A 72089-nucleotide genomic window follows, 5' to 3' on the forward strand; every position below is an offset into this window, starting at 1 on the left:
TTGATCTATTAAGGAATCACTCAGACATGCAACGTGTAGTCATTAGTTGTTATAAACGATATGCATTTAAGATTATATAAAGACAAACTGTATGATTCATTTGATCACACATCTTTTTAACAATTTGCATCCTATGTTTTGTTTGATTTGTTTTTCTCAAAAGCATTTTCTTAGAAAAATATTCTATTTAGTATAATTAAAATTTTAAAAGGTTGAGGAATTCAATATCATCTTTTGACTTAACAACAATAAAATTATTTAACATTTTAATCATTATAAATTAAATGATGATTTTTGTATAAGCAGATAGATAAAATAAAATACACGAAAATAAATTTGAAAAGCAAAAATGTTCTATCATCAATTAGAATGCAAATGAGGAAATATTATTAAAGTTATGTTCAGATAAAAAATTTATTTAAGATCTTAATTAATAAGCTCTTATGTAATAAGAACTTATGTTATAAATGTTTAAAATTCAATAAGTCATTGCATTTGGATATACATGTTAAAAAACACTTGTACAATTTTAAAGTGTTTGGATGTATCATTATTCAAATACTTACAAAATTTTATCTAAAAGTAAAATAAAAATATAAGAAATAACTAAATAATTTTTAGAAATAGAACAGAATAATATTAAAAATGGAAAAAATTACTACTCACCATTCAGTTAAGAGAAGACTTGGAAAAGTCTCTAATATATATATGAAGGGTGACATAAATATTAAATAGTATACGTATATGATAAGGCGATAAGAGATAAGTGCGAGGGTTTGGAACATTAGCTTTGAATACACAAAGTCTTTGTTAGAAACCTTCTTGTTTTACTTTTGGATCGCTGCATTACTTTTCTGCCGTATCAAAAAATTAAGGCAATAGTATTCCATATATATATTTTTTTATTTTTTGTTACAGCATTTAAAATTAAAATAATTAGAAAAAATAATTTATGAAAAGAACAAAAAACTACAGTTTTCAGTTTTGGAAGAGTTCTTGTTTCAGCTGAACGTACGTACCGTAAGTATTGGGGGAAGACTTTAAAAGTTCTTAGCTCAACTTTCAACCGTAACTAATATGTTGACTGTTGACAGAAGGCTTCAAAAATTCTTAGCTCAACCCATGATACAAGTATTAGAGTTTAAAAAAAATTATATTTTAGCTTAATAAGAATCACTATTAATACGATGTTTATCATAATTATTCAAAAAGTTAATAAACTTATAAAAACAATAATTTATAATTGAATCCCAGTGTACAAATTGAATGACAGTCTACAATTGACATGCAATTCATATAATACTTTGCATAGTTAAGAGAGAAAAATAGAAAGAAAAAAAAAATCAAGTGTAACAAAAGATGTTAAAGACCCAACCGTGTGGTTCAGTGGTAGGGATTGATCTACGCTTAAGTAAGGTCAGGGGTTCGAATCCTGCCTTGTGTATGTAGCCGCGTTAAATCTTGGAGCCAGCTATTACACCCTGTGTATGTAGCCGCGTTAAATCTTGGAGCCAGCTATTACACCCTGAGTATGTAGCCTCGTTAAAGTGAGAGAAAAACACAAGAAAAAATGTTGAACAACTAAAAACAAGATGCAATTTACTGATGGTCAATTAAGGGTGGTTCTAATTAAATGACGTTAAATTCAATAAAAAAAAATAATCTTGTTAACCAATTGAGTTAGACTTCGTTAACATATATTATTTTTTTTGTTTCTTTTAAATAATCGTTTAAGTTTGTTATACAAAATAAAGTAACTAAATAAATTTACCAGTTTTTAATAAATGATTTTGATTTTTTCTTATATTATTAATTTACAATTTTACTTTGTAATAGATAAATATATATATATATATATATAGATATATATATTAATGTTTAATGTTTAAATTAATTAAAAATGAAATGAAATATAAGAATATAATTGAAAAAAGATAATTAATGTTCTCTTTATAATTTTCAAAAATGGATTGAATTGTCTGGTTGGTTCAGTTTGACCAGGAATTGGTCTAAAATTGATTTTGTTGGTCCAAAAAATCAGTATGCATTAAACCGATCGAAAATCAAAAGAATTGGTCCAAAACTTGAAAAAAGAACCTATCAAATAGATTTGAATTGGTCTAGTTATTTTTTTAATTTTTAATTTTAATTAAAAATATTTAATAAAAAACATAAATAAAAATAACTTATTTTTAATATTTGTTTCATGAATATATAACTTAATCATCTATATTAATTTATAATTTTTAATATCTTTATTTTTTATAATTTATATTATATTAATTTGATGCCTTTTATTATAAAACCAAATTTGTTATTATTAATAATCGTCTTATATTTTATTAAAAGATAAAATTAAATATTTTATTATATATATATATATATATAATTTTATGCATATATTAAATATTAAAAATATATAAATAACAGTTTATTTTAATTTTTTGTGTTATAAATATGTAATATTATATTTATTTAATATCAATTTTTTTATAATAATAATTATTATTTTATTAATATTGATTTTATCACCGTTTAATTACAATTGAAATCATTGAATTGGTATCTAAATCAGTTCAATGATCAATTCAATTTTAAAAATATTAGTTCTCTTAAACCTTAAAAAAAACATTTTTTTTAATTGATAATTAAAAAATAACGGAGGAAGTAATATATACGTTGTATGTGCTTGAAGAGACATGCAATTTTTGAAAGAAAAAGAAAAGTAGAAAAAGTGACCATGCTCACCACGAAGATAAAAAAAAACAAAAAAACAAAAAAACAAAAACAAAAACAAAAACAAAAAACATAAAACAAAAAAACAAAAAACATTGGAAAATACTAAAATATCACTAAATTAAAATGATTCAATTCCAAAGTCGTAATAAAAAAACTTTAAAGAGAAAAAAAATTTAAACTACTAGTTTAATAAAATAAAATAAATTACTTTATTGATCAAACAAAGTTTTTAATTAAATCTTTGTAGTTTAATTTAAAATATTTCAAGAAAGTCCTTATAAAATTAATATTTTTTAAATAAATCCTTAAAAATTAACACTATTATTTCTCCCATTGATTGTCTGTGGAGCTATAAATCTTTTTGTAGCACTTTCGTTATATCGTGTCTTTGGAAATTGTTAATGAATGTTAAGTTGAAGACAAAGTCAGTAGCCAGATGGAGAGATGATGCAATAAGTCACGTCTGCAGTAAATGCTACGTAACACAAAAACACACTTATCTTTCTTTCTTTTACTGCCAACACACTAATGTCTATTCTTTCATCAACACTTAAATAAAAAAAAGTTAAAAATCTAATTTAGTCTCTTATAATATTTATTTATTTTAATTTAGTTTTACTTTAATTTTTTATTTTAATTTGGTCTCCAATAATTTAAATTATTACAATTTAGGACTTCTGTCCTAATAATTTAGACAGAATTAACTGTTGGTTATGTGGATGTCACGTGAATGCACACGTGGATGCAAAGTTTTTTTAATGCATCTGGAACCAGAATAGCTCGTTCTGAAACCAGAACGGTCCGTTCTGGTTGCACACTTGGTGTGTTAATTTTGCACCTGGAACGGGTCGTTCCAGATGCAAAATTAACACATCAAGAGAGCAACCAAAACAGGTCGTTCTAGTTTCAGAATGGGCCGTTCTGGTTGTGAGACCCCAGCAGCCACTCCCTCCCTTCTCCTTTCCTTGTTGTCCCTCTCACTCTCTTTTCTCATTCTCCCTTCTCCTTTCACTCTAAAATATTTGATACCAATTTCTTCTCCTCAGGCTAAGGCTGTGAGCAAGGTGGTCCTTTTCTCGTGTAGTTAGCTGATAGCTGGGCGTTTATCTTTTTCTCCGTTCGTTTTTCGTCTTCTCCTTCGCTTTCCTGGAGCTCGGAATCGTCTCACCGAGGTAAGGGAAGCTAGTTTTCTTTGCTGTTTTTGGATGCCATTGAGTTTGAGTAGCTCAATAGTTGTTGAAGAGGTTGATTCTTGGCTGTGATTGAAGGAAATTTTCGTTTTCGGGTTTCCGGGGTTTGGGTGCAAATCTTGGGGATTTCACTTGTTTGATGGTTGCATGTTGGAAATGAGGTGCTTTTATTGATGTTTTGATGGAAGTGTAAACTTTTGGATGATTTGCATGTTGATTTCCTGGTGTTTTTCGCAAGTTTTGATGAAATTTTCGTAGTAGGTGAGGGTTCCTGTTTGAATTTGCGCCGGGCGCAGTTCTTCGCGCTGAGCGCGACTTGAAATGGGGACTCACTGGGTGAATCGCGCCGGGCTCGGGGAGAACCTCGCTGAGCGCGCATTTGATTTTCAGAATTTGACTTTATAGTCTTCATGAAAGTTGTAGCCTTGGATGTTAGCTTTCCAATGGCGCTGGAATCACTCAAAAAGGAGTTTTAGAACTCTAGATATGGCTATTTTAGTGAAGAGGGGTCAAGCTGCCAGCATTTCTTATAGCTGTTGCGGTTTTTAGAATTTTTAACAAGGTAGATGAAGGAATTAGGACTTGGTGTCTTCGTGAGAGTTGTAGGAAATCTTCTTATTTTTCATATGAGGTAAGGATGAGTATGGTAGGAGTAGTACAATTCATGATGCGCTGTTTTCTGTGGAAGTTGCCATTTCACATTTAGTGATTTTGGTTAAGCTGAAAGTTGTTTTAGGTGCTTAGGTTGATTGGTGTTGTTTGGGTGGGTAATTTGACAAGATAGATGAGTTGTAAACAAGGTGAATGAGCTGTATTATGTGTTGAATATGTTGTGTGTTGTATATGCTGATATGGATGTGCTGTACTGAGCGCGTCCCTTGTTGCGCTGGGCACGAGACCAAGGGGAGGTCTCTGCCTTCCCCGCGCTGGGCGCGGGTTTGGGCACGCCGGGCGCGCTAGACTCCTTGGAGTCTCTGCCTGGCATGCGCTGGGCACAATTGGTATTGCGCCAGGCGCGTGTGAGCCTTGGGCTCTCTGGCTGAGTCCCGCCGGGCGCGGGCATGCTTGCGCTGGGCGCGCTGGCCCCCTGGTGCTCTCTGGTTGTACCGCGCTGGGCGCAACCACGAGTGCGCTGGGCACGAAGATGAAATTTCTATATGCTTGTTAATGTTGTTTTATGATGAACTGAGTTGGAAATGATGAATGTGATGTGATTATTAGGGAGATAATGCTGTTGAAAAATGATGTTAAGCTGAAATAGATGAATATAGTTGTGCTGAGCTGGGCTGTAATTTATGATTTTGAAATGTTGTATTGTATGATAGTGCTGTGCTCTAGAATGACGAGCTGAGTTGTGAGTAGTAGGCTGTGTTGAATACTACCTAACTATGCTGTATGTTGTGCTGTGAGCTGTTTTGCTGTGTTGTTTATTGCTGAGCTGTATGCTGTGTTTGGCCACTATTGTGGTGCTGTTATAGCCGCTACGTCGGTGCTGTTAGCCACTATTATGGTGCTGTTATAACCGCTAAGTCGGTGCCGTTGTTGCCGCTTTGCGGTGCTGTTATAGCCACTTGAGTGGTGCTGTTGTTGCTGCTAAGCAGTGCTGATGTTGCCGCATTACAGTGCTGATATTGTTGCGTGATTATGAGTGGTATAAGTTGTACAGGTGTGCTGATAGCTGTAGCGGTTGTTTATCATATTGATATATATTTGTATGTTGATTTTAATTACACTAGCTTACCCTTTGTTGTTTCCATGATGTTTGGACTGCAATGATCATACTATGTATGGGAGCAGAGCAGGGATAGGTGGGAGTCTTGTGGTGAGTCTTCAGCAGACCGGTGGAGCTGATCTCTTTTGTAATTCTTTTTGTTGTTGAGCTACTTGGGATGGTAGCATGTAACACCCCAATTTCTTTAAAAGGATATTTTTATTAGTAATGGAATTTCTGTAATTACTGAGGACATTTTCGTAATTTTATAAAGGTATTAGGGGCATTTGAGTAACTCGGAACGGGCTGTTCCGAAAGTGGAACGCGTCGTTCTGAGCATTAAAAATAAGCTAAAATTTTAGGTTGGGAACGGGCCCAGAACGGGCCGTTCCAACAAGGAGAACGGGCCGTTCCGGAGGGAGAACGGGCCGTTCTGCTGAGTTTGAGAACGGGCCGTTCTGGTTTTGGAACGGGCCGTTCTGCTTTTTGGGAACGGGCCGTTCCAGTGTAAATTTCAGTTGAGGTAAACATGAATCTGTCTCGAGTAGAAGTTGTTTAAGTGGAGAGATATTTAAGCAAGTTAGCGAGGATAAAGGTTTTAGGAGGTTATCTTATTATTATTGGCGATTTATTGAAGGAATTTTTAAGATAGCATTGCCCTTAACTACATTTATTAGGATGAGTATTGCCTTTATGTGTGATAGTAAGTATGAGAGTAGTTTCAACTCTTAAAGGCAAGAATGAATAGTGTTAATATTATTGGATTTTAGTAAGCCTTTTGTGTATATAGTAATACTTATAAGATGAATTTGGATGCATTGTAGATTGTTAAGTCTCAATTTTACCTCTTTTTGGATGAGACTTATTGAACGAATTCCACTCATCCTCTGAACCATTGCAATATAATTATTCTCTTTTTGGTTCTTTTTGTGTGCAGATATAACTAACCCAAATTTAGCTAACAATACCTTAATACACCTCATTTTTTGTGCAGGTATTGAGCTAGGGACTTGAGGATTGAAGACTCTTAGGATTGGAAACCTAAGAAGCTAAGGAGCAGAGAAGAGGTTCTGCGCCGGGCTCAATATAACCCGCGCTGGGCGTGACAAAAACAGAGTATTTCATCTCTGCCAGTTATATTGCGCCGGGCGCAAAAGGAATTGAGCCGGGCGCAAAAGGAATTGCGCCGGGCTTGTGTTGAGACAGAGAGTGCTTGACTTCTCTAGAAGAACTTGTGCCGGGCGCGAAGAATTGTGCGCCGGGCGCGGAACCCTAATCTGATCTCCCAGGCTCGTATTTGAAGCCATTTTCGGGGGAGAAACCTCCATTCTCACATTGGGCGCCTCCAGGAGCTGCGGAAGGGATTCCCAGGGCTTGGGATCGTCCGTGTGCGGATCTTTCCTTAGGTTCTTCATCCTCCTTTCATCTCTATTTTGTATTTGCCCTCTTTGTTGAGTGGTTTCACCCATTTTGTGGGGTTAGATGTAGCCAACATACTCTATTGTAATCCTTACGTTTTCAATGATATATATATATATTTGTTGTTTCATTCATTGTTGTGTTTGTTTCTTTGCTTAATGCTTGCTTTGGATTGATCACCCTTTGCATGATTTAAGGTTCCATTGAGTATTGAGAAATACCTTTGAAATTAGTTCTGGAACATATGCCTAGTGGAGATTGTATCTAGGGATAGAGTTTGACCCATTAGTAGTCTTAAACCCTAGCCCGTAATGCGGGTGTAGGTATTGGGTACTCAAGGGATTGATATTCAATATCCGCACCTAGGCTCTTTCTCTAAGGGATTAGGTTTGAGTAAACTTATGGGTTGACTAAGCAATGAATTTAACAAGAGATTAAGGATACATTAGTGTTACGTTCGGTGAAATATGACCCCCACAGCCTCACAATACCATTATCCCATTTCTACTCTTTGCCATTCTAAAACTAATCTTTTTATAGTTTTAACATTCCAATAGTCATGCTCTTCATCTCACATTTACACGACAAACTATAAATTGGAATTATTCTTTAGTCACGAATAGTCAATAAGTGCTTATTTTACCTTCTAATCCCTGTGGATACGATATTTTTACTACTTGAACGGCCGGTATACTTGCCGTGTTTGAGACCGTTGATGGAATTAAACTGATTTACAATTATAACAAAAGTACTTCAACGGAAATCTCAACAAGTTTTTGGCATCGTTGCCGGGGATTAGAATGGCGATTTAGTATGTATAGCTATTTGTGACTTATTCTTTTACTTTTATTTTCATTTTATGGTAGCAATGAATTGTTGAAGCTAACCTGGGCGCTCTAGTCCTCTACTTTCTCTTGTATGCTAGGTACTATGAACAAGATTGACCAATCCCTCTGAGCAATTGTTGAGCAATCATGAGATTGAGCACAAAGCAAGGAGGAACAAGAGCAACAGGAGGAGAAGGAGAGTAGAGCACTTCAAGTTGGTCACCGTCAGGCTCGGGACAATAAACAAGCGCTTCCTGGGAGGCAACCCAGAGATCTGAACTGTGTTTTAGATTTTTGTTGCATGTTGTTCTGTGTTATATGTGTTGTTTTGTATTGTGTGTTGTGTTTTGTGTTATATGTTGTTCTTTGGTATATGTTGTTCTTTGTTATGTGTGTATTAGAAGCATGCTTGAGTGGGTCAATATAGGGTGCATTTTGTTTGGGATGTGAGGAATGAGGTAATTCTGTGTCTAGGTGGAAATAAGGTCTTTTCTAAAAGAAAACTTAGGCAAATTGACCATGTAAGTGGCTACACGCCGGGCGTAATTCTTGTGCGCCCGGCTTATTGCTCAAATTTTGGGTCTCTGGAACCACCACGCCGGGCGCGCTTAACTCACGCCTGGCGAGATATCAGATTTTGAAACCTCGTGATTTTTACTGATATGAAGCCTGACGCACCTGTATTGCGCCCGGCGCACCACAGCCCCGACACCCACTATTTATCTATTTTCAATCATGTTTCTTTATGTTCTGTTGTGTGTTGTATGTTTGTGTGCTTTATGTTGCATTGTTATAATCCATTTCCGTGTGCATGCATGTTGTGCTTAATTTTGGTCTAAGGATATTCCCCATTTTTGCTACATTTGCTTGGTCATCATTGTGTATAAATTTTGTGCTCACCATGTTCTTTCATGATTACACTCTGCAATCACTTCTAGTTACCAGGACTTTCAGGCATATACTGATTGGCCTGGGGACCAGGCTCCTAAGTTTGGGGGAGTAGTGGAGCTGTTGATGCTGATGGAGTTGATTATGGTGGAACAGCTCTTGGAGATGATGATGACTAGACCCCACAGATGGAAGCAGATGGAGTTTACCTTAGTTTACCTTTGTTATTGCAATTTACTTTTCTGTCTTTTATTTTCAGTATTTAACTATTTTTATATATGGTCTTTTTGATGATTACTCTGTTGGTTCTTTTTGTGAATAGTCTGCCTTAGCATGGTTTTTAATCTTGTTGATACTTGTTTTGCTTGTGGTCGATTCTGGATTATAGTTTGCTTGATGTTTATGGTGTGTGTACCTTAGACATTTTCAAGTCACATTAGATCTTTAGTTCATGACTAGTTGCATACGGGTTTCAATGTTGATCATAGAACTGAGCTGAGTTTGATAGTTTGTGGATGCATAGCCGGGTGAGGTTTGAGCCTAAATACCTATGAGTGAACTACGCTTAGGTTGCATGATAGACTTTGCTTGAGTTTCCCTGGTGGTTTGCTTATGTTGTGCACTTATATGATCAAGGCATTTACATTTCCATATTTTGTTAATCATCTAAGCCAAAAAGCCATATCCACTTTCCACTTGACCCATACCTTCCTAAGCCTAAACACCACACCTTCCACTTGTCCCAAACCATGGAAAATTAACCATAACCTTTGCCTTGGTTAAGAGAGCAAATTGATGACATCAAATAAGTTTGGGAGAGTTGAAAAATGAGGAAATTTGGGAAGAAGAAAGTATGTGGTCAGCCATTACAAAATAAAAAAATAAAAAAAAAGAAAAAAAAAACAAAAAGCAAAACAAAAACAATAAGGCTAATGGCTTGGATCCGGTTAGGGGCATGTGCTTAATTGTTGTAATGGGGTATGGAGAGGGATATCATTGTAAAATCTCATTTGCTCTCTTAAGTTATAGCACCTTCAATCCTTGAAAAACCATAAAACTGCTACTGCTTGACCTAGAATTGCCCTAATAAAGACCTTATGATAAGTGTCTGCATTTGTTTTACCACTGGTTTCATTTGGAAACGAAGAGTAAAGTTGAATCATGTGGCGTGAGTAGTAGACTAGAGAGAAACACTCACCCTGATACACTAGTGTGCATAGAGAGAAACACTTTCCTAGTGAGGATGTATACACAGATAGTCATTACTCTTCTCAGCTCTTTGATCTCTTTTGAAACCTTTGTTTGCACATTGTCATGTTCTATTGCAATAATTGTGACTGGAGATTCATCTTAGGTTCATGCTTGCGAAAAGAAAATACAAGCGAACTAGGATGTAGGATTTGACTCACATGCATTACTTGTTATTTGCTAGATTAATTACCTTTTGCTTGAGGACAAGCAAGGTTCTAAGTTTGGGGGAGTTGTTAAGTCTCAATTTTACCTCTTTTTGGATGAGACTTATTGAACGAATTCCACTCATCCTCTGAACCATTGCAATATAATTGTTCTCTTTTTGGTTCTTTTTGTGTGCAGATATAACTAACCCAAATTTAGCTAACAATACCTTAATACACCTCATTTTTTGTGCAGGTATTGAGCTAGGGACTTGAGGATTGAAGACTCTTAGGATTGGAAACCTAAGAAGCTAAGGAGCAGAGAAGAGGTTCTGCGCCGGGCTCAATATAACCCGCGCTGGGCGTGACAAAAATAGAGTATTTCATCTCTGCCAGTTATATTGCGCCGGGCGCAAAAGGAATTGAGCCGGGCGCAAAAGGAATTGCGCCGGGCTTGTGTTGAGACAGAGAGTGCTTGACTTCTCTGGAAGAACTTGTGCCGGGCGCGAAGAATTGTGCGCCGGGCGCGGAACCCTAATCTGATCTCCCAGGCTCGTATTTGAAGCCATTTTCGGGGGAGAAACCTTCATTCTCACATTGGGCGCCTCCAGGAGCTGCGGAAGGGATTCCCAGGGCTTGGGATCGTCCGTGTGCGGATCTTTCCTTCGGTTCTTCATCCTCCTTTCATCTCTATTTTGTATTTGCCCTCTTTGTTGAGTGGTTTCACCCATTTTGTGGGGTTAGATGTAGCCAACATACTCTATTGTAATCCTTACGTTTTCAATGATATATATATATATTTGCTGTTTCATTCATTGTTGTGTTTGTTTCTTTGCTTAATGCTTGCTTTGGATTGATCACCCTTTGCATGATTTAAGGTTCCATTGAGTATTGAGAAATACCTTTGAAATTAGTTCTGGAACATATGCCTAGTGGAGATTGTATCTAGGTATAGAGTTTGACCCATTAGTAGTCTTAAACCCTAGCCCGTAATGCGGGTGTAGGTATTGGGTACTCAAGGGATTGATATTCAATATCCGCACCTAGGCTCTTTCTCTAAGGGATTAGGTTTGAGTAAACTTATGGGTTGACTAAGCAATGAATTTAACAAGAGATTAAGGATACATTAGTGTTACGTTCGGTGAAATCTGACCCCCACAGCCTCACAATACCATTATCCCATTTCTACTCTTTCCCATTCTAAAACTAATCTTTTTATAGTTTTAACATTCCAATAGTCATGCTCTTCATCTCACATTTACACGACAAACTATAAATTGGAATTATTCTTTAGTCACGAATAGTCAATAAATGCTTATTTTACCTTCTAATCCCTGTGGATACGATATTTTTACTACTTGAACGGCCGGTATACTTGCCGTGTTTGAGACCGTTGATGGAATTAAACTGATTTACAATTATAACAAAAGTACTTCAACGGAAATCTCAACAAGATGTAAAAGGAATGGTAGTGGCTTATGATTCTAGACAATTAAAAATTTATGAGAGGAATTACCTTACCCATGACCTTGAGTTAGCGGTTTTAGTATTTATACTTAGATTTAGAGACATTACCTATATGATTCTAAGCTTAAGGTATTTAGTGATCAAAAGAGCTTTAAATATCTATTGACCAAAAGAGATAGTTGGAATTCCTTAAGAAATAAGATTTTGATCTTATTGGTTATTTGGCCAAAGCCATTATGGTAACCGATGTTTTGAGTAGGAAACCTTGATATTTATCTTCCTTTATGATTAGAGAAATGGATCTTTGGACTCAAATTAGGAATTTAAGTTTGACTTATGAGAATACTCCTAGTAGTGTGAAACTAGGTATGACTTGAGTAACAATGGAATCCTTGAAAGAAATTGGAAAAGCACAATTAGTTGATTCATTTTTGGTGAGACTACAGGATAAGGTGATGGATAAGAGTTTGACTTGGAGGTAGATGGAATGGTGAAATTAGAGATCTGGTATGTGTACCTAGTGAACTTATGCTTAAGTGTTTGATCTTTGGAAAGGTTGTGGAAAGGCTCACAAAAGTTAAACTAATATGGTGACAAATGTCCTGAGTAGGATGAACATTTATCTATCATTTTGATGATGTAAGGGTTGAGTTTGATTAAGGAGATTAGAAACTTAAGCGTGATGTGTGAGCTCACCCTTAGGAACATTGAATTGAATATGTTGAAAGGATTATTAATGAGATTAGAAGCTCAGGGGTTAGAGTCTTTCCTAGTAAACCAAGTGGAAAAGATTAGTAGGAGTATGAGTAACCTTTTCTAAATAGAAATTGATGTTGTTTTGAAAATAAATTTGGATGCTTAGTAATCTTGAATTAAGAAAGATGGTTTTAGAGAAAGGACATAAGAATACTCTTTTATTTAGGAGCTACTAAGACGTATCAGAGTAGCGTAGCGGATGTGTAGTGACCTAAGGTGAAGAGAAAAGAAATCATATACTCGTGTTTAATATGCAAGAAGTCTTTAGAAATTTTGTAGCAATTAGACTTCTCATTTTGGAAGTGAGATGGTGAATGGATAGACTTTAATTGTAGGTTTGTCTGAGACATTTAAGAGATTGATTATAATTGTGTTTTAGTGGAAATGCTTACCAGATTTGCTTGTCTTATCCTTAGAAATCCTTGGATGAAATTGATAGAGTTGTATATCGATAAGATAGTGAAGTTGCATAAGAATTAGAAGTTAAGAAGCGAAGAGTCTTCCATTACAAAAATTTCGAGAACGAAATTTCTTGAAGGAGGGGAGAATTGTAACACCCCAATTTCTTTAAAAGGATATTTTTATTAGTAATGGCATTTCTGTAATTACTGAGGACATTTTCATAATTTTATAAAGGTATTAGGGGCATTTGAGTAACTCGGAACGGGCTGTTCCGAAAGTGGAACGGGCCGTTCTGAGCATTAAAAATAAGATAAAATTTTAGGTTGGGAACGGGCCCAGAACGGGCCGTTCCAACAAGGAGAACAGGCCGTTCCGGAGGGAGAACGGGTCGTTCTGCTGAGTTTGAGAACGGGCCGTTCTGGTTTTGGAACGGGTCGTTCTGCTTTTTGGGAACGGGCCGTTTCGATTTTGGAACGGGCCGTTCCAGTTGAGAAATTTGCACAAATTCGAAGGATCCGGAACGGGCCGTTCCGAATTGAATACAGGTCGTTCCGGGTACACCAGTTTGCCTATAAATAGGAGGCTGAGGGGTGAAAAATTATATACTGAGTGAGAAGGTGAAATCTTAGAGAGAGAAAGAGGAGAGAGAGAAAGAAAGAAAGAAAGAAAGAGAGGGAAGAAAGAGAGAATCCAGAGGAGGAGGCCCTGCCCAAGTTCCAGCTCCTGCTTATCCAGGTAATGGGGGGAGTGAGAACCTCGCTCAGGGGTGTGGGGATTTGGATAGTTTGTTTGTCGGATTGGCCCCCAATCCCTTGCCGTTGTGCTGTCTTATTTTCTGTTACTCTACTTTATTCCTTGTTGGAAATAATAAATAATTATGTAATCTCAATCCCTTGCCGTTATTCTGTTTAATTTTCTATTTACTCTATTTTTTGTGGAAGGTGTCGTTGTTCTGTTTGATTTTCTATTTACTTTACTTTGTTTTTGTTGAAGGTGTCGTTGTTCTGTCCGATTTTCTATTTATTCTACTTTGTTCTTTGTTGAAGTAATAAATGAATATGGAATTAATGTTAATAATAAATGAGTTTTAATATGAAAAATAATGCTCTCTGTGAATACCTATGCGGACCTTATGAGGAGTATTGATGACATGACCATGTGAAATATGGACAAATGACATGAGACCTAAGAATGGACTATTGAGACAAACTATGATTATGATACTATGACAAATAATGACATGATGTACTAAATGAAATTATGTAATAAGTTAAATGTTGAGTTAATGAGATTATAAATGTATGACATGTAGGGCTGGGCAAAATTAATTAAACTGAACTAAAACTATTAAATAACTGATTTATTTTAAACTAAAAAACTAAAACTGATTAAAATAAAACTGAATTAAACTATTTTTTAATTCAGTTTTAAAAAACTGTAATTATTTAAGTTACAGTTTAGTTAACTATAAATAACTATTAATTAAAAAATAAAAGAAGGCACCGCACGGATTGGCTCTTTACGCTAGGAATCCTTAACTCACATTCACACGAGTCACACCAGCGGCAGCCACGGCCCACCGCAAGGTAAATGTAAAAAATCTTCCTTCACGGCTTCACGAATCACAAGCACGGTAAATGATGAATGTTTAGTGTTAGATTCGTGAAAATTAAGAATGCCCGTGCTGAAGAGGGGTAAAGGGAAAATATTTGATGCTTTTGACTGTTTTTCTCTCAGAATACACACATTTTTAAAATGGTCGTTCAATTGATTTGAAATTTATTTCTTTTAGAACTGCCATCTATTCATCAAGTTCATTGTATTGAAAAATTAGATTTATCTGCTAGATTTTGCTCTAATTGTGGGTGATATTTATTTTTTATTTTGTCACTCAATTATAAAAGATTGAGTAGTTCATTGGCAGTTGGGTAAAATTTGTGCTCGTGGAAGAAATAATTTTTGTGATGGTGGAAATAGAACAGGGAAGGAAGAAACAGAAGTCTTATATCATTAAGCATGCTAAGAAATTGAATGTGTCTTTGCAGTGAATGGGTTCTGGGTAATCGAGAGGACCTGATTTTTTTTTGCACATATGTATCTATAGTTTTGATTGTGTGAATTTGCAACTTCAGACCAAGTGGCCAGAACAGTATGAGAAGCTCTTAGGTTTGATTGTAAACTCACTAAGAGCTTTCGATGGGGCTGTTCCGCAAGGCTGTCCAAAACCAAGACTGGTGGCACAGTTTAGGCACAGTTTAGAAGCAGTTCATGAATAGTTCAGTTTAAAAATAGTGCAGTTCAAAAACAGATTAAGGTGTAGAGCAGTTGAGTTTAGTTTATATTATAGTTCAGTATAGTTCAGTACAGTACAGTTTAATAGAATAAAAAACAGTTCAGTTCAGTTCGTCTGAACTAATATTTAGTTTAGTTCAGTTCATGAGAACTATTTTTAAGTTTAGTATAGTTTTTATAAGTTCAGTTCAGTTCAGTTCATTTTGCCCACCCCTAATGACATGCATCATATGCATATATTACTCCAGGTGTGCCGCTGAGGCCGCATACCCACGACTAACAAGGTGTACCTTATGGTCACCCACGATGTAACATGCTAACAAGGTGTACCTTATGGTCACCCACGACTAACAAGGTGTACCTTAGGGTCACCCACGATGTAACATGCTAACAAGGTGTACCTTAGGGTCACCAATGATGTAACCAGGTGTACCTTAGGGTCACCAACGATGAATTGTGAATCTTCCGTATGGCGCCACATGCATGCATTTATGAGTTGAGTCCATGACATCATAAGCATGATAAATGAGTATATATATGTGATATTGACTATTTATGTGTATTGTTTACATGTGACTTATATATGTTGTGTGTGTGTGTGCTATCTAGCAGTTATTTCTGCACCTGAAACTGAGTGAGATGTTTCTCACTCCCTTGTTATTTTTGTATATGTTTTAAATTGTGTTGCAGATGATCAACATCATGTGGATGTTGGTGATGAGGCTTAAGGCTTCAGTCGGGCATGCTCTGATAGGATGTGACATCGGGCATAGCTAGGCTTGTTTTTTTTAGGGATGTTATTGTTTTAAAAGCTTTAATTTTCTCTTCTTATGTAATTTTGAACGTTCTTGAAAAAAGACCAAAATGTACATCTTTGTTATATTTATTATTATATGATTTGGGAGTATAAATTAATCCCTAACTAGGAGGCACTGCCACCTTTACTGGAGTTAATTTATATTTCCTTTATTATTATTTGTATATATATGATTTCTTGTTTTTCACTAAATTGTATTGAAAATCTTAACTTCTTTTCTTTTATAATTTCTACACTGGAGTTATGATGTATGAGTTATGAATGTGAATCTTCTACCTTGTGATATTTGAAATATTTGTCAACTATGAAAGATTTTATTTACCCAAAAAGAAGAAAAGAAATATTTTATTGTTACATTTGTTGTATATTAATAATGGGGTAGAGGGTGTCACATAGCATATGATTGTATTTTTGTACACTTTAACTCTGTTTAGACGGGATCATGTATATGTATATTCTAGACTCTATATGTATACAGTTGTTCTTTTCTGTGCAGTGTTTCTAGTGTGCTGTGTCGTGTGTAGTGACCAGCCGGGTCGTTACACTGGTTCCAAAATGCCAAACACAAACTCCATGATTATAGTCAGTGACAGATCCAGAAATTTTAGATCGTGGGGGCAATACTTATTTATATATTTGTAATATTAAAAATTTTACATATAATTTTTAAAAGTATAAATATATAGGCTTAATTGCAGTTTTGATCCCTCAAGCAGTGTTTAAAAAACTGGACCGAACCGGCCGGTCGGACCGGTTGGACCGAGAACTGGTGGTCCAGCCGGTCCGAACCTTAAGTTGGATCGGTTATGCAGTTGACCCGTTTCAAACCGGATTGAATCGGTCAATTTTCCGGTTCAACCGGTGAACCGGTGGATCAAACCGGTTCAACTACTTTTTTTTCTTTTTTTTTTATAAATTTTTTTAAGGGACCATAAATCACAAAAATAATAATGAAAATTGAATCTCTTAATGAAAGAACAAGGATTCTTATTAAATATAACAATGACTACTTGTTCTAATGTATTTGTTTATATAATATATAACTTAAATAACTTTTATAGTATATTATTAATTTTATATTATATATTTAATAATATAATATATATGTAGATATTACATATATTATTTTGTGATATCAATTGCAAACATATTATATATGTACATATTATTTATATTTTTAATTTGTATTAATATACAGTTTAACATGTAATTTTTTATATATTTTTTTACAAAATAAAAATAAAATAATTTTAAATAAGATAGAAAAATTGAAATTTAAAATAAGATATGAATTTATTAAAATTTATAAGTATTAAATATATTTAATATGAATATTTTTTTAATAAAAATAAATAAAAACTGAGTCATGCGGTTCAACTAGTGACCCACCGGTCCAACCTTTGACCCACTGACCCAATACCTTAACCGGTTCGATGACCGGTCCGGTTTTTAAAACTATGCCCTCAAGTATTGTAATTGTGAAATTTTGATCTTTAAGGTTTTAATTGGGTAATTTTAGTCCCTAAAGGATTGAAGTTGTGCAATTTTAGTCCTTCAATTTTTAATTGAACAATTTTAGTCCCTCAAATATCATAATTGTGCGATTATAATCTCTCCTATTAAAAATTTAATAATTTTAAAATTTTAATATATATATATATATATATATATAATATTTTAAAATTATACAATTATTTTCTTATTTAAGTTAACGCATATTGTAATTTTTGTTAATGTAGCGAATAATATATATTTATTATTACTAAATAAATAAAATTTATATATTATTAATGTTTTAATATTGCTAATAAATTAATATCAATAATATTTTTAGTATATTTATAGATAAACTAATAATTTGATAAATATAACTTAGTATATATTAATATACTTTTACAAAAATATAAATATATTAGATAAGATATGTATATTTCTAATTAATATACTTATATTTTTGTAAAAGTATAGTAATATATAATAAGTTATATTTATCAAATTATTAGTTTATCTATAAATATATTAATAATATTATTGATATTAATTTATTAATAATATTATAAAAATAATAATATAAATTTTATTTATTTAGTAATAATAAATATATATCATTTGATACATTAATGAAAATTATAATATATGTAAACTTGAATAGAAAAATAATTGTATAATTTTAAAATGTTGTATATATATATATGTGTGTGTGTATATATATATATATATATTAAAATTATTAAATTTTTAATGATAAAGACTAAAATTGCACAATTATGATATTTGAGGGACTAAAATTGTTTAATTAAAAATTGAAGGACTAAAATTGCACAATTACAATTCTTTAGGGACAAAAATTACCCAATCAAAATCTTAGGGATCAAAATTACACAATTGCAATACTTGAAGGATTAAAACTGTAATTAAGCCAAATATATATTATAGTTATTTTTTACAAGTTTTTATATATACAATTACGATTAAGGATGAAAATAAACTAGGTCAGATTATGTTATATTATAATTTAACAGAATTAAACCTAATTTTTATTAAAAATACATGTTATTAATATGATATATTTATCTGTCATAGATATTTTTTTTAAAATGTTTGGTTAGAAGTACAATCTTAAAAACTTACTTAATAATAATTTAACACTAATAAAAACATAAAAATAAATATGTTAAATCTTATAAAAATCAAATTTAATTTATTTATCATATAAAGATGTTTTTGATATGTGATATAAATTTTTACAATTTTGATTTTTTTAAACAACATATACAATAAATAGAAAGAACAAAAGTTTGACAAATATAAGATAAATGAATAATTCTTCGAAATTTATATTTTATACATATGATAATTTAAATATATATATATATATATATATTAGAATATAATTTTTATTTTTTTAAATATATTATTTTTTAGATAAAAAATTGTGTATGTGTAAATGCCACATTGTGTGTTGGTTGGCGTTCTGGAACGGTCTGTTCTGAACCGAAACGACCCGTTTTGGAAACCGAAACCAGAATGGTCTGTTATGATTTCAGAATAGCCCGTTCTGATGCACTCGTTGGTGTTAAATAATGCATCTGGAAAGCCCGCTCTGGATGCAAAATTTACGCACCATGAGTGCAACCAGAACGGTCCGTTCTGGTTTCAGATGCATGAAAAAATTAAGCATCCACGTATGCATCCACGTCCGCATCCAAGTGGCGTCCACGTCACCAGGAGTTAATCCTGTTTAAATTATTTGGACAGAAGTCCCAAATTGCAATAATTTAAATTATTGGGGACCAAATTGAAACAAAAAATTAAAGTGAGACTAAATTAAAACAAAAAAATATTATAAGGAATCAAATTAAGTTTTTAACCAATAAAAAAATTATCTTTCAAGTCCATGCAACATGTGTTAACTATTAAGTATTAACTTTGATATTTACGTGGTTGTTTATGAATGTATATTTTAATTTATTCCTTACATTTGAACTAAACAAAATATTATTTATATTTAATAATAAATGTAACTGATAAATATTTAATTAAAATTTAAATTCTATATAATAAAATAATTAATTATACAAATTTAATAGTTTTAACAAGTGAAATAATTAAATTTAATTTAATTAAAAAATACTAAAAATATGAGAAGAAAAGATTAAAATAAATTTCTTAATTGTGACACCCATATGTGGTAATATTTTTGGCTGCATCCGCTCCCCCCACCAAATTTTTTTGTATGGTAGATATATTTACATCATTTCTCAAATTAACTCAAATTGTTTAACTACTCGTACATATAATTTAAGAATTTAAGTTGATAGGAGCCATTGGCTTGATGAAACAGGCTTGCCGGTTGGTTCAACAGTGAGTGACGCTTAAAGAAAATATTAAGATATAATTTTAATTTTAAATAAGAAAGCTAGATGTTGGATTTTTTTATATTAATATATGAAGCTTTCTTTTCATTAAAACTAAGTACATTCTTATTGGTAGCCCGTCAACAAAATAATATTTGTTCATTTTTTATCAAGTAAAATAGTTACGTTTGTTGATAAAAAAGGCCTATCACGTAGTTCTTTAATTTAGTTTAAAGTTCAATGATTTTAATAAACTTTGGTTTAAGCCTTACTGTTCGGCTGGTTCTGGGTTTGCTTGTGCTTGAGACATATTTCTTTCAATATATATAGCATAATTTAGAGTGACATATAACTCGTAAGTAATTAGGACATGCATATGGTTTATCTGAAATCAAATCTCTCCATTCTGATGATAACATAGTTAGATATTCAAAAATTTTAAACCAGTTTTCCAGCATTTTAAGTAATGAGAGAGGCCATTCATAGACTTGAAATTTAGGGATCATCATGCTTTGAAGAACAGATTTCAGAAGCAGCACACGACCTATATATGAAAGTAGAACCCCTTTCCAGTTTGCGAGAGTTTGACTTGATTCTATCAATAGGTAATAGAAACTATATTTTTTTTTTATTTACCCTTAAACAAAGACACCCCAAGCTGGGTAGATAAAAGGAAGCTACGCTCTAGAGAAACCAATGCAAATGCTAATTTTGTCAAGCCTCCTAACAGACATAGAATTTCTGACATAAACCTTGAATTTGGACAGATTAATATGCTGACCAGAGATACTACCATAGCTATGTATCAAGGTCATAATGTTCGATAAGTTCTAAAGAGAACATCTACAAAAATTCATAATATCATCATATTAGAGAGCATGTGTTGGGAAATGAACCTAATTAGGACTCTTAAACCTAGCCAATTTACCAGAGGCGGCTATAGTAGATAAAGCCCTATTAAAGATCTCCTCAGCCGTACAAAAAACCTAAAGGGATAAGGCATCACCTTGCCTAACACCTCTACTACAAGGGAAGAAGCAAGAGGTTGGCCAGAATAGACAACTTAGCTGACTTGAGAAGCACAAATATCCTATTGCAAAAATCATCAAAGCCAAAAACATTTAAGACATATATTAATAAGAAAACTCCAATCCAATGTATGAAAAACCTTACATATATCTATTTTTAAAGCAATATTTCCAAAATAATTATTCTTGTCAAGCAAATAAATAACCTTAGAAGTGAAAACAATAAATTCAGTAATACTTTTACCAGGTATAAAACCCGTTTAACGGGAGAAATGATGTTATCCATAATAGAAGAATGCCTATCTGTTAGTACCTTAATTAGAGATGATCTTGTATTTAAAATTAGATAAGGAAATTGGTAAAAAAAAAATCACCAATTTTATCAACACCAAGCTCTTTTGGGATAAGAATAACATGAGAGACCTTATAATATGCAATGATCCAATAAATTTGAAAGAATTAAAGAACAAAATTGAAGTGAATGTTAGACAACAAGAAGGCGGTTGCATTATTGTGTTCTTTAAAAATTAGTTATTTAAGAAAATTCGTCTTTCTAAAGGTAACCTTTTGAGTGTTTAAACTTAAGTTATTTTATGAAACCAACTTCTAAGAAAACTAGTTAACACAATTGATTATGCAACAATATATGTAAGATGTAGTAATATAAATGAAGCAAGTAATCATATAAGATTAGAGAGATTTCATCCAAAGTTTTATACTAGTTTGCCCCAACTAGGCTACATCTAATTCTCACAAACTTATGAGATTTTCATTATCACAACAACTGTTGTTCAAGTACAAAACAAACTTATGCCATTGATTTCTTGTGATCTACGTATGAGCTGTAGTGATGTGATCTCGTATGTCATTAATTACTAATATTTAATTAATATAGTTGAATTGTTAATTGATATATTGAGAATGATTTATGATTTTTTGATATGGGATCAATTGACAATAAATTAATGAGATTATATGTGAAATATTATGCATATAGTTTATTTGACATGTATCATGTGCATAAAAGTATTTTCTTAAGGGTACGATATGAAATACATTGTCAGGAAAAGTCTCTTGTATAAAAGCTTGGGAACCAATCTTGGAGATAGCTCAGTTTGAAAGTCTCAGTTTTACCCTCGTGAGCATGGGATATGTCTTGCACGACTTAACTATCTCAACTAAACCCTAATAATATGTCCTTTTAGTGAGAGTGCACAGAGAGTGTGACCCAACATGAATTCATAAATTACTCTAGTGTGTTGCTAGTGGCAAAATTTCATCATCTTGTTCAACATTCATATCATCATCGTCACTTAAGTTTGTTGCAAAATTAATGTTTAAATCAAGATGATTTGTTGGTGGCAAAATTCTTTGTTCAAATTGATGGTGACTACTCATTACATTTGAATATGTTAAAATTAGATGTTGAGTTAGGAAAGTACTACATCATAACACTACTACATGGACACCGGTGCAACATCTCACATGACGTCGGACGCAGGTATTCTCTCTTCTTATTTCAATTCCTGCAATAAAACTCATAACATTGTCGTTGGTAGTGGTCATTTAATTCCTATTATTGGTCATGGTCGCACTAACTTACCCCCTCCTCATCCCCCTTTTCTCCTCAACAACGTATTACATGCTCCCAAACTCATTAAAAATTTGATCTCCGTTCGTAAATTTACCACAGACAATTGGGTTTCAATTTTGTTTGACCCTTTTGGTTTTTCTGTTCTTGATCTACAGACAGGGACAAAGCTGATGCGATGTAACAGTGTTGGGGACTTATATCCTCTTTTTCCACCATCTCAAGCCACATTATCCAATCCTTCAGTTTTCACTACTATGTCTCGTGATATTTGGCATAATCGGTTAGGTCATCCCGGCAATGCTATTATCAATTCTCTACGTAGTAATAAATTCATTGAATGTAATAAGGCTTGTCAAAGCTTTTGTTCTTCTTGTCCTATTGGGAAACATGTCAAACTTCCTTTTTATGATTCCTCATCATATACTGTATTGCCATTTGATATTATTCATAGTGATCTTTGGACTTCACCTATTGCCAGTACTTCTGGTCACCGTTACTACATTCTTTTTCTTGATGACTACAGCAAATTTCTATGGACTTTTCCAATTGCCAAGAAATCACAAGTACCTCACTTATTTCTTTCCTTTCATGCTCTAGTAAAAACGCAATTTGAACGTAGCATCAAAACCTTTCAATGTGATAATGGGACGGAATATGTTAATGGCACACTCAAACAGTTCTTTGATCATAATGGTTTACTTTATCGTCTTTCATGCCCACACACATCTCCACAAAATGGAAAAGCCGAAAGACACATAAGGTCCATAAATAATATCATTCGCACCATTCTTCATCATGCTTCTATGCCACTCTCGTTTTGGCACCATGCTCTATCAATGGCAACATACCTTCTTAACATACTTCCCTCCAAAGTCTTGAACTACCTTTCACCAACTCAAATCCTATATCAAGGTAATCCTTCGTATTCGGATTTACGCACTTTTGGTTGTTTGTGTTTTCCCTTATTTCCTTCTACCACCATTAATAAGCTTCAAGAACGGTCTACACCATGTGTATACCTTGGACCGGCACCTAATCATCGAGGCTCAAAATGCTATGAAATATCAAGTGGCAAAATCATTATTTGTCGTCATGTGCGCTTTGTTGAAAACGAGTTCCCTTTCTCCAAAGTTCATAAACCCAAAGAAACTGATTTTGATTGTTTTGATGCATCTCTTCCATATTTCATTCATCAAAAGCCACAAAACACCATTCCCAACCCACTTCCACAAAACACTCAAACGGCCCAATCTAGCTCTCCCTCTACTTCTTCACGCGTGAACTTGGCTAGCTCAAATCTTCCAAGCCCACTTTCCCAACCAACTTCCTCAACTCAAACACATTCCTCTCCTCCCTCCTCACGAAATATTGAAGAGATTCCACTTCAATCTGCCACTTCCCCTAATCTCTCAAACCCATCTACCATCCCTCATCCAACATCAACTGACCCCTCATCATCACAACGCATTACTACCCGATCGGCAAATGGCATCTTCAAACCAAATCCAAAATATTTCTCTAATTTTCACACAGCAACCACTCCAAATATCTCCCCCATACCAAAAACTCCGGTTAGTGCACTACATGATCAAAATTGGAAAAATGCAATGTTAGATGAATTTAATGCTTTAATTGATAATAAGACTTGGGTACTAGTGCCTCGGCCACCAAATGTGAATGTTATCCGGTCTATGTGGATTTTTCGTCATAAACATAATGCTGATGGTTCTTTTGAGCGGTATAAGGCTCGACTTGTAGGTAATGGCAATACACAGCAACAGGGAGTCGATTGTGATGAGACATTTAGCCCAGTGGTGAAACCAGCAACCATTCGAACTGTTCTCAGCATTGCTTTGTCAAAATCTTGGCCCATTCACCAAATGGATGTCAAGAATGCTTTCTTGCATGGTCATCTCAATGAAACCGTCTATATGCATCAGCCAATGGGTTTCCGTAACAAAGAGTATCCCGATCATGTCTGCCTTTTACAGAAATCTTTGTATGGTTTAAAACAGGCTCCTCGGGCTTGGTACCAACGTTTTGCTGCATATGTTGCTACAATTGGTTTCACCAACAGTAAGTCAGATACCTCACTTTTCATCTACAGGAATAAGTCTGATATAGCTTATTTGTTGTTATATGTGGATGACATTATACTTACAGCTTCATCTGATCGTCTTCGAAAGTATTTTATGGCTCTCTTAGGTTCTGAATTTGCTATGAAGGATCTAGGTCCCTTGAGTTATTTCTTAGGCATTTCTGTCACTCGACATCCCCATGGTTTATTCTTATCTCAAACACAATATGCTAAGACAATTATTGAACGTGCTGGCATGTCTAACTGCAGCACATGTCCTACTCCTGTGGACACCAAGCCCAAACTCAGTTCTAATAGTGCTACTGCTTTTGCTGATCCGACTAAGTACCGCAGCCTTGCAGGTGCCCTTCAGTATCTTACTTTCACTCGGCCTGACATCTCTTATGCCGTCCAACAAATTTGCCTACACATGCATGCTCCCACTAATGAGCATATGAGTGCTCTCAAGCGTATATTACGCTACCTTCAAGGCACTCTTTCTCATGGATTGCATTTGCACAACTCCTCCATTGATCGACTTATTTCTTATACAGACGCTGACTGGGGTGGGTGTCCAGACACTCGTCGGTCAACTTCTGGGTACTGTGTTTTTCTTGGGGATAATCTGATCTCTTGGTCCTCCAAGCGACAACCTACTCTCTCGCGTAGTAGCGCTGAAGCAGAATATAGAGGAGTAGCTAATGTTGTGTCTGATTCCTGCTGGCTTCGAAACCTACTACTCAACCCTACAAAACCGGCTTGTAAGGTGAGGGTTGCTTTCCACTTATATACTATTCAATTGCCTAATCTCTAGTCGATATGGGACTTGGGTTTTTCCCAATACACCCCCTCACGTCCAGCACTATTGGGCTTGGTACGTGGATAAATGGTGGGTGGCCCTTTTTAATGATCTAGGATAGGCGGGACTTGGGTTTTTTCCCAATACACCCCCTCATGCCTATGGCACATGCATCAATGGTGGGTGGTCCATGTAAAGTGGATCTAAATGGCTCTGATACCATGTTAGAATAGTGGATTAAGCCTAACTCAACCCTACAAAACCGGCTTGTAAGGTGAGGGTTGCTTTCCACTTATATACTATTCAATTGCCTAATCTCTAGTCGATATGGGACTTGGGTTTTTCCCAAGCGAAAACGGGAATTGGGGGGAAAAAAAAAATAAAAGGAGTGGAGACTCTGGCTCTCTCTAATTATCTCTGTAAGCATAGGCAGGTAGAAGAAATGCGCATGAATCTCAAATCCAAATCTACTGATTAACTATCCGAAAAAATACACTGTAATTAAAAAAAAGAACATACCGAAGCGGCAATTGGATAATGATGACTGATGAGGGTTCCTGTTGGTGGTGTGATTTATTGAAGTTATCTGTGAGAAAATAAATGAAATTAATTGTGCTGGTCGGACCTCTTAACGTCTCTGTCCTGGAGCAACGTGGCTTCCTCGTCATCGGGCTGCGTGGTCTTCTTCTGGGCGTCCTTGGCCTTGAGCGCCTGGAGCTTGGAGTGATTGTAATAGGCGACACCGAGGAAGGCGAGGCCGTAGCCGAACAAATTGATGGGCGTGACAGTGTCCTTAATGACGGACCAAGAGAAGGCAATGAGGAGCCAGTCCTTAACGACGCCAGCGACGTTCATGGTCAAGGCGGAGGTCTTGCCGACGAGGAGGAAGACAGCGAGATTGAGGGCGAAGGCGCAGAGGGAGTTGGTGCCGAAGATGAGGAAATCGAAGTGGAAGGTGGAGGTTTCCCGGAGGAGGGGGTACTCGACGAAGATCCAGGGGACGGAGAGGAAGAGGAGGTAGCAGGGGGCGACGTAGTAGAGGGAGGTGATGGGGTTGAGGGAGATCCCCTTGGAGGTGAGGAGGATCTGGATCATGACGAGGCGGGTGGCCTCGAAGGCGACGGCGCCCAGCTGGAGGAGGACGCCCCAGGCGTCGAAGCGGGCCTCCCCGTAGGCGGCGACGGCCACCCCGAGCGAGATGGAGAGCATGTTCACCATGGTGGAGTTGTTGTAGGGGTCCTTCTTGAGGAGCACCGCGATGGAGTAGACGGCGACGGGCATGAGGGCTTTGAGCATCTGGATGAAGGAGACGGAGAGGTAGATGTAGGCGGAGTTGGAGAGCCAGAGGGAGAGGGAGTAGAGGGCGCCGATGGGGAGCACCGAGGAGAGGTACACCTCCCTGGACATGGCCACCGGCTCCACCAGGCGGAGGACGCGCACCAGGAGCACCGCCAGAGAGGCGCAGAACGACATGTGGATCATTGTGAGGGAGATGGGGAAGGGCCAGTTGTACATCTTCTTGTCTAGGATGTACTTGTTGTACACGATCACCGTGAAGCTCAGGAAGATCCATATCGCCACGTACGTGTACGACAACACGATCTTCTTCACCACCCCGTCGCTCAGAGACCCTCCTTTTCCCATTCTTTCCATCGCGGTGCTCCTCAAGAAGGACCCCTACAACAACTCCACCATGGTGAACATGCTCTCCATCTCGCTCGGGGTTCTAATTTACCATGTAAGATTGTGTAATCCGTTGTTGAGGAGAAAAGGGGGATGAGGAGGGGGTAAGTTAGTGCGACCATGACCAATAATAGGAATTAAATGACCACTACCAACGACAATGTTATGAGTTTTATTGCTGGAATTGAAATAAGAAGAGAGAATACCTGCGTCCGACGTCATGTGAGATGTTGCACCGGTGTCCATGTAGTAGTTTCCATCTGGTTGAGAGAATGATAAGGCATGCATGGCGGCTTCAATGTCAGTCGGTGTATATGTAGGAGTAGGAGACAATGAGGACGAAGTCATAGCATTGAAAACTTGTGGTTTGGGTCCAAGTATGCCATGCCCAGCTGAAGACGTTGGAGAAGCATAATTGGGCCGAGGCTGCCAAGGCTGGGTAGGGAATGGACATGGTGGGATAGTCCACCCTCCCCAACCAGGCTGCCATTGTGGCCAAGATTGCTGGTGCTGATGTGTCGGCCAGGCCTGCTGTTGACTGGGCCGCCCAGAAGGTTGGCTTGCATGCGGCCCCGAATTTTTATATTTTCCTTTGCCTTTGTTATGGTAACGAGGCTTAGGATTTGTGGGACTACCATTGCTGGGACGTTTGGGTGCAGAGTCATTGGAGGCAGCAAGCATGGCTGCGGTTTGGCGTTGTCCAGATCCAATTGATTCGCGAGCGAGGCGAGCTTTTATAGTTCGCTCGGCCATTTTCAACCTTGAACGACAACTATCGAATGATGGTAGTGGTTCTTGATTTTGAATAAAGTCAACGGTACCACTATAAGCCTCCGGCAGAGAACCTGTAAGACGCAGCACTAACCTCCCATTAGTTACCGGTGCATCAACGTCCGCAAGCCGATCTGCAATTGATTGAAGGTAAGTGCAATAGGCGTCGATGGAGTTGTGATCTTCGAAGGTTGCATTGGTGAACTCTTCTTCGAGATGGGTTGCGCGGGAAGCCTTGTTGTCTTGAAATAGAGCTTCGAGACGTTTCCATGCTCCTTCGGCAGTGTCGTCACGTCTGAGAATGGCAAGGAGAAGGTCCGGGCTGATGGTGCCGTATATCCATTGAAGGATGGCAGCGTCAAGACGCTTCCACATGGCTGGATCTTCTGATTTCGCAGCAATGTATGCCGCGTGGACAGAGGGTTCTGTGGGTGGCACAAGATGATCGTATAGATCATGAACCCGAGTCAAGTTGGTAAACAACGCAGCCCAAGAGTGATAAAGTGCCTGCTCGTTGTCTAGAGTGACGGGTACAAGCGATTTCACATTAGAGATGGTGAGGGCGGGATGATATTTAGGTTGTTCGGCCATGGTAGTAGAAGAACAAGAGAAGGAAAGAAAGAAGGAAGGAGACGCAGAAGAAATGGAGGTTAGGAAGAACCTTAATCTGATACCATGTAAGAATAGTGGATTAAGCCTAACACAATAACTAATTGATATGCCAAAGGAATATGCTGATTATATTCTAATAATGTGTTTCTTCTGTTGTAGTTAAATCTTGTAAAAAAAAAAAAGATGTGTCAACAATATCAACATCAACATATAATTCTAGCATAGTCATATAACCTTGTCGTTCAAAACTATCAAGCATGCACGCAACATCTTCATCGTGTGCAATTTCTCCAACTAGATAAAAAACGAGATTAAGAGAATGAAAATATCTACAAGTGAAGCTATAAATAATTTGGTTATCATTCAATTTCAACTTCGCATGAATTTTTTCTTTAAAAATTTAAAATCCAATCCACGATTTACACGAATTATTTTTATATCACCTGTAAAAATACAACCTTGATCATTGTTAATTCTACTTCCATTATAATAGAGTAATCAAATCAAAGATATTTTCAAAATAAAACTATACTTTACTAATGATGCAGGAAAACACAAACAAAAATGTTAATATATGAGATAAATATGAAGAAGAATGAAGAAGGATAGAGATACGAAGAATGAAGAGGAGTTCACACCCCTATAAATAATTAATCATTGTATGCAATGAGAGATAAGATTATACATTCACATTTCTACAACCTGAGCAATTCCAGACTAAGGACTTCACGGGACTGCACTAGGTGGGACTGAACGAGCATGCATTGGTGCTTGGACATTGGAGGATCAAGAAGACATCACTGTACGTGACATTTTTTAGTAGCAACATTTTAATCCAAAAATTGAAGAAGTCGTCATCCAGGATAACGTTTTTAAGCCTTAAAAACAGTTGAAGAAGTCGTCAACCAAGATAACATTTTTTAACTTCAAAAATGTTGAACAAGGCATCACCTTAGGTGACGTTTTTAGCTTCAAAAAACCAAACAAAACGTCACCTAGGGTAACATTTTTAGTGCACACCACAAAATGTCAATTGTAATGACATCTTTTATATACGTGACCAAAATTATTTATTTTAGTAAATAATTTTTTATTTAATTTATTTTAGTAATTTTTAATTATTTATTATCGCCAAATGGCCGAGGGATTGTGTTTGAATTAGTTTATTGGCTATAGAAAAAAGATAAACGGTTTTCTTTTTCATAAAGTAATATGAAACATTCATTAGCTTTACGTATAACTAATTTTTATTAAAAAATTTGATTAGTGTCTCTCTCAATCACATTCTTTTCATTGATTTTAGTTGGCCCTTAATTAAATGACTTCGGTGGAATAAAACAAGAAAGACTTGGAAAATAACTCAAGTCATCGCGTAAGTTAAAACAATAAATGTGGAAATTTTATGAAGTAGCGTCGTTATATGACTTTGTATGGGAAAAAACAAAAAGAGTTGGAATAGACTTGGGTCATCACATTACGTAAAAATAGTAAATGTGGAAATTGTTATAAAGTGTGATGATGGCCCTTTACGACTTTGTACGAAGAAAACAAAATAAAAGACTTAGAAAGTCTGCTCAGCGTAGCATATACGTTACACAATAAAATCTGTGAAGCACTATGTGGGTCTAGTGATGAAAAATTATAATAGTATATACATAATCACTACTAGATTTTTCTTAATACATGCAGTTTTTTCTAAGAATTTTTATGAAAAATTTACAGAAAATATTGTTCTTACAAATTTTTCTGCAAAATTTTATCTGTAGATGAATAATATATTTTTGCAAATTTTAAAATTTGCAGAAAATTTTCCTGTAAACTTGTAAAAAAAAAATTTGCAAGAAAGTTTCCTGTAAAAAAAAATTAGCAGGAAAATTCGCAGGAAAGTTTCCTGCGAATTTTCTCGTAAGAAATTCTGCAGGAATATTTTTTACGAAAAAAATTAAAGAAATTACTATAAATTCTATCAATAATTCTTCAACTTTCATATGTTCACAATGAATTCATCCGAAACATTTGTTTTCATGCTTCCAACATGTGATACATAATCTTTTAAATTCTAAGATTGTAGATTATAAGTCTAACACTCAACTATACAAATCAACTTGTATGGTAAGTGTTGCCCCAACTTATATACTCTTTAATTGTTTTATTTTCAATCGAGACTTGAAGTTTTTTTAAAATATTAACCTTATAAATTTAAATTTTTTTTTCTTGCGAATTAAAATTTGTAGGAAAATCCACAGGAAAAGTTACCTGCAAATTTTTTTTACCATTTAGTAAACATTACTTGCGAATTTATTTTTGTAAGAAAATCTGCAAGAAACAAAATAAAATTCTAACAATATTTTTTGCAAATTTTTACCATGGGAAATTTTTTTCTATGATCATTAAAATTGTAGCAAAATTTGAAAGAAATATCTGCAAATTATTTTTCGCAAATAAATTTACAAAACATTTATGCAATTATTTTTTTGCAGAAAAATTTGTAGGAAAATGACACTTTTCTAGTAGTGAATTTTAAATTTGAGTTGTGATCTTTTCTTTATAATTCTGATAAAAATAATTAAAAAAAAAAACGTGTCTATGATATAAAGGAAGAAAATAGAAGAAAAAGAGAAAATCAAAAGTGAAGAGAAAAGAAAGGAAGTAATTAATAAATATATAGGGTGAAAAGAAAGGTTACTTAATAGAAGAAAAAGTAAATATTATCATCAGTGGCGGAACATCAATAAAAAATTTGGGGGTACCAAATTAATTTTTTTATATATAAATTAATTTTTTATCAATTAAAAAATAATAAAAAATTTTATTTTCTCTACTCAAAATAAACATAATAATAAATTTCAAAAAAAAATATTAATAAAATAAATAAATATATATATATATATGAATATATATATATAAAATATTTTAAAAAACGTTTGGGATATATATAAAAAAAATATTTTAAAAAAAGTTTGGGGAGCCACGGCTCCCCCCTGTCCCTTCAAAGGTCCGCCACTGATTATCATTCTATATATAACTAAAAATAATATGGCAAGTGCTTTTAGAATTTTTTTTCATGTTTTTAGTTTTTTTTTTAATGGAATGGGTTTTAGGAAATTTTTAACATCTTATTTATTTTAATTTGTATTTATAGTATATATTTCTAATTTTTTTTAAAAAATAATCAATAATTAATAATATTCTTGTAATTTAATTTAAATTATTTATTATAAATCTAAAATATAAGTTGTAGTTTAAAATATTTATATAAATTTTAATTATAATTAATTCATATATCTAAATAATATATATATATATATATATATAATGTATTATTAATTAATGCTTAGCATATTATTATAATTTATATAATACATTATATATAATCGATTATGTAATATAATTATATAAAAAAATTTGATAGAAACATAATTTTAAATATATAACCTTTTAACTATTTTTATATGAAACTACGTATAAGATATGATGACACTACGTAGTAATTTTATTTGTAGTTTTTTAATCTCAATCATTTATTTTAATTTAATGGTTGCTATTAGTTATTCTCATATATTTATATTAACAAATATTCTTATTTAAGTCATGTTCTATATATATATATATATATATATATATATAGACTAGAGGGGTTAAAGTATTTTTTATCTCTAATAATTATATAGATAAGATATTAGATGGTTGTGGGTAGTTATTCAGAAATGTTGTGAATTTCTTTTTTTTTTAACATTTGAATTATATAATGGTCCACTCTAAAATGGGAGACCAAAACTAGTTCCACACCCTTGTATCCCCTTCATAATAGGTTTATAATAGGTATAGATAATTTGTTATTTTAATATAACATAATCGATTTTATTAATATAATTGATAAGTGTTACTACGATATTTCTTTGTATTTTTTCATAGAGAAGTCATTTCAGATGAATTTACTTGATATTTTTCGCACAATCTCATGATACTTTACATTTACCAAACACATTGCAACTAGAACTTCTTCACATTTAACTTCTCTACATGTTTCTTCTCTCTCACCAAATATAAGATAAGTTTTATATTTGATTTTTAATCAATAAAATTTTTTATATACACCAATTATTTGTTGTTGAAGATTCAAATCATGACTTTGGGTATTATTTTAGGCGAAATTTGATTTTGAGAATCGAATACAAATAGATATTTTAAGTAGGACTCAAAATCTTCCAAAATCATGTGGATTCCTTTTATTTGAACTAACAACTTATTGATTTTCAACTAGAGAAAACAAAATAGAAAAAGTGGGATTTTGCGAAAATGTAAACAGTAATAGTTTGGAGAAGAAATGGAGATTCAGAAGTGAAAAGTTAAGTTTGGAAAAGAACAAGTAAGGAGAAAGAGATATTGAAAATAAATCTAAATTATTAAAAAGGAAATGGTGGTTGATAACATTGTAGTACCCGTTGATCCATAAGCATCGTTGAGACTTAAGATACATAGGATCTTTACAAGTTTCAACCCTTATTACATGGTCCAAATTAATATTTATAGAGTACAAATTGTAACTACCCATAACCACCAATAACTTCCAACAAAAATTGTCTATTGATAACTTTTTTCTTTGATCTCTACCGTTGATGATATCTATGGTCTTGATTCTCCGAATAATTGAATTTCCATCATAGTCTTGTCATAGTGAGATTAATTGGAAGATAATATTCTAACACTTAGTCAAAATAATACACAAAAATAGTATTATTTTGACTATGGTCTTTGTCCTTAATCTCAAAGAAGGCAAAAATGGCAGAGGAGACAGTAAGAATCACTCTTGGGGACTATGATGCTCATCATGGTCCCAAGCATTTCTCTAACATTGTTGCACTCGAGGTCACAACAACTAATTTTGATATGAAACTGGTGGTGTTGAATCTAATCTAAAACAACCAATTTTTCTAGCTTGACCATGAAGATCCACGCATGCATCTTCACTTATTCATTAAGCTCTATTGTTCATCGACCAAGGGGGTATTTGGCATGTTGGGGGTATTCGGCATGTCCATTGGCTGAGGGGGTGCTCGGCATGTTCATTGGTTGAGGGGGTGTTCAGCGTATTCATTGGCTGAAGGGGTGTTTAGCCTTTTCATTGGCCTAAAGAGGTGTTCGGCCTGTTCATTGGCCTGAAGGGGTGTTTGGCCTATTATTGACCTGAAGAGGTATTTGACATGTTCATAATTGGCTTGAGGGGGTGCTTGGCCTGTTCATTGGCCTGAAGGGGTGTTTGGTCTATTCATTGGCCTAAAGGGGTGTTCGGCTTGTTCATTGACCTGAGGGGGTGCTCAACCCGTTCATTGGCCTAAAGGGGTGTTTGGCCTAAAGGGGTGTTCGACCTGTTCATTGGTTTGAGGGGTACTCGACCTATCCATTGGCTTGAAGGGGTGTTTGGCCTGTTCATTGGCCTGAGGGGGTGCTCAGTCATCGTCGAGGCCGAAAAAGTATTTGGCATAACTAGTATAGTTGGAGTGTTGGGAACATTAAGGAAGAATAAAAAGGTTGTGGTTTTCTAATATTCTTCATGGTGTTGAAAAAGTGCCAAAAACATGGTTTTTTTTTGTTTTGTAACATTCTGGTAGTTTTTGACCACCAGAACCTTGAAGATGTAATGACTGAGTAAATAGAGGGACTAAATAACAAATCAAAAGTTATTTTAGGAACTATAATTGGTCCAAAAAAATTTAAGGAACCAAAATTAAAGATGAATATAAAATAAGAGACCAAAAACATGATTAATACATTCTAATATCATCCTATAAAATCATTAATCCACATGGTTCTCTAACTTTTGCCCATCCTATCATCCTTCAAAACTTATTTCTACTCTACATTTTTAAGAACTATATATGTAGGGGTGGGAAAATTAAATTGCACTAAACTGAACTGTTAAAAACTATATTAAACTAAAAAGTAGTTCAATTAAACTGAACTGAAAATTAGATTACACAAACTGAATTGAACTATTTTTTATTCTATTAAACTGTACTTTACTAAACTATACTGAACTATAATATGAACTAAATATACCTTATGCGGTGGGCATTTTCAGGAACCCTTGGCAGTGGGCATTTTTGCATTTAGCTTATACGGTGGCTAGTGTGAGCATTTTTGCATTTACCTTATGCGGTGGCTGGTGTGAGTTACTTGCAGAGGGATTCCTAATAGCGTCTCCACCTAAAGATCTATTACTACAAGAGCCAACCCCGTGCCGTGCTTTTATTTTTTATTTGTAACTTATAGTTAACCGAATTGTAACTTAAATAAGTTCAATTTTTTAAAATTGAATTAAAAAATAGTTTAATTTAGTTTTAGTTTTTTAGTTTAAAATAATTCAGTTATTTAATAGTTTTAGTTTAGTTTAGTTAATTTTGCCCGGCCCTAACTATATGTTAGTCTATATTTTGTTATTTTAAAAGTCATTGTTAGATTAAGTATGTACTTAGTGTTTTGAAATAGCTTTTTTTTTTTTGGCTCTTTTCGTTGGATTGTCGATTCAAATGGTATACAATTCTCAAGCTCTATCAATAGATGAATAAAGATTATTGACATGTTTTAGAACACTTTACAATTACAAACACCCTAGCATGAAGTCTTGGTTGTTTTAAGCAAAAGAATTATCTAAATGTTATATGAGTGCAAAAGTTAAAATTAATTCCAAATTGAAGGATTTTTTATTGGCTTTTGTCATGCCATTAGTAGTAGCAATCTTAAGTTGGTCTAAAAGAGTCTTAATAGTTTGTTTGGATGAACGAAAAATAAAAGAAAAGGGTAATGACAATATTGAAGCAAACCCTTTTACTGTATAGTCTAATTTTTCTAACAAATTCCCTTTTCATTTATGTGAAAAGGTGTGCTATGTTGTGATAATATCGTATCATGACCAATAATTACTTTACCATCTGTCAATGCCTAGAGCCATCTCTATCCAAATTTATTTCTAGGTGATCCTATAAGCAATAAAACTAGCATCAAACATAGGACTTGGAGTTGATTGAATACATGATGTTCCTGCGTAGAAACACTCCTCTTGTCGTTCTTCCTTCTTAGTCTTCTAAGTCTTCGGTGCCGACCGAATACTATTTCCATGAGGTGGGGAGGGTACCTGCAAAGGCACTCCAACGATCAAGTGAGTATTCGGTATAGAGCAATAAGTGCTTTTATATTGGATAATACGTACCTCATTTATGTCACATCACATGTGTATAATTATAAAGACACAATTGGGCCTGGTGGGCCCTCAGTCTTGGGAGATGGTAACATTTGAGTTAACCTTAATCTCTTCTATATCAGGCATGGTAATTATTGCATAATAAGTATCTAATTTGCCATGTGTTCTTCATGAGCTGTTCTTTGTTGGTCTTCGGCTAGGCACAAGGCCGAAGGGGGTCTCGACTTGACCCTGTACCGAGCGAGTGTTCGGCCTGCTAGGGGGTCGAGGAGGTATTCGGCCTGGCCTGGCACCGAAAGGGTATTTGGCTTGTCATCAGTGGTAGTTGGTGTCTGGCCTACCCCTAGGCCGAGGAGGTGTTCGGCCTGCCCCAAGGCCGAGAAGGTGTTCGGCTTAGCTCCATGCCGAGAAGTTTTCCTCATGGCCAAGGGGTTTGCTGGGTGCCCACCTCTCGTGGTAAGTCTTGGGGCGGCCCTTTGGCCGAGGGGTGTACTCGGCAAGGTTCCTAGCCAAAAGGGTGTAGTGGTGTGTTCCATCGATTCGGGCGCCCTTATCGACCTATTATCTGACCGAAGGGGTACCTACTAGTACATTGTGTTTTCCTCGGTTCGGGCACCCTTATCGGCCTATTGTTTGACCGAAGAGGTGCCTACTAGTACACATGATAAATGCATCATGCAATGATAAGAAAGGCATTATTCTTTGAAGGCATGCAACTCAAGTTACATTCAATGGAATAATTGGATAAAATGTAACCACACACTCAACTTCTTTGTAGCATTTTCTATTTTCGCCTTTTGTTCCTTTTCATTTTCCCATGATTCTGTTTTTTAGTGTGGTTTGTTATAAGAAGTGTATAAGAAATATAAGATGAAGAAATTTGAGGAAAAATACAAGTAGCACCAACATATTATAGCCATACATTATAAGGCTCAAAATATAGAAGTAGAGTGTCATAGAAAATCATAATTGATTGATACAAGATAAAATAGGGTGTACATGCTCTATTTGTATTGCTAACGAACTAATAATTAGCTTATTATTCTAACAAACTAACTACTCTCTAAACCCCCCTCATATGTGATAAGTGGTATCACCACAATCACCTTGAATTATAGGCACCTTCAATTACAAAAAAATAAAATATGTAAAAAATAGTAGTTAGTTTATTCAAATAAGTAAAAAAGAAAAATATTAACCCCAAAACAAATTCCTTTTAGGCTCAAACTAGCACCACTTATCCATTCCATCGTGTTTGATTCATGCTTAACCAATAGTGTGTTGTTGCACACTTCTCCTCAAGGACCATGATGTGAATCGACACTCCATACACCAACATGTTTGATACTTAGTATTGCGACACCCTCTACCTTGCATACTGTAATACTTGAAATAAATAAAAATAAATCAAGAAGTCTATCATATATGAAAATTCGTCGTGTTCAACATAGAGAGTACCACATGTTAACCTAAACAAAACCCAATTGAAATTACAATGAAAATGAACAATTGTCTCAAAACATAACAAGAACAACAACAACAATAAATTCCTAACTAAATCATGATATCATATCCTATTAGAGCATAACTCATCTATGAAGACTAAGTCTCATCACCAACATCCTCAATATCATGTTGAAGATCACCTGCAACAACATACAATAATGACAAACACAAACAAAGGGAGTGAAAAACATCTTACTTTGGCTAATGATGTAAGATACAGTCAGACAGACAAACATAAACAAGATATAAATATATACATAACATAGACAGATTGGTAACAATAACAAATTTCCCTCATTCACGACATATTTATTAAATACCAAATAACATTAAGATGCATTATGTAATGAACACGAACTATATGTTATCATACATGTGGTGTTAGTAAAAACATTACATATCACACCTGTGTATTGTTGCTAGCAACACACGCAGATGATTTTTGCATTGAGCCAAAATTAGTTATACAATACATAAATAAATTACCCAAATTAAATGTAGTTAACAAACTTGCACTTGATTGACGTAATGAGCCAAGTAATTTTGTTTTGGTGAATTTTTTAACTTTTCATTGATATAATTTTGAGACTCTACTTTTTTATTCCTTGATTTTTGTATGGATTGGAGCTCAAAACATCCATACAAGTCACAATGGTTGAGCTCTTTATTTTTTTTATTCAAATATCTAAAATATACAAAAAAAAAAGTTATTTGTGAATGAACCATAATTAAATAGAAAATGACACCAAGAATCATGTACTTACAATAGCCATAATTGTATAATTGAAATGTTAAGTGTACTAACCATAAAGCATTGTTTAACGTTGTATTAATTAATTCATTTATATCTTGGAATGAAATATACAACATAAAATCATGATCGTTAATACCAAATAGACTTATCGAACATGTCACTCGAAATAGTTAAGTTGGGTAAGTAACAAACTTAAAATAAAAACATGTTAAATAATTTTTATATTAGTTGGACAAGTCACCTAAAACAGTGGCCATAAAATAAGGATGTGGAAGAAAATATGCACAAAGTTTTGATGATGCCAAAGCATTGAAGAAAATAAAGGTCAAGTTAAAGCAAGCTGATTAAGAAGCAAGATCTCAAGTAATAACTAGATAAGTCTTGACTGCTTAGCTTAGTATGTAAAATGAACTTTTAGAATTTGCAAATTTGACTTGGCCATTAAAATAAGAATTTCAAGAAAACCTAAACTTAATACTTTTGAATATAAGAATAAGTTGTTTGAAAAGAAAGAAAAAAAAGTATTCAAAAGATTAAACAAAAATATTTTTAATTGGAAAATAGAAGCTCTTTATATCTTAGGTTTTCATAAGCCAAAACAAGTGACATGTTTCTGGTAATCGATTACCACTTGCTGTAATCGATTACCAGAGAAAGAAAACCTTTCAAAATGTTAAATTGCTCTCTAGTAATCGATTACCACTGATTGTAATCGATTACCAGAAGAGAAATTTTCAAAATTCGAATTTGAACTATACAACGTTTCAAACATTTTGAACTTAAACCGTTGTAATCGATTACCAAGTCTTGTAATCGATTACCAGAGCCTATTTTCTGAAAAATTATAGAGAGTTACAACTCTTCATGAAAAGACATAACTCAAGATACAATTGTCTATAAATACCTATAATTTTTCAGAGAAAGGTGACGAACTCTATTGTGAAAATAATCTTTACAAATCACTTGGCCAAAATCATTTGCAAAATCTCTAAAGAGTTCATCAAAGATCATGAAAGTGTAATATCCACTCTTCAAGAGAGTCATTCTGTATTACTTAATAGATCATTGGATCTGTAAAGGAGAAAGGGTTTTTCTCCTTGTTGGTGTTTGAATCTCAATACAAGGACAGGGAGTTCCGAGGTGTTGGAGGATTCATTTTCTTGTAAGGTTTACAAGAGTAGTGGAATTCTCAAGTGGGAGACTTGAGGACTGGATGTAGGCAGGATTGGCCGAACCAGTATAAAATCAAGTTTGCAATTCTTCTTCCTTACACTTTTATTTATTTGTTATTTAATTGTGTTTGAGTTGTTCTTCATCATCATTCTTTACATGCAAATTTGTCTAAGGAAATAAAGTGATAAGAAAGTAATTGGAAAAGTTTTTATAAGAGGAAAATTTAGAAAACTTAATTCACCCCCCCTCTTAAGTTATACGAGGCTAAGGGACTAACAAAGGGTATCAGAGCAGGTTACTTGTATAAGGCTTAAAAGCTTCAAGATTTAAAATGGCCTCATCAAATTCGTTATTTCCTGAAGGAAACTCTATTAATAGACCTCCTATATTCAATGGGGGAAGGGTATCATTATTGGAAATCTAGGATGCAAATTTTTATAGAAGCCATAGATTTAAACATATGAGATTCTATTGAAAATGGTCCTTTCATTCCCACTATTGTAGTAGGTCATGAAATAAAAGATTTACCCAAAGATCAATGGAGTAATGATGATAGAAGAAAAGTTCAATACAATTCGAAAGCCAAAAATATAATTACTTCTGCTTTAGGAATTGATGAATATTTTAGAATTTCAAATTGTAAAAGTGCTAAAGAAATGTGGGATACAATTGAAGTAACACATGAAGGCACTAATGATGTGAAAAGATCTAGGATAAACACTCTCACTCATGAATATGAATTATTTAGAATGAATCCAAATGAAAACATACAAGACATGCAAAAGAGATTTACACATATAATTAATCATCTTGCATCTCTAGGAAAAGTGCTTCCTAACGAAGATCTTATTAACAAAGTTTTGAGATGTTTGAGTAGGGAATGTCAACCAAAAGTGACTGCTATTGCTGAATCAAAAGATCTAACAACCATGTCTCTTGCATCTCTATTTGGAAAACTTCAAGAGCATGAAATGGAATTGATGAGACTAAGTCTAAATGAAAATAGTGACAAAAAGAAGAAAAGTATAGCACTTAAAGCATCTTCATCCTCTCATGAAGAAAATGAAAAGGATGGCAACATTGTGGAAGATGATGATGATGATGATGAAGATTTCAATCTCTTTGTAAAAAGATTCCACAAATTCCTAAAGAATAGAGGAAATAGAAGAAAAATCAATTTCAACATAAAGAAGAAAGGAGAAGAATCTTCTTCAACTCCAAGATGCTATGAATGCAATCAACTAGGTCACTTAAAATTAGAATGTCCAATTTACAAAAAGAAGATGGAGAAGTCAAACAATAAAAACTTCAAGGATAAGAAAAGCAAGAAAGTATATATCACTTGGGAAGAAAATGATATGAACTCTACAAGTGATTCAGAAAATGAAGTTGTAAATTTGGGACTCATGGCCAAAGATTACGAAAGCGAAGAAGAGGTAACATCGTCTAACAATGATATCTCTATTACTTTTGATGAATTGCAATATGCATTTAATGATTTACATAAGGAATCTTTTAAACTTGCAAAACTAGTATCATCCTATAAGAAAACAATTTCAAATATGGAAAAGGAAATTACTAAATTAAATGAAGAATTAGATAGTCTTAAATCAAAAGTTAAAATGCTAAATTCCAAGAATGAAAATCATAGCTCTACAAGTAACTTGGAAATTACAAACATTACACATCCATGTACATCATGTCATGAATTTAAAGAAGAAGTTAACCACTTAAGGAATACTCTTTCAAAATTTACCATTGGTAGAAATAATTTAGATATACTGTTAGGAAAACAAAGATGTGGTTTTGATAAAGTAGGAATAGGATACAATCCACAAAAACAACAAAAGAAATTCAAAAATTTCTTTGTTCCTAGACAAGTTACTAGTTCTCCATTAACAACATGCTTTTATTGTGGAAAGAAAGGTCATAATTCTTCAACTTGCTATATTAGAAAGAATTTTAACAATCTCAAGAATATGGTTTGGATTCCTAAAGGTTATTCTGTTATTACTAACATTAAGGACCCAAAGAAAACTTGGGTACCAAAATCAATTCATTCTTTGTCTTGAAGGATTCCAAAGACCAAACTTGGTACATTGATAGTGGATGTTCCAAGAACATGATAAGAGATACTTCAAAATTCATTGACAATACTCCTAAGAAAAGTGGACATGTAACCTATGGAGACAACAACAAAGGAAAAATACTTGGCATTGGAAGAATTGGTACAAATTTCTCAACCTCCATAAAAATTGTCTTACTTATGAATGGTCTTAAACATAGTTTATCAAGTGAGTCAATTATGTGATAAAGGTTTCCCTGTATCTTTTGATTCACAAAAATGTCTTATTGAACATAAAAATTATGAGCATGTTAAAATAATAGGATTTAGAGTAAACAGTATATACAAGATAAAATTAGAGAAAAATATGAGTTATTCTCAATGACTTTAGTGAAGATGATGAATCATGGTTATGAAATAAAAGAATTGCTCACATAAACATGGAACACTTAAATTAAATAAATTAATCTCAAAAGATTTAGAAATAGGATTACCAAAAATTAAATTTGAGAAAAATAAACTTTGTGATGCATGACAATAGAGGAATCAATTCATGTTATATTTGATGAAACTAACCTTGTTTGTCCAAGAAAAGATATTATTGATGATATTTTAGAAAGTTTTGAAGACACTCATTTTCATGAGAAAACTCAAAAGGACAAAGAAGATTAAGGAATGGAGGATTCTATAACTCAAGAGAATCAAACAAACATAATTCCTCAAAGAGAGTTGAGAATCTCAAGAAATCATCCTCTTGAAAATATCATTGGAGACATATCAAAAGAGGTAACTACTAGATACTCTCTCAAAGAAGCATGCAATAATTTGGTTTTTGTTTCTAAAATAGAATTTAAAAATCATTGATGAAGCCTTAAATGATGAACATTGGATAAATACTATTCAAGAAGAAGTATTTGTTGAACAACCATCTATATTTGAAATCTTATAATTTTCAAACCATGTCTTTAAGTTGAAAAAGGTTATATATGGATTAAAAACAAGCTCCTAGGGCATGGTATGAAAGACTTAGTAAATTTCTTTTGAAAAAAAAAAGAATTTACAAAAGGAAAGGTTGATACAACATTAATTTATCAAAAGAAAAATGAATGATATTCTTAAAGTGCAAATTTTTGTTGATGATTTATTTTTGGAAGTTCTAATGATCACTTGTGCAAAGAGTTTTCTAATGATATGCAAAGTGACTTTGAAATGTCCATGAGGGCGAGTTAAATTTTTCCTTGGACTTCACTTTGGCTTGATCTTTACCTTTGGATTATTTTGTTATTATATTCTTTTTGATGTTGTCAAAGGGGGAGAGTAAGGATAAGGATCACAAAAGGAAAAATACAACATTTATCTTAATCCTCTACTTGACTTTTTGATGTTGCCAAAGGGGGAGAGATACGACTGCAAAGGAAAAGAAAATGTTTATTTTCTTTCTAACATTACTGTGGGCTAAGTTTGTCTAAAATATTATTCTTGATGCCCAACTTGACACTTATGTTTTAAAAATATAAACATTGATCTCTACAATCTTTTTCAAAACATAAGTACAACTCCTTTTATAAAATATAAGGAACTTCAATCAATGCTTTACTAAGGGGGAGTGATCGAAATATATTGTTTTATTTTCTTTCCCTTTACAGTGAATTGTCATCATCAAAAAGGGGGAGAATGTGGAAGAAAATATGCACAAAGTTTTGATGATGCCAAAACATTAAAGAAAATAAAGGTCAAGTTAAAGTAAGCTGATCAAGAAGCAAGATCTCAAGTAATAACTAGATAAGTCTTGACTGCTTAGCTTAGTATGTAAAATGAACTTTTAGAATTTGCAAATTTGACTTGGCCATTAAAATAAGAATTTCAAGAAAACCTAAACTTAATACTTTTGAATATAAGAATAAGTTGTTTGAAAAGAAAGAAAAAAAAAAGTATTCAAAAGATTAAACAAAAATATTTTTAATTGGAAAATAGAAGCTCTTTATATCTTAGGTTTTCATAAGCCAAAACAAGTGACATGTTTCTGGTAATCGATTACCACTTGCTGTAATCGATTACCAGAGAAAGAAAACCTTTCAAAATGTTAAATTGCTCTCTAGTAATCGATTACCACTGTTTGTAATCGATTACCAGAAGAGAAATTTTCAAAATTCGAATTTGAACTATACAACGTTTCAAACATTTTGAACTTAAACCGTTGTAATCGATTACCAAGTCTTGTAATCGATTACCAGAGCCTATTTTCTGAAAAATTATAGAGAGTTACAACTCTTCATGAAAAGATATAACTCAAGATACAATTGTCTATAAATACCTATAATTTTTCAGAGAAAGGTGACGAACTCTATTGTGAAAATAATCTTTACAAATCACTTGGCCAAAATCATTTGCAAAATCTCTAAAGAGTTCATCAAAGATCATGAAAGTGTAATATCCACTCTTCAAGAGAGTCATTCTGTATTACTTAATAGATCATTGGATCTGTAAAGGAGAAAGGGTTTTTCTCCTTGTTGGTGTTTGAATCTCAATACAAGGACAGGGAGTTCCGAGGTGTTGGAGGATTCATTTTCTTGTAAGGTTTACAAGAGTAGTGGAATTCTCAAGTGGGAGACTTGAGGACTGGATGTAGGCAGGATTGGCCGAACCAGTATAAAATCAAGTTTGCAATTCTTCTTCCCTACACTTTTATTTATTTGTTATTTAATTTTGTTTGAGTTGTTCTTCATCATCATTCTTTACATGCAAATTTGTCTAAGGAAATAAAGTGATAAGAAAGTAATTGGAAAAGTTTTTATAAGAGGAAAATTTAGAAAACTTAATTCACCCCCCTCTTAAGTTATACGAGGCTAAGGGACTAACAAAGGACTTGGAAAGGGACTGTTTTATACATAGGGGACATGTTGAAATTATAGGATACTCGGGACAAATTGGGCAGATGATGCAGTTCATGTAAAATAATGTCTACATTTAGGTTTATATTTCTTTTTGTTTTCTGATTATTCCCTTAGAATAGATAAACTGATTCTAATTCCTAAAATCGTGGAATTGATTATCTTATTGTTGTATATAAAATTGTAGTATTATAATGGAAATACAACATAACATTATTCACTGTTTTCATTCTCAACTAGAACTATGACAACAACAACAGCCAAAATAAAAATAAAAATAAAAAAGGTAGGCATTACTTTGTTTGTTCTTCACCTATGAGTTGCCTCTTCTCCTTCTCAGATTTTTTTAAGTCTTCAAGAATTTTTCTGAACAAATTCAATGCATTAAAGTTTAAAAATCATGAAATATTATGTCTTTCAATAAGTACTATGACCCAACAACTATAAACGAAAACAATGCATAAAAGAAGCTAAAAAGTACAACATAATATATTATTTAGTAGCAGAGGACGACATAAACAATGTGATATGGCACTACTAGCCTACTGATGTTGAATACAAAATGGCTTACTAACCATTGACTAATCCAATTTCCCCTCATTTTTTAACTTTCATTTCTCAACCTCATTAGAATATCAATTTTTTTTATTATAACTATTTTTTATGTCAGGTAATGATGAGAATGGAAAGGAAATGATGAATGAAACTGGAGAAAGTTCCCATGTTTCGTAGCTTAATAAAAGGGCAACAAAACATGCAGAAAGGAAATCATAGTCCAATATTTGGATCAATAGTCTGCATATACAAAATAAAAAGTTAAATTCATATAGATTTTTACCAAAATGTTGCGATGACGGTGAAGCAAAACAAACCCTCAAGCAATTCCTCAATAAATAAGAGATTTGAGAAGCAAAATGTAAAATTAGTTTAATTTCTTCGCTCATGAGTGGCGTAGAAGCTTCATTCAAAATTTCAAAACATAGAGTAAGAATCCAAAAGAAAAAACAATGTTTCATAAGCTCTTATAGAATCAGATTTTCAAAAGCGGAAGAGAACAATTTAGGTGCTTATGATCAGGAATTTGGATGATGATGCTTTTCAAGTTCTGAGAAAAGTACGTATTTGGGCGTGCTTGCTTTAGAAAATGATGCTACTTTCTTTGGAGGGAAACTCTTTTTGGAGAGGTCGAGAGCTTTCTATGGAGATGGTGCGTAGGTAGGGTAAAGTTATCTAATATTACATCAGTCATAGAGTGAATGGATGTAGATATGTTTATAGTTTTACACTTATTTATGAAATTGTCACTGTGTTTCAGTAATACATTGTCCCTTATGAAATTGATGTAAAATACTCTTGTTTGCCATGAAAATTGATGTAAATATGCTTTGCATTTTATAAAAAAATTACATAAAGGTCAGCGCAGTTTGTTTTTATATCATTTTTCTAAAAATCAATGTAGAATTGAAAACATTGATGAATTTTCTAGTAGTGTTTTAATTTTATAATAACTTTTTGAATTAATTATGATATAATTGTTATAGTATGTAATCTAAGTAAGTTTTGAAAATTTTAATTTTGATAATTAATGTGAGCTAGTGTTATAAAATAATTATTTTAGTTATTTATTATATATGTATACTTTATTTTATGTGGTTAAATTAGGTGAGCCCATTAAACTACTAAATAAAAAGATACATGTTTAAGTGAGCAAATGTTAACATATACAAATTAGGAGATGATGAAAAAACATTTTAAGTTTACATGTTATAAGAATGTTATATATGATTAAGGATGGTAAAAATACCCGCACTCACGAGTATTTGTAAGTAAAATCTATTACGGATAATAAATGGATAGACTAATTGGGTACCCACAGATAATGAAGATGAATAATTTTTTACCTGTTTATAAACGGGACGGGGACGAGTATGATGATATCCATACTCGCGGGTACCCGTTTAATAATACTTTTTAAATATTCTAATTATCATTGTACACATAACCTTAAAACTATACTCTCTCATCTTATTTTCTTACAAAAGTGAGGTTGATGAAGTTACCAATATGTGTTAAGCATGTTATAGAATTATGTTGAATGTAATTTGGTTAATTTTCTAGCTTTGATTGAACCAATAAAATTTATATATTATAAGTTATTTACTTTCATTTGTAATTATGAGATTGAATTATTGTAACTTTGTGATGAGACTTTAACTTACTTGTGAGATTGATGTATTTTAAGTTATTGATTATCTTGTATTTTTATTATTATTTCAACAAAATTAACATTAAATACAAGTTCAAGATTAATATTGAATTTTTATTTTTAATATTTCAATCACATTAAATATAAACTTAAAATTATTTGTATTATAATTTTTTAAATTTCTTAAAAAATTTATAAATATTCATAAATATCTGTGAGTATTTAAAAAATTCATGGATACCCACTTAATAAATACTCACACGGATATAGGAGGTCAATTTTCATCTAATGGAACCAAGGCGAGAGCGAGTTTACTATTATCCACCCTATGGGATCCATTACCATCCCTATATATGATCCCTAATACATTGAATAACAAAAACTCATAATCCATTCTTTCTATCTAAAAATATTCGGTTAAAGAAAAACTATAAAATCACCGTTCCGATCACGATCAATTGTTGCCATAAAAATTTCACAGTAATTAAGAACGTTTAGATAAAAAAAAAAAAAATCAAAGATATTATAATCTTAATAATCAAGCATATTATAATGCCATAACATAAACATATTTTTCTCTTCTTTCGCATAAAGGATATATAATACCGGTATAAGAATTAAACTTTTCATGGTCTTCTGCTTCCTCTCAAACAAGATCCTATTCGAAATGTTATTTAGCTACCAAGGTCCCCTAAAGATTCCAAATGAAACAAATAGTTCCATTCCATCTGTCCAGAGAAGAAAAACATGCCATACTCTCAATCCAGCCTAATATATGGATCAAATTGTAGACATGTTTTTGATAGTGGGTTTACAAGAGACAAGATTCGATGGGCCAAATGCATTTGGATTCTCACGATGATGCCACATTTATATAGATCAGATTTTAGTTAACATAGTTTGCTAGTCAATGGCTTAAGAGAAAGACACCCACACAACAAGCCACAAGGATTGGGACTTATTGAGTTAGATTTATGCAATTAAAACGTTATTTCAAGTGAAAATTGTTTCAACCATAAGATTTTAATTTTTTCATGCTTAATTTTGAAAGATCATTAGGTTTTGTACATTCTCATGAGAATGTCTTTATACCATATTTTTTACTTATTTATTCTCGTGTCAAGGGTGGGTTTCTATAATAGTATTAGAAGTTACATTTTAATACACTTATGATTTTTTCTAATTATTTTTATTTAAATATTTTAAAATTTACAAATATTAAAATAAAACTAAACACATTTTAATATATAAGAAAAATAATGTTTCGGTTAAAATAATTTTAGAAATGTAATTTCCAAATATACAATATAATAGTACCATGAAACAAACGCTGGCTATTGATTTAGTTTTACATAACAAAACTTGCATGTAGAGGGTCTTATATTCTAAATCCTAATCCAGGGAAAGGAATACGCAGGGAAAAAGCAAAACAAAAGCGAAAGTAGGGAGACCAAAACTAAATTACATAAGTCTCCATCAATTTAAGACGATCTTAAATTGAAAAAAAAAAAAAAAGCATTTTTGTCCAATATTGAAATGTGCAAGTTGCTAATATATCTCCTGATAGGCCCAAATGAATGACTTCGTGCCCATATTGGTTGAAGGATTTTGTCTTAAGAGTTGAAGTTGTTTTTAGCAGTACTGCCATTAATTTCCCTAAATGACATATCCACTCAAGTGTATGTTTTTTTTTTTGAAGCACTCAAGTGTATGTTAACAACTGTAAAAATTATATATATATATATATATATATATATATATATATATATATATATATATATCATGTAGCTATTTGAGAAAGAAAAAAAAAAAAGATGGCAACCCTAACTAATAAAGAGTTTATGCCCAAAAAAAAAATCATATTTTAATAATAATTTTTTTTACGTATATTAAAGAAATTAGTTATTTATATTAAATTTTATTAATTTCATAACATTCTTTCTAAATTATCTTTATTATAAAAATAAAAAGTAAAAAAGTAGTACAATTAAAAGTTATGCTTTATAAGAGAAATATTTTAAAGAGAGTATCATTTGTTATTTTGATGGGTGTAAATATTAGATAGTTTTTTCATACCCAAGAATCATGATTTCTCAGAATTACAAATTTTGAAAATCATGATTTCTGAAAATAATTAAAATATATTTGGTTACTCATAAAGGTTATTGAAAATATTTATATAGAATTCTCAAGAAGTAAAGATTTTCATGTTTTGTTACACTATTGTATTCATGAAAATATAAATATTTTTTACAAAAATATCATTTATTAAAATAAACTTATTAAATATATTTTTTTTACTTAAATCTTATAACAAATATGATATAAAACTATTTTTAAAAAGTTAACAACTTAAAATTATTTACATACAGAATTCAATAAAAAAAATAAACAAAGAAAAATATTATATAATAATTAAGAAGGATAAAAACATATATTCCATTTCATTCAAATAAATAAATAAATTAAAAAATATTAACAAATACCATTAAATTATAGAAATAAAATAATTTTTAATAATATTATTAAAATAGGCAAGGTCAAGAAATAGTGAAATACAAGAAAAAGAGAGAGGGAAAAATAAAGATATGGGAGGGGGAGAGAGAGGGAGAGGGAGTGAGAGAGATAAGGAGAAAGAAAGAGGGAGAGAGAGAGGGATGGAAAAAGAGAAATAGAAGGGGAGAGAGAGAGAGAGAAAGAAAGAAAGAAAGAAAGAGAAAGAGAGGGAAAGAGGAAGAGAGGGAGAGTGAGAGTGAGAGAGAGAAGGAGAAAGAGAAAGAGAATGAGAGAGAAAAAGAAAGATTTTATATTTTAAATTAAAAAAGAATACTATAATATTTTTATAAGCATTAAACTTTTTTCCTAACTTAGGAAAATTAGATTTTCACTCTCTTAATAGAAATATTTTTGTGAAAAAGTGGGATAAAAGTGATTCCTGAAAAAATACATTCCTGAAAATCTCTTTTTTTTTTTTTTTTTAAATATCTACCAAATATAAGAAATTAAAATTTCTATATTAAAATTCAAATATAAAAATATTTTACGTATCAAATGTCTTCTAAAATTAAAACATGTACGTGTTTATATATATATATGAGTTAATCATCTATACACTGCCAGTGTAAAGTTTTTTACACTGGTAATCAATTATATCTTTTAAAGTTGCTTATTTTATTATTATTTCATTAAATAAGTAATTGACATGATACTATTAAAAGATATGATTGATTGCCATATATATATATATATATATATATATATATATATATATATATATATATATATATATATATATATATATATATATAAGTTCTATTGATCGTTAAAAACAGTGTAAATATGCTCAGTACGATCTTCATAATTATAAACAGTAATAGTTATATGAAAAACTGGAAAACTTGAAGATGTAATATATATATGACCATGTTCAAAGAAAATAATCATTGAAATATTTAAGAGACTTACAAAATCAGAGAATTGCAAGCGGATTGATAAGAGCTTCTTTTATTTATCTTCAAAACACTCGATGATTACAAGCTGAGGAGAAGTCCTCCTTATATAGCTAAATTGAGCCTAGCTAATTTACAACTAGGGGTAGTGACTCATTATTCTTTACAGGGGCAACAAAGGAAAGAGAAAAAGTACAATAATTTACATAAAGCATCTTAAAAGTTTTTTGTCTTCTTATGGAGCTGGTAACATGTCTTTTTCTTGATGAGTTGTTGATGAGCTGTCTTGTGTCGTTTTGTGAAGCTGGCGAATAACTTTATCTTGATGTCTTTAACAAGTGTCTCTTTCTGTACTGAAATAATTGAATCTTGAGATTTTAGTCAAACATATCTTGATGATGGCAATTAATTTTCTTGAATGGCAGACCAGAAGGGGCCTCTCTTTGTCTTGAAGCGTCTGCAGGATAGACAGCTGTCTAGATGCATCAGCAGGTAATTATTCTTGCTTTAATCAAACATATCTTCATTTCGAAGATATGGATTGGTAGATACTGAGTCTGAAGAGCCTGTTTCTTCAGGTTGAGAATCATCTTGAACTGCTCTGATTAACTGAAGTCTTGCCTCAAATTCTTCTTGAGAGGTGGCTGAAGCTAGTTCGGCCATAATCTTGCTTTTCTCAGTCAAAAACTGAGTGTCTCTTGTAATTCTTTTCTTGTTTTCTTGAGTTAAAAAGGCTGGAGAGTTGTTTTGAGCCCATTCTTTGATTCTTGATTTACTGATGAGATTCATATCAAACTTGTTCCACCATTTAATTTTTATACATCTTGAAAGAATCTTTAAAGGAACATTGTCATAAGGTTGCCTGAAGATATAATCCCAGGTAACAATCCAAGTAACATTTTGAGATGCAACAAAGGTAATCATCTTGTAGTTGGGTAAAAATGTTGTAACTTCTTTAAAATAGTCAAAATTTTCCGAAACCTCTTGTGGAAACAATTCTCTAATGGGTCCCCAAGTGTAAAACCATTGAAGAAACCATTTTGGAAATTTTAATGAGATTCCTCTACGAAACCAGAAGAACCATGAATGATTCTTGGGTTTAAGATATAACATATAAGTCCATGCCATGGTATAATCATAATATGTGTAGGTCTGAGGTTGAAACTGTCTTGAGAAGGATTTAGGTTGATAAATGGGTTGTCCCCATTCTTCAGGTGTCATAATTTTGAGTATCTTGGCTTTGGAATAGATAATATTATTGTCTTTATCTCTGGAATGGAATAATTCTATTGAATCAGAATCAACTAAAATAAATTCATAAAAGATTCTGGGGTTTAAAAAGTTTTGATAATGGGTGTCTTTTGGGAAAATGGTATTGATTAATTGTTCTCGAGAAAGGTTTTTCCATTCTGGTTCTATTGGCATAATATCTATATGAGTATCTTTGGTGATATAATTTAATTCATAAGATCTTGAGTCTGATGGAATGGTTACTGGGTTAGTATTGTGGGTAATATTCTTGGATTGAGATTGAGAAATCTGTTTTGAAGGAGAAGGTATTGAACTTGGTTCAGGGGCATGTCCTAAGGCTGCTATTGGGTCGAACTTATTGTGGAATAGTAATGGAGATTGAGAGTTAATGGCCTCTAAAAATGTTGAAGATTTAGAAGGTAACTTTGTATTTAAGGACTGGGGTAATTTTCTTGTTGCGATCGGCGATGCCGATAATTGTCTTGATGCTTCGGACTGATCCGTTTTAACAGTATTGCTGATTGGAGCCTTGAAAGGCGTCCCATATTGATCTTTAGAACTTTTGCTCATTTTCCTGTAAAAACTCTCTTGTTAAATAATCGGGTAAAGTGTTTGACTCTCCTTTTATATGCTCAATCTCAAAATCAAAACATGATAATAAAGCTTGCCATCTAGCAAAAATATGTTTTGAAACTAAGTTTTTGACATCTTTTTGTAAAACAGATGGTGCTGCTTTACAATCGGTTCTAATCAAAAATCTTTTTGAAAATAAGTCATCTTGAAATTTTTGAAGACATAGAACTATTGATAAAATCTCTTTTTTGACAGTTGAATACTTTTGTTGAGCTGGATGCCAAATACCTGAATGATATCTGACAACTTGCTCTTTTGATAAAACTTTTTGCTTTAAAATTCCCCCATATCCTAAGTCTGAGGCATCTGTCTCGACAATAAGATAGGCATCTGGGTCAGGAATCCCTAAACAGGGTAATCTTTTGACTATTTGTTTAATTTTAATAATAACTTGGGTCATTTCTGGGTCCCATGGTTTTGGATTTTTTCTAAGTCTTGTATATAATGGGGCACAGATAACTCAAATATTGGGAATAAAGTCTGCGACATAATTGACACATCCTAAAAATCTTTGAAGTTGGGTCTTATCTCTTATTTCATTAGGAAACTTATCTGCAAATTCTATTGATCTTTGAATTGGAGTAATAGTTCCTTGATAGATTTCATATCCTAAAAATCTTACTTTTGTAGTGAATATTTTAATTTTCTTGGCAGAAACTACTAATCCATTTTCTTTAACTAGATTAATAAAAGTTTTTAAATGTTCTATGTGTTGATTAATAGAGTTAGAAAATATTAATACATCATCTAAATATACTAAGGTGAATTTCATATATGGATAAAATATATCATTCATAATATTTTGATATTCGGAAGTGGCATTCTTTAAACCAAATGGCAGTACATTCCACTCGTAATGTCCAAAAGGAACATTAAAAGCAGTTTTGTACTTATCTTCCTCCTTCACCCCAATTTGATAATAACCAGATTTCATATCAAATTTTGAAAATATGGTTGCATGAGTTATTCTTTTAATTAAATCTTGTTTATTGTGTAAAGGATATCTAATCCATTTTAAAACTTTATTTAGTGGTTTATAATTGATAACTAATCTTGGTGCTCCTCTTTCTAACTCAGCGACATTTAATACATAAAAAGCTGAGCAACTCCAAGGAGATTTAGAGGGTCTAATTAATCCTTTATCTAAATATTCTTGAATTTCCTTTTTACAATATTCTAAATATTGAGGATTCATTTGTATTGGTCTTGCTTTAGTATTAATATTCTTTTCATCGAAATTTTCTATATATGGTAATGATACTTCATATTTTTTTCTATGCCAAAAAGCTGTTGGATTTAACTCACAAATTTCTTACTCTATTTGATTATTAATTTTTTTAATAGTTTCTTGAACATTTTTATTTAATAATTGTTCTTCTATTCTTTTATATTGAATTTCTTTAGATAAAAAATTAATTTGTTTTCTTTTATTTTCTATAATACTTTTTTCTCTTAATAAATTTAATTCTCTTGATCTTGGTGGGTGTATAAATTCAAAACATATGGAATTTCCTACAACTTGTGTTTCTAAACCTTTTGGAGTAACCTTAAAAGGATACAGTAATGATAAAAAAGGTGTTCCTAATATACAAGGAATATTCATATTTTTAACTAATACAAAAGAGGCTTCATAACAGATTTTGTTTTTACAAATTTTGGCAGATGATAATTTATAATTAATTTTCATATAAGAATTATTTGCACTCAAAACTTTTTCAGAAAACTTTTCATAATATTTTGATGGAATAATACCTTCTTGTAAACAGTTAAGATCAGCTCCTGAATCTATTAATGCAACTAAGTTAAATTCTTCATTTTTAACTAATAGCTTGATATTACAATGCCATTTATGAGTAGTTATCATATGTAAATAATTAACATCCTCTATTGAAGTTGAAGGTTGTTCTAAATCTATTTTAATATTTTCTTGTTCTCTAACTTTTTCTTTTCCTTCTAATTCTAATAATCTATATTTAATAGATATATTATCCTGTTTTAGATTAGTAATTTCAATTTTTAAAATTTTAATTTCTTCTTGTAAATCTTTAATAGTAACAAGGGTTGGTTGGCGAAATCTTGAATATATTTCTTTTATGTCTACTTCTTTAACTTCTTCTTGTTCTTTTTCATCTGCTCTTAATAGTTCTTCTAATTTATTAATGAATTCAGTTCTTATTGGTCCATGTTCTAATTTTGAAATTAAATCTAGCAGAGAATGAGTTTGTTCTATGGTTAACATATTAATAGTTTTACAGTCATTACAGGTACAAAGACCTGGGCCTAAACAACTATCCTCATCTTGAGACTGACTTGAGCTAGAGTCTTCTTCTTCTAATTGATAAATAATTTCAGTATTGCTTTCTTCATCAGAAGTAGAATCACTCTCTTCTGATTCTGAATTGATCATTATTGCTATTAAAGACTTTTTTAATGACTCATCTATTTCTAATTCATTAATTTTTTGTTGAACTCGACATTTGTTGGCAAAATGGCCTGGCCGTCCACATTTCCAACATGTTAAGTTCTTTTTTGATGGTTTGGGCTTAGTACTAGTATTGGGCTTTTCTAAGTTTTTTGAATAATTTTTGTTTTTCTTAAAGTATTTTTTATAAGGATTTTTATAGTTATTATAAGGTTTATGGTAAGGCTTTTGAGAAACAAACTGTTTTCTCTGGACCTTTTTCTTGATTGCACTGGGTGCTCTAATCGGTTCTACTCCATATTGTTCACAAAAATTTCCTATTTCTTTTCTATTGGTTCCAGCTTCTTTTCTAAGTTTATTTTGGAGTTTGAAGTCATTACAAACTTGTATTCCAGTATCAATAATAATACTATGTATTTGGCCATATGTAAGGATATTAAAAGGTATTGGTTTACCAAAGTGACTTTCTAATTTTATTTTGACTTTTTCAGAAAATAGTTTTGGTAATCCTGCTATGAACCTTTCTTTCCAAAATCCTTGAAAACCATCCTCTCTTAGGGTAATTTTTGACATAAATACGTCTCTATACCAACGGTAATCGGACATTGTTGGGAAATAAAGGTTTGCTAACTGACTAGCTGCTCTATCTTTACAAGTATTGGGATCTCCTATAAAATGTTGAATAATGGTATAAATGAGGGTTGCAACTGCATCCTCTTCACCAGTTTCTGGTTTTACTGCATTAAATATTGATTCTTTATCAGCAGGTGTCCAAAAATTATCCCACCAACCTTTAAGTTGGCCAGTAAATCCTTGGACTATAATTAAGGCTGTGGCCTTATCTGAGTTTCCTCTTCTTTTGTAGGCACTGGCTGCCATTGACATCATACAAATATAATCTAATAAACTTTGTTCACTCATACCATCTATATTCCATTCAATCATTTCACTTCCTGAATAACTATTTTGTACATATTCTCCTTGTTCTTCATAAAGAACATCTGCTGGAGAAGGTCTAGGATAATATGTTCTTGTTTTTGGATAATGAGTTTTAATTTTATTAACTGTAAAATCATCTGTGTCTATGGTGTTTATTGAAGGTTTTCCTAAGGTCAATTTTGATAATAGATCTTTAATTTCTTCAATTTTTTCTTCACTTTCACTACCTAATTTTAATGAATCTATATGGGTATTTAACTGATATATTGGTTTTACTAATGGTTTTGGAAAACTTGAAACTATACTACTACTTGAGGAAGGAATTTCTTTATCTTCTATTCTCGTTAATTATTTTGACAAAGTTTCTAACATACTATTAGAAAAATTTAATTGATTATGAAGTTTTTTAATATCTTTTTTATTAATTTCTTGTTCTGATTCATTAATAGTTTTATAAGGACTTGCCTCTATTTCTTGTTTTTCTACTTCTATTTTAACGATAGTCATAGGGGGATATTCTGAAATAATAATTTTATTATCTATTGTTTTCCAAGTTTTATTTGTTTTTATTAAAGGATTTATTGATTTAATAATATTATTTTCTTTGCAATAATCTTTAAACCAATCAAAGAAATAAATATTGATTTCATTTTCTTCCATATAAGAATAATATAATTCTCTATATTTAATAGTTTCTTCTTGAGTAAAATTTGCAAAATACCATTTTCTTAATTCTTTATTATAATATGTTTTAAAATCTTGATTAATCCATTCTTTATCAATTTGAAACGGTTCTTGTTTTGTAATAGTATTAAGAACTTGAGAAGTAGTAGGATTAAAATCATCTTCTTCTTCATGTTGAACATTTTCATAAACAGGTCTTGTTATTTTAGAATTAATATCTAATTTGGTTAAATCTATATTGATAGTGGAGCCATCAACAGAATGTCTCTCACTATTTCCTTTATAAATCATTTGTGGTAAATTAGTCTTACAAGATCTTGCTCTATTCATTCTTAACCTAATATCTGTTCCTTCTTGAACTATTTCTCTTACATGAGTATTGTAGATTTTTGGTTCATCTATTATATTTTCTAATAACCAATCTTCTGGAATTTTAGAAATAACCTCAGCGTGACTAAGACACCTTGGTACTTGTATTGATGATTTTTTAAGATTCGCTTCTACTAAAACAGTTTCATTTTTTGGAGATGATCTAAGGGCTTTATAATTATAATCTATTTTAGTAACTTTATAATAAATTCTAAAAATAAGTTGTATTGGTCCTGAATCTTCATCTAAGATTTCATCAAGAATTTTAACATATAATTTTAAAGCATTACAAGTTTTTGAATTTCTAATATTCATTGAAAAATTTGGATAACAGTTAAAAAAGGCAGGGCCATCATGTAAATTACTTTCTAATATTGCTATAATAGAATCTTGAAATTGTTTCATACGAATATCTCTTAATAAAAGTAATATTGGACTGTTTACACCTAATCTGTAATTAGGCTTAGCAGCAACTTGAATTAATCCTAAGTGCATAAAATTATAACCCTTTTTTATATGTTCATCTAATATATTTTGTTGTAAAATATTAATAATTTTGTTAGTCTTAGTACCTGGATAACAAAATTCTGAAATATGAATTTCATCTTGATTTGTTGAAAAAATGCTATGTTGCTTATAAACTTCACATTTTTTAATAATAGGTATTGACCAGTTATGAAGGGAGTTTTCTATTTCTGCTATTTGATGTTCTGTTTGGGAATTTTCTTGAGAGGTACTGGGAGTATCTTCTAAAGTATTAGGAGTTCTCATAACTATTTGTTTATTCTTGTTTTTGGTTCCTAAACTGCTAATTGTTTCAAAAATTCTTGATAATTTTGAAGGTTCTTTGACAGTGGTAAAAGCGTGGCCTCAATCCATGGCTTACCAACGGGTTTACTACCTCACTAGGCTTTACTACCGGGAACACCAACAAGAGTGTATAACCTTAGCCTCTACTACCCCCCAAAGAAGATTCAAAATATCAGTAATTTTTGAAACAATTAACAGAATTTGAACACAAATTTAAAAATAATACAAACAGTTATAATGAATAATAATCGGTATCAGGCTCTGATACCAAAGTTCTATTGATCTTTGAATTGGAGTAATAGTTCCTTGATAGATTTCTTATCCTAAAAATCTTACTTTTGTAGTGAATATTTTAATTTTCTTGGCAGAAACTACTAATCCATTTTCTTTAACTAGATTAATAAAAGTTTTTAAATGTTCTATGTGTTGATTAATAGAGTTAGAAAATATTAATACATCATCTATAAAAGAATAGAAGAACAATTATTAAATAAAAATGTTCAAGAAACTATTAAAAAAATTAATAATCAAATAGAGCAAGAAATTTGTGAGTTAAATCCAACAGCTTTTTGGCATAGAAAAAAATATGAAGTATCATTGCCATATATAGAAAATTTCGATGAAAAGAATATTAATACTAAAGCAAGACCAATACAAATGAATCCTCAATATTTAGAATATTGTAAAAAGGAAATTCAAGAATATTTAGATAAAGGATTAATTAGACCCTCTAAATCTCCTTGGAGTTGCTCAGCTTTTTATGTATTAAATGCCGCTGAGTTAGAAAGAGGAGCACCAAGATTAGTTATCAATTATAAACCACTAAATAAAGTTTTAAAATGGATTAGATATTTTCTATCAATTATAAACCACCTTAGTATATTTAGATGATGTATTAATATTTTCTAACTCTATTAATCAACACATGGAACATTTAAAAACTTTTATTAATCTAGTTAAAGAAAATGGATTAGTACTTTCTGCCAAGAAAATTAAAATATTCACTACAAAAGTAAGATTTTTAAGATATGAAATCTATCAAGGAACTATTACTCCAATTCAAAGATCAATAGAATTTGCAGATAAGTTTCCTAATGAAATAAGAGATAAGACCCAACTTCAAAGATTTTTAGGATGTGTCAATTATGTCGCAGACTTTATTCCCAATATTCGAGTTATCTGTGCCCCATTATATACAAGACTTAGAAAAAATCCAAAACCATGGGACCCAGAAATGACCCAAGTTATTATTAAAATTAAACAAATAGTCAAAAGATTACCCTGTTTAGGGATTCCTGACCCAAATGCCTATCTTATTGTCGAGACAGATGCCTCAGACTTAGGATATTGGGGAATTTTAAAGCAAAAAGTTTTATCAAAAGAGCAAGTTGTCAGATATCATTCAGGTATTTGGCATCCAGCTCAACAAAAGTATTCAACTGTCAAAAAAGAGATTTTATCAATAGTTCTATGTCTTCAAAAATTTCAAGATGACTTATTTTCAAAAAGATTTTTGATTAGAACCGATTGTAAAACAGCACCATCTGTTTTACAAAAAGATGTCAAAAACTTAGTTTCAAAACATATTTTTGCTAGATGGCAAGCTTTATTATCATATTTTGATTTTGAGATTGAGCATATAAAAGGAGAGTCAAACACTTTACCCGATTATTTAACAAGAGAGTTTTTACAGGAAAATGAGCAAAAGTTCTAAAGATCAATATGGAATGCCTTTCAAGGCTCCAATCAGCAATACTGTTAAAACGGATCAGTCCGAAGCATCAAGACAATTATCGGCATCGCCGATCGCAACAAGAAAATTACCCCAGTCCTTAAATACAAAGTTACCTTCTAAATCTTCAACATTAGGCCATTAACTCTCAATCTCCATTACTATTCCACAATAAGTTCGACCCAATAGCAGCCTTAGGACATGCCCCTGAACCAAGTTCAATACCTTCTCCTTCAAAACAGATTTCTCAATCTCAATCCAAGAATATTACCCACAATACTAACCCAGTAACCACTCCATCAGACTCAAGATCTTATGAATTAAATTATATCACCAAAGATACTCATATAGATATTATGCCAATAGAACTAGAATGGAAAAACCTTTCTCGAGAACAATTAATCAATACCAATTTCCCAAAAGACACCCATTATCAAAACTTTTTAAACCCCAGAATCTTTTATGAATTTATTTTAGTTGATTCTGATTCAATAGAATTATTCCATTCCAGAGATAAAGACAATAGTATTATCTATTCCAAAGCCAAGATACTCAAAATTATGACACCTGAAGAATGGGGACAACCCATTTATCAACCTAAATCCTTCTCAAGACAGTTTCAACCTCAGACCTACACCTATTATGATTATACCATGGCATGGACTTATATGTTATATCTTAAACCCAAGACTCATTCATGGTTCTTCTGGTTTCGTAGAGGAATCTCATTAAAATTTCCAAAATGGTTTCTTCAATGGTTTTACACTTGGGGACCCATTAGAGAATTGTTTCCGCAAGAGGTTTCGAAAAATTTTGACTATTTTAAAGAAGTTACAACATTTTTACCCAACTACAAGATGATTACCTTTGTTGCATCTCAAAATGTTACTTGGATTGTTACCTGGGATTATATCTTCAGGCAACCTTATGACAATGTTCCTTTAAAGATTCTTTCAAGATGTATAAAAATTAAATGGTGGAACAAGTTTTATATGAATCTCATCAGTAAATCAAGAATCAAAGAATGGGCTCAAAACAACTCTCCAGCCTTTTTAACTCAAGAAAACAAGAAAAGAATTACAAGAGACACTCAGTTTTTGACTGAGAAAAGCAAGATTATGGCCGAACTAGCTTCAGCCACCTCTCAAGAAGAATTTGAGGCAAGACTTCAGTTAATCAGAGCAGTTCAAGATGATTCTCAACCTGAAGAAACAGGCTCTTCAGACTCAGTATCTACCAATCCATATCTTCGAAATGAAGATATGTTTGATTAAAGCAAGAATAATTACCTGCTGATGCATCTAGACAGCTGTCTATCCTGCAGACGCTTCAAGACAAAGAGAGGCCCCTTCTGGTCTGCCATTCAAGAAAATTAATTGCCATCATCAAGATATGTTTGACTAAAATCTCAAGATTCAATTATTTCAGTACAGAAAGAGACACTTGTTAAAGACATCAAGATAAAGTTATTCGCCAGCTTCACAAAACGACACAAGACAGCTCATCAACAACTCATCAAGAAAAAGACATGTTACCAGCTCCATAAGAAGACAAAAAACTTTTAAGATGCTTTATGTAAATTATTGTACTTTTTCTCTTTCCTTTGTTGCCCCTGTAAAGAATAATGAGTCACTACCCCTAGTTGTAAATTAGCTAGGCTCAATTTAGCTATAAAAGGAGGACTTCTCCTCAGCTTGTAATCATCGAGTGTTTTGAAGATAAATAAAAGAAGCTCTTATCAATCCGCTTGCAATTCTCTGATTTTGTAAGTCTCTTAAATATTTCAATGATTATTTTCTTTGAACATGGTCATATATATATTACATCTTCAAGTTTTCCAGTTTTTCATATAACTATTACTGTTTATAATTATGAAGATCGTACTGAACATATTTACACTGTTTTTAACGATAGATAAAAATAACCATGGTATCTTATAAATAACGTAAAAAAGAGAAAATATTTTCATCCACTAAAATGACTGAGAAATTCATTAATTTGACAAGATTAAAATTGTTATTAGATTAGCTTTTTAATCATTATTAGTTAGTTATTATTAGTTATATTTTTTTCTGTTATATATCCCTTTTTTTATATATAACAGATTTATTTTAATTATCTTTTCTCGTGCATATAAACTTTGTTGATTCATTGAACATATACAAATTCCTTTTTACAAAACAATTTCTTCTAAGATGGTATGAGGAGGATAATCCTTTCTCTCTTTCGCGCTTCTCTTCTTTTCACACAAATGAAAATCCATATTTGATTCTTGATTCCCCACACTACAATAAAATAGACTTTTAGTGGCATTTAATATGACTTTTAGTGGCAATAAAAATTGTTACAAAATCTTTTACCGGCATTTTCACATTAGCCATTGTATGCAGTGTCGCTAAAACATTTAGCGACAATTATTCAAAATGCTGGTAAAAACCTTATAATGGCCGCAAAAAGTGTATATCTTTTTGTGACATTTTTTACTTTCTAATCGATGTGGGACTTGTAAGATGAGTACAAATAAATAATTACTTTATCTCTAGTTGATGTGAGACTTGTAAGATGAGAGTTGTCTTTCTACTTATATATTCTTTTTAATTACCTTATTTCTAGTTGATGTGGGACTTTAAGATGAAGATTATCTTCTAATTATATATATATATATATATATATATATATATATATATATATATATTATTTTCTTATCAATAGTCGACCCCCTTAAGTTTAAGGATTATTAAGTTTGTTAATGGTGAGTAATCTCATACTAATTTAGAATAATGAGTTATAGGTCTAACTCAATCCTACATAACAAATTTATTAGGTGAGAGTTATTATTCATTTATATACTATTTAATTATCTTATTTCTAGTCGATGTGGGACTAAAATTTTTCTTAATAAATAATTGTCGCTAATAGTAAATTTTGGTGTGATATAAATATATTTTTAGTGACCATTATATATTAGTCACTAATACTTTTATTAAATAATAAAACAAAGGCAATTAATTTATTGCCGGTAAATAATTGTCGGTAAAAATGAATTTTGTTGTAGTGCCAGTTCTTGATGGGAAGAATTATCACAATTGGTCTAGAGCAATGTCCACGTCTCTTGAAATGAAAAACAAGATTGCATTTGTGGATGGGACCATCACCAAGCCATTGGCTAAAGATCCATTAATTGTATGGTCCATGGAAGCGTTGCAACACTAATGCTATCTTGGTTGAATCATTCGGTGTCCCAAGAAATTTCCACCAGCATCATATGGCTTGACACTGCCTTTGATGCGTGGAAAGAACTCCAAGATAGGTTCTCCCAGGGTGATTAATTATGTCAGAATTCTTCAGCTACAAGGTGATATTTACTCCCTTCGAGAAGGAGACCTTTTGGTATATTACCTGACCTTTCTACCCTTACTATTCAAACTTAATATCTCAAGCCTTTGAAAGTCGGGGTAAGGTAACTCTAAATTCTCTGCAAAGGAAACATCCACTTCAAAACTATATATGCACTCATTCTTCGGGCTTGGCCAAAAAATCAAAGTGTTCTTAATTTGCCAAAAAAATCAACCTAACCTACTTACACTCCCCATCAGTCTAATCCACCAACAATTCACTTAAGTATTTATTATTATATATGTATTATTTTAATAAGATATCATTCTTTTAAGATGAAGATAAATTTGATGTTAAATAACATAAAATTGTTATAGATTTATCTACTCAAACCTCCAATAAAGTTTAATATTGATGAACAATTAATTATTCCAATAACAAGAATTTTTTATTTTTTTGTTTTGAGCATTTAAAATTGTAAACTTTTTTAATTAAGTTTAATATTGCATGTATGATGCTTAGTTTGAAAATTTTTATTTTAGAATGGAGGTTATATTAGGTTGAAGTTTATTTTACATTGAATTTTCTTTAAAAAAAATAGGTGGGTTGGTGGGTTGGTGGGGCTAGCTAGTTTAATCCACCAACGTGATGGACCGAATTGGGATGAAAAATTTTAAGCAATTAAATAAGTGGGTCAAGCCGAGTCAACCCACTTAGAATGTTGGTTGAGGTACATCGAGTCAAACGGGCCGTTTTGATAGCCCTACGATTTGAGAACTCCAAGTTACATGACTTTTCAATATTGTTGTTAAGTCAAAAGATGATTTTGGATGCCTCAAGTTTTAATAATAATAAACAAAAGATTTTCTTTTAAGTTAAATATCTACAAAAATATTATATCAGACAAAATGTGAAAATATATATTGTCAATAAGATGAAGAAAATCAGACGAAACATACAATATGTCTCTATGCGTTAAATGTATATACTTCCAAGTAAGACTAACATTAAGTTTCATTAAAAGTTTTATTCCTTAACAGATTGAACAAGCAAGAAGCTTTAGAACTCTCGAAATCTATTAAAGAAGGAAAAGACAAAATATCCGTCAAAAACAAAAAGCAAAATCCTGGATATCACAGAAAAGGCTCTACATAAGATTGTTCTACGTTGACTTCAACTACTCTACGTTGACATTGTTCATGTCATGCCCATTTTAGAAGAAAATGATGATAAGTAGTTTGCTAGCTAGGTTAGATAAGAGATATACATTTTGTTAAAAGGCATTTAATGCTCGTAGTAAATGCATCAACGATAACCTCTAGGATTAACAAAGAAGAAAGACAAAGTAACTCAGGAAGTAAATTGTGAGTTCAACTCAAAATTATCGTAATGATCATCTTCTTTGAAGCTACTATAAAAGGATCGTCTTCAAAAAACAAATTAGTGATATAAGTAGAATTAGAGAGATAGAAGTGATACACATAGAGAAATTTGTATAGTGATGCATACAAAAATATATAGAGCAAAAAATCTCCAAAGAAACATTTATTGTAAATCTTTTACATATTTCTTTGTAGATTACTTGTGCTTTCATTGTTGATTACATCACGTCTAGAAGAGATGAAACAATTTTGTAATCATCCATTACCTTTGTTGTAAGGGTTGAGCCTAAAGAGGCTTGTGTGAAAGAATACTTAGTGTTTGAGCCTAGAGAAGCTTGGTTGAAAGAATACTTGGTGCTAAGCCTAGAGAGGCTTTTTGTTCAAAGAATACTTAGATAGTTGCTTAAGAAGGCAAGTCAAAGAATACTTAGGATTGAGCAAGAAGTGGCTTGGTAAAATAATACTTATCATTTGTGAAAATTAGTGGAACTCAATCTAATTGGATTGAGAAATAGAAGTAATCTCAGTACTTCATCTGACTATTCTCTAGTGCTTCGTATGATAAGTTATTTTATTTTTACTGCACAAATGTGTAAATTTTTTATATACACTATTCAACTTCCCTTCTAGTGTGTGTCTTTTCTCCACAATTATTGGTATTAATTATTCTCCAATTATAATATACATTATGTTGTGTTGATTAAATTCATGATTGAATTCCATTGCGCACACTTTATTTGAATTCAAATTATTTTTTATTCAATTTATTTTCTATAAGCTATAGTCAATACATCGTATGTGACATGCATTACCCCTAAGGCAATATCAAGTTGTATTCAAAGATAAACAATTGCAATAGCCTTCACATTTAATAATGTTCATAAGGTCAACAGTGTATGTTAATTAGGAAGAAATACTTAAGAGTTCTCATAACATAAACAAGATAAATGTCTAACATTAATCATAAATTGAAATAATAAGAAACCCTATGTTACATTTCTCGATGTCACATCCTATCAAAGTATACACAAAACCCCACAAGGATTAAGCCTCGTTGCTTGTATCATCAACATGACAATCATTATCTGTAACACACTCAACATGAAACAACAAAAATATAGGGGAGTAAGAAATGTCTCACTCTAACATAATCAACATATACTTCATAAAATATAGCAACAATTTCTAATTCAAAGTAAACAATAATGTATTTACATATATAACAAATAGCTCAAAATCTCCATAACTCTACTCAGTTCTATAACATATCCTCATGGCCTAAAGGCTTAGTCTCATGGCCCAAAAGGTTAATCTCGTGGCTCAAGGATTTTAATTTCATGGCCCGAAGGCTTAGTCTCATGGTGTGAAGGCTTAGTTTCATGGCCTAAAGCCTGGAGGCTTAATCTCATGGCCTAAAGGCTTAGTCTCATGTTCATCATATATATCTCATACTTATAGCACACATCATATGCAATCATTACACATATCTCATACTCATGATAAATATCTTTTATTCATAACACACTTATCATATGCAATTGTTACACATATATCATATTCATGACACATATCTCTTACTCATAATAAAAAGATTCTCATCATGCATGCTTCATGTACAACACATATTCCATACTCATGACACATCTTTTACTCATAGCATAAAGACTCACATCATGCATGCTTCATTTACAAAGCTTTATATGCCACTTTATCTCATGGATTAAAATCATACTCATCTTATTCACTTATACATTATTTTAATATAAGTCTCATGCATACACATCATCATCGTTTCATTCTCATGTCACATATTATCATCATCTTACATCTTATTATTCACCAATATTTTAAACATTGCACACAACATTCTCAAGTCAACCATCAACATTTCATCACAGTATGCATAACCATCTTATATCATATATAATTTCTCATGTTATTCATAAACATATCACATCATGCATTGACACACATCACGTGAAACATCTCATATTGTGTACAGGCACAAAGCCTCAAACACAATGTAACACCCCGAATTTTCTACTAATACAATATTAATTATTATTTATTTTTATATTTATGAAGATTATTTTCTTATAGTTATTTTAGTTAATTAAAGGGGTTTTATAGAATATTGTAAAGGTTTGTAATAATTAAAATTATTTATGAAATTTTTTATATAAAATTATATATTTTTTAAATAGGCCCGGAACGGGCCATTTCAAAAAGCAGAACGGTCCATTCCAAAAAGTGGAACAGACGTTCCAAAAAGTGGAACGGCCTGTTCCAGAGTAAGAAAATAGCCTAAAAAGTTAAGTTAGAAACGGGTCGTTCCCAGTATGGTCAACACGTGTTAAAATCAACCCCAGAACGGGCCGTTCTGGTTTGAGAATGGGCCATTCTGTTTGAAAATTTTACATATAATCGAAGGGTCCAGAACGGGCTGTTCTGGTCCAGAACGGGCCGTTCCGGCCACCCCCTAATGCCTATAAATAGGGGCCTTGGCATGTTTTGAAAATCGTACTATTCACTTCTGACTTCTTTTCTTCTAAACTTTCTTAAGACTGAGAGGAATCCAGAGGAAGAGAGTAACAAGGTCCTGCTCAAGTTTCAGCTCCTGCTTATCGAGATAAGGGAGGAGTGAGAAACCTCGCTTGGGGGTGTGGAAATAATTGTTGGGTAGTCGGATTGGCCCCCAATCCCTTGCCTGATGTATGTTTCTAGGAACATGAATGTGTTCTGTTTTACTTTTTGTTTGCCCTATTGTGTTCCTTGTAGGAAGTAATGAATGAATATGTAATTAATTTTAAAAATAAATAAGTTTTAATATGAATAAGAGTACTCTCTGTGGATTCCTGTGCGAACCTTATGAGGAATAATTATGACGTGACTATGTGAAATATGCACAAATGACATGAGACATAAGAATGAACTATTGAGATAAGTTATGATTATAAGAATATGAAAAATGATGATATGATGTACTAAATGAAATTTTGTAATAAGTCAAATGTTGAGTCAATGAAATAATGAATGTATGACATGCATCATATACATATATAACTCCAGGTGTGTTGCTGAGGCCGCATACCAGTGATGTAACGAGCTAACCAGGTGTACCTTAGGGTCACCAGTGATGTAACAAGCTAACAAGGTGTACCTTAGAGTCACCAGTGATGTAACAAGCTAACAAGGTGTGCCTTAGGGTCACCAGTGATGTAACAAGCTAACAAGGTGTGCCTTAGAGTCACTAGTGATGTAACAAGCTATGAGAAATGTGAAACTTCCGTATGGCGCCACATGCATGCATTTATGAGTCGAGTCCATGACATCATTGCATGATAAATGAGTGTATATGTGATATTGATTATGTATGTGTATTGTTTACATGTGACTTATATTTGTTGTGTGTGTGCTATCTAACCCTTATTTCTGCACCTGGAACCGAGTGAGATATTTCTCACTCCCTTGTTATTCTTGTACATGTTCAAATTGTGTTGCAGGTGTTCATCATCATGGGGATGTTGATTATGAGGCTTAAGGTTTCAGTTGGACATGCTCTGATAAGATATGTGACATCGGGGCATAACTGGGCTTAGTTCAGGATGTTATTGTTTTAAAAGCCTTAGTTTTCTTTTCTTTTGTAATTTTGAACGTTCTTGATAAAAGACCAAAATGTGCATCTTTGTCATATTATTTTTATTACATGATTTGGAAGTTATAAATTAATTCCTAACTAGGAGGCACTGCCACCTTTACTGGAATTAATCTATATTTCCTTTATTATTTTTTATGATTTCTTGAGTTCTAATACTTACATGTTGACTTTTTATGATTTATGAGTTACGAATGTGAATCTTCTACCTTATGATATTTGAGACATTTGTTTTATACATGAAATATGTTATCAAACTATGAAAGATTTTATTTACTCAAACAGAAAAAAAAATTATTGTTTACGTTTATTGTGTATTAATGTTGGGGTAGAGGGTGTCACACACAAGGTAACACAAACATAATCTTATATCTTCATCATAACTTATTCACAAATATTCTCTTTCATTCTTTCTCTTTCTTAATCATTGATATTAGTTTCTCAACCATCTCCAAGATTAAACACTTAAAGGATAAAGCAACTCACCATTACAACCTTTAAATTGTCTCTCCTATTCTTAAGTTCCTATAATATTGTGGGGCCTAAATGCGATACATGAAGTTACATAAGTTGATCTAAATCTTGTTAGAAAGATAATACAATTATCTACAACTTCTTTGTTGACTTCAACAGTTAATTTTATCATCTACTATTTTTAATAATTACAAAATCACAACTTTTTCAACCTACAATTGATAACTTGAACTTCACTCACAAAATTTGATCATAACTTGAATTTCAAACCTTCTTTTTGGGTGATTCCAATGTCATATTAAATTTGACATCTAGGACTTCATCTTTTATGAAGACCACAAAAGCATATTCATTCATCTACTCACTTAAGTGAGCTAACCATTTACTTAAGTGAGGTCAGCTCGCTCAGAATGAGCTAAAATTCGCTCAAAGCAAGTTGCTAGCTAAAAATCTTTGTAAGGACTCGATTGAGTGGGTCCAAGGTCACTTAAAGCAAGCTAAATTTTCTTAGAGCGAGTTTTAGGCCGCTTGAGCAAACTACAACATTGTAGAACCCAATAGTATACTATTTATAGGTTTCTAACCTTCCCTACACCATTCCTTAAAACTTTCAATCCAAATTCAATTGATAAGATGTCAAATTACAACCTATTATTGTACAATTCAGTCATCAATGTTGGTCCCTACGGTTAGAATCTAGAAGGGGGGGTTGAATAGATTCTAAGTTATTTTTCCTTTTCTTGTTTGCTTTCTAAATCTTTACCAAACAAATCTTGATTTAAAACAAACCTTTAAACATAAAAGGTAATTCAGAGTTATATATGCACAGCTTATCCAACAAGATTTGAATAACAAGATATGTAAAGATTGAATTTATCAATTACCAAGAATCTTTAAAGTTCAGTTTCTGCAGATAATGTTTTTCTTCATCAACATTAATCAAGAAACTTATACAGAATGTAAAGAGTGTAAGGGTTAAGAAAATCATGCACCAAGATATATACTGGTTCAGCCATCCAAAGGCCTACATCCAGTTTCAGATTTAGATACACCTCTAAATCCAGTCAAATCCACTATTGATATTCTTTACATGCACCCTGCACAAGCAATATCCAATCAATGAATTTAACAAGCAAATCTTGACACCCACAAGATTAACAAACCATTTCTTGACTCCACAAGAAACATATAACCCAAGAATATTGATCCCACAATATCCTACTTGAGAAAAACCTATCTCAAGATTTCTCTTTACACAACTCTTCCAGAGATTCTCTAATCTCAAGAGTTAAAACCATTCAAACAATAAAAGATCAGAAACGAGTACACCTGTTCGTGTAGATATGATCTTCAACAACGTAAACCAGTTTAGAATGAATTTTCTATATGAACTTCATCTTCTTGAATTGATCTTGCACACTTCTTTTTCCAAAAGTTGATTTTCAGCAGATATGATCTTTCTTTCTTTTTCAGAAAATCTTTTTCTCTTTTGCAGTAATGTGTATTCAAAAAAGAACTTCTTTCCGTGTGTGAAAATTCTCTTTTTTCTCTTCTTTTTTCTTGTCAAAAAAAACTTCAGTTTTAATCTTATTTAAAGACAATTTTCATGTGCAAGAAAACAGTTATTTCAGTTATATTCATAACAGAGATAATCTATTACCTGTGATGGTAATCTATTACCACGAGTTAGAATAACTGAACTAATTGTTTCAGCTCCTGTTTTAATCTATTACCTAACATGGTAACCGATTAACACGATGCCAAAATAACACAAAACTCACATTTGGAACAGAGGTAATCGATTACTTTAAAGAGGTAATCGATTAACACGATCCTTTTTCCTCTTGAAATCATCAGAATCAGTTTGGTAATCTATTACCACACATGGTAATCGATTATTCCAGTATCAATCAGTTTTTCAACATGAGTCAGGTAATCTATTACCAGTTCAGGTAATCTATTCCTTAACTCAGAAAATTTCTGATGTTTTCAAGTTTTCATTTAAAGTCTCAAACACTCAGTAAATTAATACTTCATGTTCTCAACAATGAATGAAATAAGAAAAATGAGTATTATGATATTTTCACCTTCATGTTAATTACTAATTTTTAACACATAACAAACAAACACATACAAGCCTAATCTTTTAAACAATCAATACATTATCCTTTTGACATAGGCTTAAAATAAAAAGCAACATGAACAAAACAACAAAACTAAAACTTCTAGGGAACATCTTCCAGATGTAGATTCTTCAATCTTCAACAATCTCCCCCTTTTTGGTTTTGATGAGCCAAACTCTTCATGTTGACTTTCACAATCATCATGTTGTTTTGTTTCACTTGTTTGTTTGAAATTTGAACTTGAATTTGAACCTGCATATGTCTAGAACAAAAACTTCCATACAAAGCATTATGCAGTTCTATTTCCATTTCTTTCTTATACAATACATAAACAACCATATAAACATTTAATCAGTTTCTCATGAATTTCTCCCCCTGTTTGGCTTAACCAAACCAAAAAAACAGAGTAAACAGAGAAATAACATGATACTTATGCAACAAAAACAACAAGCACTTAATAAGACTTTCATCATATAAGCATTAAAAATGTTCAGAAGCATACAAATACTACAACTATTACAAACTTTAAGTCTGAAATATAAATCAAAGTATTTATGCAGAACAAATTAAAATGCAGTGCCTAAAATGTAATGCATAACTAAAGTTCTTCAGGGTAGGGTATGTTCATCGCATCCAGTCGTTCAGATATAGATTCAAAACAAGCCTTCAGCTCTTGATAATCTCTTCTCTGAGTTTCTCTGATGTCATCTAGCTTTGCCAGAACAGATAGCTCAAAAGTAGAAAGAGGCTTGGGCTCTTCAGCACCTTCCTCTTCTTCAGTTTGAACTTCAGGTTGAGACGGCTCTGTAGTCTCAGCAGTAGGAACATCTTCCTTTGCTATCCAACCAGCATCTGTTTTCACTAGCTTCATCATTTTCAGAGCTCTATCCTTGATATCATGAACATCTCTGGTGACCTCTTTTGCTTCACCAGTTAAGGGAACTTTATAGAACACCAATACCTTGCTTATGAACACAGCATATGGACACTTGCAGTCCATTAACCTCCTTGTCTTTAGCATTATGTCTTCTACCACATATACCCAATCAACTTGAATGTTGTTCTTAAAAGCTGCGAGCAGTGCCATATCTTCTTCACTGATTTGTGCGTGATTGCTCCCCCTTGCTGCCAGAATCCAGACAATTACATAATGTAGGAGTCTATCTTCCATTCGTAGACCTCCAGCATTATATGTAATTTTCCTCTTTTCTTTTCTTTTGTATTCTTTATTAGCCTCCCAGGCTGAAACATCCCTCAGCATACTCATAAAAAACGTATCTTTATCTATTAAGAAATTTTTCATCTTTAATTCATTGAAGGTAGGTTTAATACCATTTCTGGTTAATCCACCAATCTTCAAAAATACATCAGCAGATAGAGTAACTTTTATTCCTTTAACTTCTGAAACCAAAGCACCATTTTCATCTTTTCCCAAATTTGAGTAAAAGACCCTAACAAGATCAGGGTAGTACAGTCCACTTAACCCAACAAATTTGCTAACTCCTTGACTAGATAACAGAGTAGGAAATGTAAAACCTTGCTCTATAAGCCAAGACGAGTAGAGTACCTTTGGAGCCACAATGTCTTTGCAAGCAAAAGACTCATTGAAAGTTTCCTCTTGAGACTTCCTTGTGAACCACGAATGAGAATATTCTTCTTCAGGTTCTGGACGAGAGGACTCTTGTTTCTTCTTTTTAGATGTACCTTGACCTTGAGTAGTAGGACGAGGGTAATCTCTGTTGGCTATGTGCTTTACACGCTTTCCTTTGCCAAGACTTTCCATGAATGGGGCTTAGGGTTAGGTTTTGAAATAGATTTTGAGATAGAAAAGGGAACCAGGGGTTTCGTTCGTTTTAGTTTGAAGTAAAAATGGAGAGAGTTTTGAATTAATTTGAATTCGAAACAGATTTAAAGAGGATTTTTGAGTACAAAAAAAGGGGTTCGCGTCAGGTAATCGATTAACCCAGTTGGTAATCGATTATCTCGCAACTGAAACAGGGTAATTATGCAAGTGAGTGAGTGGTAATCGATTAACCCGCATGGTAATCGATTATCACAGTGGGTATGCATCAGAAATTGCATCAAAGTAGCAGAGGTAGTCGATTACTGAAAATTGATAATCGATTACTGCTGTTGATTTTTCAGCAATTTCTTCATTTCTTCCAATGGTAATCGATTAACCCGATAGGTAATCGATTATCACAGAGAAATGTGTGCAGATACAGGGCATACTGTGTTTTGTGTGATTTCCTATTATGAGTGCACATACATCAAGTTTAAACCTATAAGTGCTTAGCAATTTCATGCATATTCACACAATCATACTTTAATTATGAGATTTAGGATAGATTGGACTCACTAATGATACCAAGATTGGTTCTTAGCTTGAAAAATCTTTCCTTTGGTAGAGGCTTTGTAAAGATGTCAGCAAGTTGATCTTCTGACATTATGAATTTGATGTCACAGTCTCCTTTCTCTACATGATCTCTGATAAAGTGATGTCTAACTTCAATGTGCTTAGTTCTTGAGTGTAGAATAGGATTCCTTGAAATGTTAATTGCACTTGTGTTGTCACACTTCAGTGGTATGTGATCAATCTTCAAACCAAAGTCTTGAAGTTGATGTTTAAACCAAATTGACTGAGCACAGCAGCTTCCAGCAGCTATATACTCAGCTTCAGCAGTTGAGAGTGCTACACAAGCTTGTTTCTT

At 32.4% G+C, this 72089-nt stretch overlaps 2 protein-coding genes and 1 long non-coding RNA gene across 5 annotated transcripts; all 3 read right to left on the reverse strand.

Moving 5' to 3' along the window:
* Nucleotides 1–25706: 25706 nt before the first annotated feature.
* LOC109794917 (putative sugar phosphate/phosphate translocator At2g25520) lies at nt 25707–26925 on the reverse strand. Its single transcript, XM_020354343.3, has one exon. It carries the CDS (start codon nt 26908–26910, stop codon nt 25864–25866), a length of 1047 nt encoding a protein of 348 aa, XP_020209932.2. The 5' UTR covers nt 26911–26925; the 3' UTR covers nt 25707–25863.
* A 63-nt stretch (nt 26926–26988) lies between these two features.
* Nucleotides 26989–28302, reverse strand: LOC145949665 (uncharacterized). The gene has a single exon (XM_083060351.1). It carries the CDS (start codon nt 28300–28302, stop codon nt 26989–26991), a length of 1314 nt encoding a protein of 437 aa, XP_082916477.1.
* An 8160-nt stretch (nt 28303–36462) lies between these two features.
* LOC145958449 (uncharacterized) lies at nt 36463–49650 on the reverse strand. Of its 3 annotated transcripts, none has more exons than XR_014434257.1 (3): nt 49585–49650; nt 44211–44279; nt 36463–36902 (listed from the first exon to the last, which is right to left on the reverse strand). It is a non-coding gene; the product is annotated as an uncharacterized LOC145958449 (long non-coding RNA). The 3 variants fall into 3 exon arrangements; XR_014434256.1 differs by having other exon boundaries at nt 36463–36910; XR_014434255.1 differs by lacking the exon at nt 36463–36902 and adding an exon at nt 36924–37170.
* Between the last annotated feature and the right edge of the window lie 22439 nt (nt 49651–72089).

Source organism: Cajanus cajan, chromosome 1 (assembly GCF_000230855.2).
Source record: "Cajanus cajan strain Asha chromosome 1, NIPB_CcT2T_4, whole genome shotgun sequence".
Lineage (NCBI taxonomy): Eukaryota > Viridiplantae > Streptophyta > Magnoliopsida > Fabales > Fabaceae > Cajanus > Cajanus cajan.

Bases quoted from the DNA above. Each gene is read 5' to 3' on its own strand.
- LOC145949665 (XM_083060351.1), bottom strand. From the start codon at position 28,302: ATGGCCGAACAACCTAAATATCATCCCGCCCTCACCATCTCTAATGTG.
- LOC109794917 (XM_020354343.3), bottom strand. From the start codon at position 26,910: ATGGAAAGAATGGGAAAAGGAGGGTCTCTGAGCGACGGGGTGGTGAAG.